Source organism: Cryptomeria japonica, chromosome 2 (assembly GCF_030272615.1).
Source record: "Cryptomeria japonica chromosome 2, Sugi_1.0, whole genome shotgun sequence".
NCBI lineage: Eukaryota > Viridiplantae > Streptophyta > Pinopsida > Cupressales > Cupressaceae > Cryptomeria > Cryptomeria japonica.
Window position 1 is genome coordinate 15,279,238 of NC_081406.1, and position 72,089 is coordinate 15,351,326.

The window sequence follows — 72,089 nt, forward strand, 5'->3', positions numbered from 1 at the left end:
AAAAATATCCTTCATAAGAACAATGAAAGACTACAAGACTACTTCTCAAGCCATGTATTTACATCTTTGATTTGAGTTCTTAAGTTTCAGACTGCAACACAAATCTGCAAGAACTCATTTCTTGTTAAAACAATAACTTTGATTTTAAAAGTTTAAAATGCCACTAAAACATGCAACCCATTATAGGATTAATCAAGATAAAATTTCATATTGAATGTGTTTGGTACCATTTGCCAAATTTGTAGTTACACCTAACAATCATTTACTAAAATGATTTTTTGGGTCTCAATTACTTACTGAGAAAATCACAATGCAAAATTTCAGTGAACAGGAATGGACCCATGCAATTTTTGATTGGGCATCATTTTGGAAAAACACAGTTCTAATTTTACCTTTTTCTCATGATGTGTATTGTAGTAATCTTCAGTCTTCCTCCTCTTAGTAGCTACCTAATCATGGCGAATTTTGTCATCTACCAAGACAAACTCCAAGAGACCAAGAATTTGCTCTACAAAGGATCTGCGTCATATGTTCGACGACTTTAAGCCAAACAAAATTGGTCTTGTTCGGCTTCAATGTGCAAAGGCGGTGAAGACAGTGTAGTGTCGCTTTCATTACTTTTTTGTCCGCCTTAAAGTTCCTCAACGACCACATCAATATTAAATAATTTATAATATACTATACTATTATGTATAATAATTAATATAATTATTAAAAAAAATAATGTAATTTAATAATATAAATTATGATAGTAATACAATTGAATTTTATTATCTTATATTATTTAGAATTAATTTAAAATAAATAAAAATATATATTATATTTTATGTGTATTTAATAAATATGTTTAAATATGATTAAGTAGACAATCAAAAGAAGTCGAATTTTCGTCTTTTCTAGGATAGCGAAAAAATGTCTCTACGAACGAAAAATCGATGCATTGCATTGACACCCTTTTTTGAGCATTCTTACCCGCAACAAGGAATTTATAGAGGCTTCGTAAATCGGTTTGCTATTTTGGCTAATATCTCTGGGACTGAGGAACCTGGCAAGGTTATTTCACGGACCCGCAATCAAGAAGCCTTCTTTGCAAAAACTAAATATTTTTTGGCTGATGTGGTTAGGGCTCTTCCTCCTCTTTGCAAGGGCTGGGATCGGGATTGGCATTTGGTGAGCCACAGAAACAACAGAGCATTAGGGAAACCAAACTACCTCAAGCGGAATCCCAATCATTGTCGGGAGGAGAGTTTTGTAAAACCTAACCAGTCAAAGATTTCCTCTGCTCGCCATATTTTTCCTCCTCAAAGGTCCTTGGGTAAATTATCAAAGAAAATGGTATCCTCGGGTCATCACTCTTTCATGAATAATCACAATTTAAAGGAGGCTAAGCATCCTAAGCTGGATTCACCTTCAAATCCTCCAGCTAATCCTAATGGGCTGGTCATTGAAATTGATACCCATACTAAGATCAAGTATCAAATGCATTGCAACGACCGAATGATCTTTGCTCAGTGGAAAGGCTGGGGGATCCCGTCTATTCAAATTGCTAATTGGGTGTCGGCTTCTCTCAATAACCAGGTAAAAATTGATATCCTTCCTGATAATTTCTTAGCTATTGAATGTGGTAATCAAAGTTTGAGAAATTCTTTGCTAAACGGGGACATATTAGCATTCAAAGGTCTAGGGTTTGATTGTCGGGAATGGCAACCCCTCTTTCTTCCATCTCAATTTAATTCCTACATGGTTAACAGAGCAATTTCACTTGATAAATTCCCTATAGAATTGCAAAATAATGAGTTCTTAAGAATAATAGGTAACAAAATAGGCAAATTTGTAGAAGTTAAAAAATCAGCCTTAAGCTTCTTTAACCAACTTTTGATTGTTAATATGAATATTAACATTAAATCTTTAGAGCCCATAACAGTGAAATGCGACAATTTATGCTTAACCCTAGAACTGCCCTTTTATAATGGTTCTTTCGAAGAGTCTACACCGAGGAAGATCCCCTCTGAGAAACCTTTGTCCGAATCGGTCCTCAAATCTAATGGCACCCCATTTAGATTTGTGAAAGGAGGGGGTTTTACCTTCGAAGGCTATAAGTTTAATATCAACTCTAATCATCTCACCAAAGACTTATGTCCTCACTGCTCCCCTGTTAAGATATCTCGCCCACCTCTTCCTCCATTAGCAACTATTAATCCACCTATAGTTGACTCATTACTTTGGGATCGAGACTTGGAAGAAGGTGAAATAAGTGAGGTGCTCCCTCAGAAAGAGCAGCCCGGACTGATTAATTTGCCATCATCTAACTCTCTCATCCCACCAGAGAGGCTAAGTCCTTCGAGGTCTTCCCCTTTAATGGAACTCACCTCCTCCTCTGAGCAATCAGAGAGGGATAGGCCTCCCGTGAATCCAGGAATGGCACCCGTGTAGGGTCAACCAATCTCTCAAGTCTCAAGATTGGAGACCTTTGAGGTGTCAGAGGTCCATCCTCCATCTTTGATGGTTGTTTCATATTCAATTGCAGAATCTGAGAGTGATCGCGTTGCTACGGAAGTTAACATCATTGCCAAATTTGTAGGGGAAGAAGTAGTAAATGACCTTATGGATCAATTGGTTGATGAAATTTGTGATGATGAGGAACTAGAAAGACAAAGGGATCTCTATGTCAAAAATCTAATTGATATTGCCAGAGTCGACTTAGAAACAGATGAACTTTTTATAGCATTAGACAACTTAGAAAATGATAACCCAAACACTCTAGGCATTCTCAGCTCTGAAAGAAGTAAAGATTCTCCTGACTATGCCAAAATCAGTAAGAAAAGAGGCAGGAGATCCCTTGTTGAACTAAGATCAAAGGATGGAGAAGCAAGGGGTCAGTCTAAAATATCTAATCTTTTTAATGCAGGGGTGGGGAAGTTCCTCCCCACAGAGCCATGAAAATCATAACATGGAATGTTAGTGGTCTGAATGCCCCTAACAAATAGCGCATCTTAAAGCATTGCATCTCTGATTCTAAACCAGATATAATGTTAATCCAAGAAACCAAAATGAACTCCTCTGAGATAGCCCTTTTTGAGAAAAAAAACTAGGCGTTAGACAGCTAAAGAACTCCCCTGCTACAGGGGCCTCAGGGGGCTTAGCCATCATTTGGGACTCTAGATTCATCTTGTTTACACCTTTAGAGATTAAGCAAAATTGGATGGGAGGAGAAGTAGTAAGTTATAAAAATAACCTAAGATTCAAATTGATTAACGTTTACGGTCCCATCCAAAATAGGGATAAGGCTAGGGTGTGGGTGGAACTGGAGTCTTTCCTTAGAAGTTTCCCAAATGATGTATGCATCATTGGGGGAGATTTCAATGCTATCACTAAGGTAGAAGACAAAAGAGGAGGTAGCAACAAACTTCCTCCAGCGGCTATAGATTTCAATCATTGGATCAATAGGAACTCCCTGTTAGAAATCCAGACGACAGATAATGGCTTCACCTAGAACAACAGAAGGATTGGTTTCTGTAATATTGCTAAGAAACTAGATAGGTTCTTTATCCATGGAGGGCTCTCGGAGCTTAACTTTACCCTGAATGTAGAACCTCTCCCTTTAGCAGGATCTGACCATTTCCCACTCCAACTAATCTTATTATCTAACCACTCCCCTAAAAAATGTCCCTTCAAATTTGAGAGCATGTGGTTCAGAGATGATAACTTTTTAAACTTAATTGAGAACTGGTGGATAAGCTCTATTTTCTTTGGTTTGAAGATGTTTATTATCACAAGCAAGTTAAAGCTTATCAAAAGGAAGCTCTTAGAATGGAACGGGACTAATTTTGGAAATATTTTCGATAAAAAAACTCCTAATAGAAAATGATCTTAAGAATGTTAACATTGAGGTTCTTGAGAAGGGGATGGATCAACATCTCTTCCTCAAATAAAAGACTCTACTCTCTGAATATGAAAAGACACTCTCAAATGAAGAGATCTTTTGCAAACAAAAATCGAGGGAGACTTGGTTGAGTGATGGGGACCGAAATACTAAGTTTTTCCACAATAGTACTAAGCAGAGGTGATGGGTCAATCAAATTCTAAAATTAAGAATTGTCAAGGTTCCATCCTGTCTAAACCGAATGATGTTGCCTTCGAGGCAGCAAGGTTTTTTGATAAAATCTTAAACAATATTGAAGGCTCCAACCTCAGGGGCCAACTCAATATTATCAAGAATCTTCCAAAACTCATTAACGATGACCACAAAAAAATCCATTCAAAGAAATTCTCTAAGGAGGAGGTTAAATCTGTCCTTATGAAGATGAATCCTAACAAGCCCCCAGGCTCGGATGGCTTCCCCACTAGCTTTTTCCAAAAATGTTGGGGTTTTATGGGGACAGAGATCACAAACGCCTTAGAAGGTATTAGGAACTCTGGTAAGATTCTCAAAGAAATCAACAATACCTTCTTAACTCTCATCCCCAAAAAAAGAGAATCCTGAAAGCTTTAATGACTTCAGACCAATAGCCCTTTGCAACACTTTGTACAAACTCTTAACCAAAACCCTAGCAACCAGACTCCAGAATCTTCTCCCCATTATCATTAGTGAAGAACAAACTAGCTTCGTAGTAGATAGATCAATATATGATGGGGTTATTATAGCCCAAGAGGCCATTCATTTGGTCCAGCTCAACAGGGCCCCAAGTATGCTAGTCAAATTAGACATAAGCAAATCTTACGACAAAGTTGATTGGCGCTTCCTATGCAAATGCTTGGAGGCCTTTGGATTTTCCAAATCCTGGATCAACCTAATCTTTGAATGTATATCCACCCCCAAATTATCGGTCTTGGTTAATGGTTCCCCGGAAGGTTTCTTCAGCAGCTCAAGAGGGCTCAGGCAAGGAGATCCTATAACCCCCTTTCTCTTCATCATCATGGTTGAAGCCCTAGGTAGATCCATCTCTAAGGCCAAAGAGGAAGGTGGGATCCAAGGAATCCCCATTACCAACGGCTTCCCTCCCTTTACCCACCAGTAATTTGTCGACGACACAATGCTTTTTGGGCAGGGAAGTGTAAGGGAAGCGAGCGCCTTCAAAGGAATCCTTAATTCCTATGCGCTAGCCTCGGGTCAAGAGGTGAATCTGGCCAAGTCTGCAGTTTTCATGTTCAACATACACCCCTCCTTAGGAAAAGTGATCAGCAATGTCCTAGAGATTAGTGAAAGAACTCTTCCTTGCAAATACCTAGGCATTCCCCTTGACAAGGGTAGAAGACCCTCAAAATTATGGGACAACTTGGTGGATAAAATCAAGTCTAGGATTAACACTTGGAAAGGAAAATGGCTCTCATCTACAGGTAGAGCAACCTTGGTTAGATCGGTCTTGTCAGCTATGCCCATTTACCAACTCTCCTGTCAACATTTATCTTCTTCTAAACTTGCAGAGCTCAACAAGCATCTCAGGACTTTCTTTTGGCAAGGTGCTAATGATAATCATAAAGTATCACTCATATCCTAGGACAAGATATGCAAACCTAAAGAAGAAGGAGGAGTTGCCATTAAAAACTTTCACGATCAAGGCAAAGCCTTGGGTGCCAAGTTGGTCTGGAGGATATTCAGAACCCCCCACCTCAAATGGGCTCGCTTGCTACACCCCAAATACCTTAATGGAGGGAATCCTATCCAAATCTTCAGAGAAACCAACCCTCCCAAAGGGTCCTGCCTATGGAATTTTATGTTAGATTGTAGGAGGATTATCTCTGACAGACTTACTTGGAACCTGGGGTCCGGGGATAAAGATCTTTTCTGGTCAGATTCATGGGGTGGATATAAGGCTATTGATAATATCCATGACTTTGGTGCTACTCGTATCCTTCTTGAATCTCATAGAGGTCCCCTGTTAAACAACTATATCTTCCCCTCAGAGGATGGGGTTGGTTGGCAGTGGATTGAGAAGGAAGATGAGGATATCCCAGTAAGGGATAAACAAAAACTTATGGCAATTCTTAAATCAAGGAACATTGCCTTAGGTTAGAATAAGGACAAGCTTGTCTGGGATGGCTCCCTAAGAGGAGAATACAACTCCAAGGATGGGTACTCTCTCATCTCCAAATCATTTTTAAGACCTATGACTGAGCTTCCCTTGAAAATTTGTTGGGATAAATATTGTCTGCCTAAGGCAGGTATCTTCTCCTGGCTTGCGGTTCAGAACAAGCTCCTAACTACGGACAAATTCAGAAGAATGGGGTATGAGGGCCCTACTAGATGTCCTCTTTGCGAGGCAGACGAGGAAGACACCAATCATATCCTCCTTAACTACCCCTTTTCTCACAAATGTTGGATCTGGTTCACCAACAAACTTGAATGGTCTGCGGCCTTCCCCCACACCATATTTGGAATGCTCAAGGCATGGCCTCTCCTCAGGCATGGTTGTCTCTTTGAAGGTTTATGGACAGCTCTTCCTTCTTCCATTATGTGGGAACTATGGAAGGAGAGAAATAAACGTCTCTTTAAGAATGAAAAACTAGAGGTTCCCAGAATCATTAACAGGATAGACTCAGCTATCACTGAGCTCATGAACAACCGACTGTCATCAGGCACATTGAAGAATGCTTCTGTCACTTATTGGGATGAAAATTTGATAAAACAGTGGGAAGGCTTATCCTCTCCTCCCTTCGTAGGAGATGGTCCTATTGCAAGTCTTCGATCAAGAGATGCATGCAAATGGTAGCCCCCAGGCGAAGGTTGGGTGAAGCTAAACTTTGATGGGGCATCCCGTGGAAACCCAAGGCAAGCAGGGATAGGTTGTGGTGTTCATAATTGGGAAGGCAAGGAACTAGCAACCCTTGCCTCTTCGGGTGGCATCAACACCAACAATTGGGTGGAACTTATGGCCCTGGTGGAGGGTCTGCATTTATGTAGGAAACTAGGAGTTAAGAACTTGGAAATTGAAGGAGATTCGGATATAATTGTCAATGCTCTGAGGAAAGGTAGTATGCCTAATTGGAGACTAAATACTTTGTTGTCAAAAGCTCTTGACTTATGCAGAGATTTTGATAGGTTCACAGTCAATCATATTTATAGGGAAGGAAATAAAAGAGCGGATGAGTTGGCCAACTTGGGAGCCGATGGCATCAATCTCCTGTCGGTGCCACCTTAAGGCAACCCCCTCTTTTGTTTGTGCATCCTAAGTGGTCATTAGCATGTTTCTCTTTTCATCCCCTTATGTTTCTCTTGCCCGGACTCTGTTTTAAGCCCCTTATTTATTCCTCTTCCTGCCCCCTATATTTCCATATAGATACTCAGACAAACATTCAGTTTAAATATGCACATATATCTATTCTCCCAGACTTTAACTCAAGTAGTTAGGCTCAATACATGGTCGGATTGAGCCTAACTATGGTTGTTTCCTCACCGATACCTATCTGATATCCATTGGGTTTTTATGTTGAAGAAACCTCGAGCCTCAGTGACCTCCTTTATTTTTCCACCGAAACACTTCTTCCATCGAAATCATCATGCCCTGTTGATGAATGGATCTATTGTCTCACCGAAGCCTTTCTTTATCCTCCCTTATCATCTTCCACCACTAAAGTCGCATCGGTGAAACCATGTGTATCGGAGGCATGCCTTTTAGCTTCCTCGAAACCTATTTCCTCATCGATATCTTTTATCGATGTAGCTTCCTTTTGTCTAATCGACATTATTATTTCAATGAGAACATTCCTTTCGGTGAGTTATGTTGCACCGATGGTATTATCTCCTTGAAGACCTTTTCCCGTCGATGAAAACCATCTCCGCTTTCCTCGATATCTTTTGCCGATGGAATTACTGTCTTCGATGAGTCTTTTCTGAAGTTCATTGGCGCTTCCTTTCTTCGATGGCCCTTCTATATCAATGAGACATCATTGGGTCTCATCGATATTATTTGAACCCGAACATCTTAATAGGATGCTTGGTTGTTTCCTCACTAATACCTATCTGATATCCATTGGGTTTTTATGTCGAAGAAACCTCGGGCTTCGGTGACCTCCTTTATTTTTCCACCGAAACACTTCTTCCATCGAAATCATCATGCCATGTCGGTGAATGGATCTATTGTCTCACTGAAGCTTTTCTTTATCCTCCCTTATCATCTTCCACCTATAAAGTCACACCGGTGAAACCATGCATATCAAAGGCATGCCTTTTAGCTTCCTCGAAACCTATTTCCTCATTGATATCTTTTATCGATGTAGCTTCCTTTTATCTGATCGACATTATTCTTTCAATGAGAACATTCCTTTCGGTGAGTTATGTTGTATCGATGGTATTATCTCCTCGAAGACCTTTTCCCGTCAATGAAAACCATCTCCGCTTTCCTCAATATCTTTTGTTGATGGAATTACTGTATTCGATCACTATGGTTGTTTCCTCACCAATACCTATCTGATATCCATTGGGTTTTTATGTTGAAGAAACCTCGAGCTTTGGTGACCTCCTTTATTTTTCCACCGAAACACTTCTTCCATCGAAATCATCATGCCCTATCGGTGAATGGATCTATTGTCTCACTTAAGCCTTTCTTTATCCTCCCTTATCATCTTCCACCGATAAAGTCGCATCGGTGAAACCATGTGTATCGGAGGCATGCCTTTTAGCTTCCTCAAAACCTATTTCCTTATCGATATCTTTTATCGATGTAGCTTCCTTTTGTCTTATCGACATTATTCTTTCGATGAAAACATTCCTTTCGGTGAGTTATGTTGCACTGATGGTATTATCTCCTCAAAGACTTTTTCCCGTCGATGAAAACCATCTCCGCTTTCCTCGATATATTTTGTTGATGGAATTACTATCTTCGATGAGTCTTTTCTGAAGTTCATCGGCACTTCCTTTCTTCGATGGCCCTTCTATATCAATGAGACATTGTTGGGTCTCATCGATATTATCTGAACCCGTGTATCTTAATAGGATGCTTGACTGTTTCCTCACCGATGCCTATCTGATATCCATTGGATTTTTATGTCGAAGAAACCTCAGGCTTCGGTGACCTCCTTTATTTTTCCACCGAAACACTTCTTCCATCGAAATCATTATGCCCTGTCGGTGAATGGATCTATTGTCTCACCGAAGCCTTTCTTTATCCTCCCTTATCATCTTCCACTGATAAAGTCGCATCGGTGAAACCATGCGTATCAGAGGAATGCCCTTTAGCTTCGTCGAAACCTATTTCCTCATCGATATCTTTTATCGATGTAGCTTCCTTTTGTCTGGTCAACATTATTCTTTCGATGAGATCATTCCTTTCGGTGAGTCCTTTTTATGTTGCACCGATGGTATTATCTCCTCGAAGACCTTTTCCCGTCGATGAAAACCATCTCCGCTTTCCTCGATATCTTTTGTCGATGGAATTATTGTCTTCGATGAGTCTTTTCTGAAGTTCATCGGTGCTTCCTTTCTTCGATGGCCCTTCTATATCAATGAGACATCGTTGGGTCTCATCGATATTATTTGAACCCAGATATCTTAATAGGATGATATTACACCCACTTGATGACTTGTGGGCTACCATGGTATTAATGAAAATGATGATTTCTTTTAACAATAGGGGGCTTTTATAATTTAACTCCACAGATAATCATTCAAATTTGATGCTCAATAGGTGGCATCACTTATCTTCCTTTAAACTCCTAAATTTAGCTTTTTTAGTCTTGTCGCTCTGCTAGGATAAGCTTTAAGACTAGAAGGAGGCAATACCTTATATTAATGAGCATAGGTATATAAACGTGCTGGCATATCTCGCTCCTGGATATATGTGATCATGGATATATAGGTATTATTATTTATGTAGATATTGCCTTCTTTTAGGACTAACACTTACCTAGCTATCCTCATCTCTATTTTACCTTTTCGGTCCCTTATATTCTTGATGTTTTGTCTCTTGTTTTGTTCTTGAGAAGCTTTCGGGCTTTAATGTCTCTAGGTTGCTTTAACTTAACTTTGTAATTTTGTTAAGCTGTGTATATGTTGTGCATCATCCTCTTCCCTGTGTATAATCGGCCCCAGCCACCTTCAGGCTTTCTAGGCCCCCCATGGTCGCAATATATATATATATATATATATATATATATATATATATATATATATATATATATATATATATATATATATATATATATATATTGTATTTATATTTCTTTATATATTTATCATCATTCACATTATATCTTAGGATTTTGTTCAGACTCACATCTATATATTCATATTCATATATAGTTTCCTATTTTCCTGCCTGTTCTCTCAGTTTTAAGTTAAATCAATCTCAGATGCATATGTCAATTTTCCTCTTTCTTCCCAACCATATTCTTTAAGATGGTAGCTCCCCGCGATCTCTTTGCAGGAATATTTATGGAATTTGCCTCGTTAATATTTATTGAGTTTATGCCTCTCGCATTATGTTCCTTGAAATTACCAGAGGTTTTCTTCCTTCCATTCTTTCCTACCAATGCCCACACGGAATGGAGGTGTAAATGTAAATCTATCTATTTTTAAATTAATTAAATTCTTTGACCTCAGCGTTTTATCGATCAAAAAAAAAAATGTTTAAATAAAAAAATATTTAAATATATAATTTTATAATATAATAACAATTGATATGAAAAATAATAAAATACACCCTAAAATATTATTTGAAAAAAATTCTTCAAAAAAATTTATTTTTAAAATAATATTTAATAATATTAAAAAAATTACTTAAAAAATCAAGTATAAAGATACTTGAACAAGAAAGCTTTTAAGTTTTTCTTAAAGTTATCTAAATAGTTTTTCCATGAATAATATCCCATGTTGTTTGGATAAAGCATGATGGCATTGCTGCTAGGGGGACCACTACGATGACATAAATTTTGATAAAAATATTGATACAATACGGTGTTCCTTCTGACAAAAGTACATAACGAATTAGTGAAATCGTGCAAATTCTTTTTACGGACTTCCGTCAATCTTTCATCGGAAATGCCTTCACCAATGACGCGGGTAAATAAATGAGCATAAAATAATGCTGCCTGGAAACAAGCAAAAAAACGGTGACTGTTATATCCAACGGCCAGCAAGCTCTCAATCGTCTTATAGAAGTTTGCGACTCTTATTTAAGTCTTTTCAATCAATTCTTGAATTTTGGGATATTAAATTAAATAAAATAGTCTTTTCAATCAATTCTTGAATTTTGGGATATTAAATTAAATAAAATAAAGTTTAGATCAAATAATTTTAATTGGGTTATGGTAGAATCACCAACCAAAGTTTCTTTTATTTAATATACAACTTTAGATTCAACTGCACCTTAACTATATTGAACAGCATCATTTATCAAAAGGTAACAGTTGAAATTAGCTAAAGCTTATAAATCTAATAATAATTTATAGTTAACTCGCTAAAGTGGCTGAAGCTAATAGCAATTTCTTATTTTTGAAGAAAGACGCAAAAGACTAATCATAAGAAGAATATTTAATAAACCTTGCAAAACAGTAAATTTGAACTTATCTATTCACCCGTGGAAAGTGGACTTGTCCTTGCTTTCTCCACTGATTTGTTCAAGTTTTGACTTTGTTACTATAGTGGAATATAAATACATAAAAATTTATTATTTACTTGTGATTAACCTTTTCAATCATTTTTATTAATTTATATTTAGAAGGTTATAATTAAAGATTTTATTAAAAACCAATATAATCGTCCAAGTTTAAATTTCAATCTTTTAATTAAATGTCATTGTATTTATAAATCATCTGATAATATATATAGATTTTTTAATTAAATATTAATTTTATTTTTATTGAACAATTATAAATTTACATAATCAATTTTTTTCTATAAATGATATAATCATGTTTTATCGTGGTTTATTAGAATAAACTCTTTCTTCAGTCAATTTAATACTATTTAATCTTAATTTAAAAGTTTTCTCACAATATAATCATGTTACATCAACTTTAAGCCTTCTTAAAATCAATTTTTCCCTTAGTCAACTTAAGACTTTTTAGTCTTAATTTAGAAGTTTTCTTTCAATACCATTTAATGTGATGAAAAGTAACAATTAGATTTCATAAGTATTATATTAATATATATATGATAAAAAAAATATTAAGTAACAAAAAATTTATATATCCAATTTTTAAAAATAAATATAAATCATGTCTTATTAATTCTTTTTAAAATCAACTTTCTCTTTCCAAAATTAAGACTTCTAGTCTTAATATTAGAAGTTTTAATCCAATCTAATATAAAAACTATAATTTTGATGCAATGTATTAATCATACAATGATAAAAAAAATTGTTTTATTTATGTTCAATACAATTCAAAGTTTGAAATGAAAGTAATATACTTAGTCATGACAAGCAATCATTCATTTCTACCTCTATCTTCCTCTTTCATTCTCTATCTTTAGACACATCTCCCTCTCTCTATTCATCTATATCTATTTTCTATCGTATCAATGCTCCAACTCTTTCTCACCATCTCCATCTACATATCTCTTCCTTCCTCTCTTTCCATCTCCATCTACACATCTCTACTTTCCTCTTTCTAACTATTGACAGGAACTTTGATGCATTGAGTCTTGTATAAAACTGTATTGACAATTTTCAAAACCATCTTGAAAAAATTTTGCTTTCAATTTCAAAAACATTTAATTATTTGAAGTTTCATATAAAAATAAATAGAACTGATCTTGTGTTTGTTCGCGAAAAATATATTACAAATAAATTTTAATACAAATTCATGGAATCATAAAAATAAGAAAATAAAAGAAAAGACTTTTTATTCATACATCCAATCCAATACAATACAAGGAATGCTAAAAATCTCATTTGTAAGCGAAAAATCTCTCGCACTGGTAAGCCCAATTGGATTGGTATATCGATACATAGCTAAACAAGGCTTTATTAATTGTAAGAAGATGAATGATAATGAAGAATAACTTGTTGAATTGCACTGTCCCTTCCCTGGCAAAAAGCCATATTCCATTTAAGCCAAGATCACAGACATTATAAGAGAGCCAATCAGCAAGACCAACACATCCTTCATCTGTGACACGTGTCCCGCACTGGTAGGCGCCGGCGCAGTCTTTGTTGAGGGAGATGGGGCGGCCGGAGTGGAGGGAGTGGTGGAACTACCGGCTGAAACGGTGACTGCCACCTTCATACCACCACTACAATGACCGCTAATTCCACAGATGAAATACCTTGTCCCACTGCTTGTCAATGAAATCCTTGTGTTTCCACCTGTGTACTGCTTCGTTGGGTTACTTGTAGCGCACGAATCATAAGCCGACTTCTGCACCTCCAATACGTCATGCACTCCATTTACATAGGTGAATACTGTTTACCACAAACAACATTCAAACACAGATTATTAAAACACTGTATCAATCATCATCATCATTATTATTAAGGAATATGAATGAATCCAAAGAGAAGTGTAATAACATATTTACCTAAGGTGTCGCCCACAAGGAATGTTTTTGAGGAAGCCCAGGTGGTATAGTTTGCACCAAAACCCCACTGCTGGGCGTCTCCCACCGTGTAGTCAGTGGCCTCTGCATAACATGCACACAAAACCAACAGAGCCGCCATTGCTGCAATTCGAAGTGCCATTTTTGCAGAGCTTAGCAATTCCACAAAGATTTTACAGTTTAATATCTCTTTTTTCCTTCTCTTTTGTATGGAAAGAAGAGATGTGTGGATTATGGAGGAGAGCAGAGGTAATTATATAGCGTTTATCTCATCAAGGCAGAGGAAGGATTCAAATGGAAACATGGAATTTGGGGTGTTTTTTTCCCTTTTTTTAACTACCAAGTCTGACTGCCATGCTACTTTATTTATAAAATATAGAGTTTGCATACAAATTGGAATAAGTTGCTTGTGCATTGTTTTTTTCTGAAATACGGCGGGACGCGTTCCTTTGCCCTCGACCCTCGATTTTGCCGCGTGGAAGACTTGGCAAATGTTGGTGACAGAAACTTCTAATGGTGAAAGAGATTTATATTATTTTTTTATTTTGATTGTCAAAGTCGTTTAAGATACATTCCATGGCTCTTATCGATAGACCTTTCGTTTTTAAAAAAGATATTCAGTAATGGCCTGTATTATTTGTTTAAAAAATAATAATATTATATATTAAAGAAAAATAGGTGGAGAAAATCATACTCCAAAGTTCACATGAGAACAAGTTGTCAAAATAGTAGACCAAGTCACTATGCACAAAAGTTCTATAGAAGCAAACAAAGGTGTCGAATACATTTATTATAATAATATATATTATTAAAAAAAATAAACGTAAGAGTATAATAAAATAATAAAATGATTTATGTAAAAAAAATCTTTTCAAACTCTAAAGCAATTCTATGTTATTGAATAATCAAAAGTTCTAATTTATTTGTCATCAAAAGTTCTACAAAAGTGTCATTAACCAAAGATTTGAAGTAATTATTGTAGCATAACAATATCTATAAAAATCACAATCAAAAGTTTCTTCTCAAGCACCTAGTAAATGAAGAAATAATACACAAAATCATCAAATGGTAAAAACAAAACTATGAGATAAAGTATCTAAAATGTGGCACCTAAACCTCTAGTTAGAAATCTAAATCGCAAATTTGAAAATGAGTCAACAAGCTAAAAAAATAACATGTTCCTTTCACCTACCATAAGCTTGTAATAATCTCCTCACTAACTTGAGCATTCCATTTTGGCTTCATTATCTCTTTTCAAATATGTCTTATGATAATTTGTCAAAACGTATCATAAACATTGCTTAACAAGTGTAACTTCATCTTATAGCTATTTTATGTGTCATATATGTTTTCATATTTCTAATGTCAGAGGCTCAATTTTGATTTAGAATGTTATTGAGAAACTTTTAAAATTGTAGAGCTCTAAGAGATCTATGCATCAAGCATCTCTCAAAGTGATGTTGAACAACCCAAAATATTTATTTTGACAAAAACACAAAATATATGGACTTCAAAGTATTTTTTCTACTTTGTAGCCTAAATCATAATATTTTTAATATTAACATTAATACCAAGGTTGAAACATCTTTCTTAACAGTCTCTTACTTGTCAAACGCCTTGCAATAGTAAAGATACTATCAACACTTATAATGAACTAATTGCAATGAGCCCAAGAGCCCTATACAATCAAAGCACCATCTGAACTTTTTTGTGTTTACTAGCTTAATCGGTGCATCTACAACACTAGGTAAAGTATCAATCTTCTCTCACATCACCCTTCATTATTTTATCATGTCACGAATAAAATAGTATTGGACGTCAATATTCTTTGCCTTCACATGAAATATTGACCTTTTTTGTTAGGCATATGGCACTTTGATTGCCAAATAGGGTTCTAATAGCTCATAGATTTAACCCACATTTGAACAGAAATAGTTAAGACATTTTTTTTCCTTACAAGCATGATTAGTTGGCATGAACTTTAATTTTGCAATGGACAAAGCGATTGCAACCAATTTCTTACTTATCCAACTAATTGCACTACCAAACATACTAAAAAAATATTAGCAAATCTCATGCTATCAACATGTCAAACCCAATATGAATCCACAAATACAAGAATAGTCATTAAATAAATTGATCACTTATAAAATTATTGTAGACAACTAAAAATTTCACCATCATGTGATTCATTAATTTCTCTAGTATCATTGATTCATCTAATTATCTCCTAATACATCTATTCATTTACTATGCTACTTGATCATTTGTTTCATCTAATCATCACCCAATTTGTTCATCCATCACTTAGGTCTCGATTTCATTTAATTGTCATCTATATTATTCATCCATCATCTAGGACATGCATTGTCACCTAATAAATAATAATTTAATTAAATAATTTTATTTTTTTAATTAAATTTGGCTAATATTATTTATCCATTAATAATTCACATCTTTATCCACGCATTATCCATTAATAAATTAATGTAATATTAATTCCAACTTCGTGCACAAATAATCCAATTAATTAATTATTAAATTGATTTATTCCACCTCACCAAGTTGACTCTTTAGTCTAATTAATTTTCTCAATCACTCAAAGTCCCACTCATCAATAAAATCCTTTTCACTCACCCATGCAATCAATTAACTCGTTCATGGAACAATAAGTTCCCCTTGATTCTCTCATGCACTTAATTAACTCCTCGATCAAATTTGCTAACAACAATCAAATCTACTCGCATTGGATCTGATATGAGGTTTTAGATTCAATACTAAGCATTCATTTGATTCTCCTCCAAATCTATAAATCAAATCCATCTCTCATCATTATCAAGCATGTAATCAAGTATCATGGATAATTCATTTATGTATCCAATTTCTATCAATTTCATATCCAAATAATGTTAATGTCATGTTGGTGAATTGAGCACCTAATTCCAACGAGTAAAACTTAATATCTAGCTTGATTAGAGGTTTGCATGTGATTGATTCGAGTGTTGAATTTGTCTTAATTTGATGATATTTTATTTGCATTCATACAATTATCATGATAACAAATGAATTTCTTAGATGTGCCCCATAGATATCTAAAAATATCTTCGTTGTATCCCAATGGATTTATCTACTTGATTAGTCATAAATGGTTAAGGACTTTCAATGCTTAGATAATATCTAATATTGTATAGGTCATAGCATGTTTTAAGCTCTCATTGGGATCAATATAAGGTACTTTATCCATATCCTTCTTCTCACTCGAAGAATTCAGACAATGCTCTACTAATAACTTGGTCCCCTTTGAAATAGGAACAAGTAGTGGTCTATAAACTATCATATTAAATATTTCTAACACTAGGTTCACATGTTTGATATGTATTAACTAAAGTTTTATATTTTCTCTCTCTTTTTATTTTCATACTTGAAAGAAATCTAGCAACCCCATAGTACCCTTAGAAGTACTAAAAACCCAAAAAGAATCTAAATAGTTTTCTGATCCCATAATTCCGCTTGTCTACATATATTATGAAGAGCATAAAAAGGTTTCCAACCTCCCAAAGTTCTCTTCTTTCTATAGCCCTCACAACTAAGCTTGTTGTTGAAGTCAATCCTAAGGTATTTGTACTCAATCGCTACTTCAAGAGTCTTGTTTTTGAAGCAAAACTTAAGATAATTTTGCTTTCTATTGTTAGAGAAACTCATGATTTTGATCTTGCTAATATTGACTCTCATCTCCGTTGCTCTACAAAAATATCCAAGAACATATAAGTGTTCTTAAAACCTATGAACCAATTTAGCAATGTAAGGTCATTTGCATATAAAAAAATGGTTTATCATGAACTCTCCTAAAGAGACACCTCCTCCCTTTTGCCAGTTTAGTCATTCTTCAAAGTTTGTTAATTATATATAAATTAAATAATGTAACTCCTAAAAACTTTCTAAAATGCCTATCAAAGTTTTGATTTTGGTTTGAACTTCTTCATAAAACCTATGGACAGCTACTCTTAAATGTATAGGAATTCCAAATTTTTCCATTGTACACCATAGCTTATCATTGGGATCGTATTGTAAACCTTCCTAAAGTCAACAAAAAAAAACGTCTTCTCTCTCCCCAAACTATTTCAACGGTGTACTTCAAATTGATTACATGATCAACCAGACTGTTTAGCCCTAAAATCTGCTTGACCTTTTGTTAACTATTCTTTTTCTTCTCGCCATTTGTTGATTATGTTTTCAACCACCCTACCAAATAATTTCGCAAACAAAAGATTGATGATTAGGGTTAACAAAGTCACCACTCTTACAAATAAAGTTCAAAAAAAAATCCTTTTACCAAAATATTTTAGGATTGAAATTATAAAAATAATCAAACCCTAATCACCAATTGAGTTTCAGAGTCGAAGTGTCATAAATCCCGCCCCAAGTCAAAAACGCTTTTTTGATAGACTGGCAGAAGTAACTTCTTGGTGATATCCCTAAAGATCTTCCTTTGGACTGCCTTACCCAAAACACGTCCAACTGCTCCTTGCATGGAACATAGATTTTTTTATTCTGAAAAGATTTTAGAAGCATCTTTAATGTCAGCGATGAACTTTCGAAACTATTTTTTAGTTCCTCCAATATGAAACCCCACGGCTTTGGTCAAACGAACCGTTCAAATTGAATGTGAAATGTGGAAATGAGAAACATCTGGCAACCAAAAAATTATAAACTATAGAACACTGTCAACGATATGCGGGCACCTTCCTGGAAATGTAAGTATACAACAAAACAAATTAATATATTCCTATGCATCCCCCTTCACATGTAGAAAAAAATGTCAGAAATTTGCAAGTTAAGAACTAATTAGAATAACCCAAACTAGTGTCGTACAACCATTCCTCTGTCATGCCACAATTGTTGAACACCCCGCAGAACTCCCTCTCTGAAATTACAACAGCTTCCACACAAAAAATTGAATTCAGAACATTAACAGAATCTGTGTTGGCTTTCAAAAGATGCATAAAAAAAAACAGTACAGAGGAATACTGCCTTATCCACCTTCCTTCTTTCATCAGCTTTAATACGACTTGTAGGATTAGAAAGCACGCATTAGAAACTAAAATCTACTACACCATAGCTGCACATAAGTGTGAACATAGATATTTATCAAATTATGGGGATAGTTTGCATTATCACATAGGAGGCTTTTGTAAAGCCATCTTCAATTATTCCTGTATGTTAAAAATGAAGATAAACAATTATAAAATGGAAATCTGGAATACAATTGTAATTCTCAAATTAACTAGTAGATAGCAACTGCAACAAGAAGAAATAAAACACGAGAGATCAACACATAACACTATTTACGTTGGAAAAAAATTTCAATAAAAAACTCCATCAAGAAGAGAGGCCAAATGTATATAGTCTTCAGAAAAAAATATTGCAATACAATCACTTCTTATCTCCTCTTCAATTTTCAATCTTGTAGCTTTTGTGTGGTTTCACTCTTTCTCATAAAATATGATTTCTACCTCCTTAAACACTTATTATATAGCATTTCGGCACTAAAATGAGGCATCCAAAATGGTTACATACTCAACTCCCTCCCTTGGAAATTTCCCAACTTTAAACCCATGACAAGTTGTAACCAAATTACTAACTTCTCAAAATGGGCACCTAGTTGTTCCTTTCTCTAAGGTAGTCTCCATCTTCATGTGCAAGGTGATATGGGCTAATAATAGCCATGCCAAAATGATTACAAATGTCTTGACGATCCAGGGGGAAATGTCTTTACCCAAGAAGTGTTGGACACCTAGATTCTTCCATAACCTCCTAGACAGTTGCTCGGTAAAAAGTAACTTCCTGCTGGTAAAAAATTAATAACAACTACTTACCCATCCATATCAATAACAATTATTAACTTCCTAATCTAAGCACATTTCAATATAACATAAACATGAACTCCAATTTATTATTTTAGCTTAGTATAATAATTACAACAGATGTGCATATACTTTTAGATCACACAAACCACAGAAGCCAACATTGAAATGTGCCAGTGAAAAATGTCTATCCTGACCATCACCAAACACGCTCTTGCCACAATCATACACTATTGAGTATCGTATCCAAGATGAAAATACGTACTTGCGACTATAATCCAGGAGAAAGCCATTCCAGACATATATCCATTCCAAGTGTGACTGCATAAAAACCATAAATTTCAAATAACCAACAATAGGTATACGCCACCATTTGCCATAATATTGGGTTTATCAGTAATTCATTGAGCTTCTCTCCAAAACCATGAAGGCAGAATTGTGCAGGTTTCATGGTTGTCCTGTAAGAAATACTAATATATCGACCCTTGTTCCCATACTGCAAAGACAAAACATAGTTTGTTCTTGTTTAAAGCTAAACAACCAGCAAATTTGTAACAAAATCGAGCTAGTTTTTATCATCACTTCTTTTTTATGTAACATTTGGTGATTCTATGAAAAGAATTAGTATTCCTTGATCATCGCTGCATTATTTTCATGCCAATAAGAATGGACTTGTTGGAAGTTTCTTTTTTATTTATTAACCATTTTATTATATGGGAAGGTAACAAGTAAACCAGCTTTCAATCCTCTAAAATACGCAAGTCACTTTTGTATTTAGTATGACTGTAAATATTGTTATTTTTTATTCACTCCCTAACCCTATGTGATTCATCTACACAATTGTCGGATGAAATATGGTGGATCAGTAACCTACGGTGGATACTTTTCACGGAAGAATTTTATCAAATCCGTAGTATACTCATGGGCCACCTCAACCTTAATTTATGAATTCAATCTCCTATAATTCCTCCAAACTCCTAATAAACAAGAATCTCAAATCAGGCATTAAATTTAAGCAGGCACACAGGCATACCACTGACCAATCAGAAAACAAATCCCCAAGTATTTTATAGTATTTAAATACAAGCTTTTTTGGTAATGGTGACCATAAGATTTTCGTAGTCAAGATATTTACATGGCAAATTTACAGAAAAAACTATGTATTTTTGTATACGAGTTGCAGTTCTTTCGTAATTCAGATACAAAAAAAATGCACAGTTAATTCTGTAAGTTTGTTAAATAAATTTTTTCTTAGCTTTCCATAATAAAGATAGGCTACTTTGAGTGTATTGCTTGGTAGATTTATGTGAGACCTCCAGACTAAAAACTGAAGAGCTGTAGCAATCAAAAACATATACTTGGCAAGCTTATGGAAAAAGCTCTGTATATTTCTGTATAAAAAATTCAGTTTTTTTATACGTATGATACAAGAGAGATGCACACAATCAATTCTGAAAGTCTGTTAAATAATTTTTTTCTTAGCTTTCCACACTAATGATGCGCTACTTTTGAGTGTATTGTTTGGTAGATTTATGTGATTGTGAGATCTCCAGACTAAAAACTGAAGAGCTGTAGCAATCAAAAACATATATGCAAGAAGAATTCAGTATTTATAACTAGCTCATCTCAAATTTTGTCTACGAGCTTCCACACACACACATACAGCAGCAACTAGCCTCTCCTCTCCTCTCCTCTCCTAGAGGCATCTTCCTTGGTTTATAAATATTTCATGACCATTGTTTTAAATAGAATGTATCATTTTTGCCTAGCACTCAAACAATCATACCAGGTCAAAAGCATGCTTACTAACCAAATGCATTTTGAGCCGCATGTAAAGAAGCACCTAATTATTATCAAGCTTAGTTTTACATAATAGACAATTGCATTACATGTATCATCTACCTGAAGGCTGCACACACTGACCACCCTTGTTATTGGAAATTGGAATTATACATGTTAATAATTATTACAAGATTGGTTTGCTCCAAGATACAAATCAATCTTTCTCTAATTATACGGCACATACAATATTTCCTCTTGAAGGTCAACTCCAAGTTTCTGCCGCACCTGCTCTTTGACAATATTTATCAAGGAACACATGTCTGCAGAAGTTGAGTTCCCAACATTGATAAAAAAATTGGCATGCATTTCTGAAACTTTTGCACCACCCACCATCACACCTTTCAGTCCTGCTTGCTCAATCACAGCTCCAGCAGACAGAGAAGTTGTTGTAGGGTTGCGGAAGACACAGCCAGCACTGCGCTCACCAATTGGTTGTGTCTTATTTCTTCTGCTGGTCAGAAGAACCAAAATGTTATATGGACCGAATAAAAAGAATTTCAATTTAGACAATAGCATCTTTGGGTCCAGATTCTCTTCCAAGGTCTTTGAACTTCATGTATGGTCATTTGAGAACTACATTTTATGCATCACATTCCAGCATGGCAAGAGAAGGTTAGTTACATAGACAAAAAATCTACTTTATCTTACCTCTCCAAGTATAATTTTTGGCGTTCTCTTGAAGATGAAAGAGATGCTAGCTCAAATGTCGCAGAGACAATGGCCACAAAGTTCTGCATATGCTGGAAAGGAGATTTGCGATAGCTGAAAATGAGTTCGGATCTTCGGAATGTCTTTCTCCTTCCATCAACCATTATAATCTCCACAGATTTCAGAACATCTGCAGTCTCCTGATTGCAACCATTGAAAAAAATCATGAAATAATTTGTTATTGCTTGTATATTGATTATTAGAAGTATGCAGCAATAAAAAATGAGTCAACAAGCCACCAAAACAAAAGAGAAAAAATTGAATCCAATATTTTCACAAAGAAATAAAAAGCTGAAATTTCAGATTCAGAAAAACCTGTCCACCTGCTCCCGCGTTCATATACACTGCACCCCCAACAGTCCCAGGTATACCAGTACCAAACTCAAGTCCTGTTAACCCATCCTTTGAGCACTGTAAACCCAACTGATTAAATGCATAACCACTCCCAACTCGATAGGTAGCTGGAAATATTTTTTCAACAAAATCTATCTGATTAAGAATTATGCAACCATCAAAGCCACGATCATCAAAGAGACAATTGGAGCCTCTCCCAAGAATAAAGAAGCGTAAATTATGCTTTTGACAATATCTGTCATGGTACTGCATCAATCAATCAGCTCTTCAAAGTTATAACACAGCAAATTTTATTTAGAACATAACCATCCTTCTTCTTTAGTACATTATTGTATACTTCCTGCTCATTATAAAAAGAGCTAGTGCAAATAGATTCGGTTACAGGAAGAGGAATTGTACACTTGTATGTTGGGCACCCAGTTAATAGATTATCCTTCCTGTGCATGATTTTCAGGCTTTATTGGAACTGACTTTACATGCATAACTCAATTAAGAGCCACCAAAATGAAAGAGAAACAAACAACAAAATCCTTAGCACTTCAATATGTGAGTCACACTGCAGTAAACATGAACTTCATAACATAAATTTACAGATGCATAATATGCAACAAAAATACAATCACCGGGCTATAAAATACCATGCATTACCTCAAAGAATGTAACACAAATGATGAATAAATCAAAGAACATGAGTGATGCAGGAGCATCTGGGGGCTTGGGTAATCAGCATCACCAAAATTATTAATTTTATTTCAATAACGTTTGGCTTATAACCCTTGTATCCTAGGTGTGAAGATTACCTCCATTTTTTAATTCAAATTGCTTTCCCTCTCAAATTGGAAACTTTGAAACCTTTCAAATCTATATAATATATATCAAAGTCAAATGGTCTCTATTTAATAATATATTAAATAGATTTGAAAGTCTTAAATATTAATAGATTTGACATATATTAAATAGATTTAAATATTGGATATTGGATATTGGATATATATTAATGAGACCATCCAATATATATAGATTTAAATAGATTTGAAAGTCTTAAATATTAATATATTTAATATATATCCAATATCCAATATATATTAATATATATCAAAGATTTGAAAGTCTTAAATATATATTTAAATTGGAAAACTTCAAATCTTTCAAATTTATTTAATATATATCCAAATTGCTTTCCCTCTCAAATTGGAAAATTTCAAATCTTTCAATTTGAAATTTGAATTCAAATTGCTTTCTCCAGTGTTGGTTTTCAGTGAAGGGTCATCAGAGAATATAGCAATCATTTGCGTCATAAGAAAATGTTGTAAATCAGTTGGCTATCATTCATGTAAGGGAAAAAGCTGTCCAGTTTTCCCCATGAAAATCAGCTGTAAACTTGTTAACTTCATGACATGAAATCAGAAATTTCCTTGTGTTGGTCAACTTCAATTTGTCTTGAAAATCAAGAAGTTTGAGAGCACATGAATGTTAATTCTGTTCTATTGTGAAGGTGATCTTCATCTGCAATAAATCAGTAAGCATAAATGTTTAAGGCCTCCAAAGATTGAAAATCCAGATTGCAAGAAACCTGGTTAGGTGACTAGTTGTTACAATTTTCAGTCTAGGTTTTAAACCTTGTAAGTCTTCAATTTTTTGTCTCCCTTGAGTTTTAGGAACCTTGTTGACATTATAAAAGTGTGTTGCAAAGTCTTTTTGCAAGGGAAAGGTCACCATTGAGTTGGCTTCCTACCCTTAGCCACATCTATAAAGTGAAAGATCACTGTATTCTCACCAGCAGCTAATAATATCATTAAGAAACAGAATATGAAGATAAATAACATGCACAAAGGCATTTATGGCAAAATAAGGTAAGTATATATAGTCTTGTACTCAAGTATACTTCAACAAACTAAGTGAAATCCCATGTCCGAAAAAAAACCCCTATTTTTGCTAAATGTGTCATTCAATATAGTTTTACCGCATGTCTCCTTAATATAAAGGTACACTTCTTTGTAACCACCAAACAGACTAAATCTCAGATGTTAGGCTATCTAAAGTTACCACAAGAAATTTCTTTCCCCAGTTGCAATTCAATGAGAGAAAACAGTGGATCTCAGATATTTAAGATTTTAAAAGTGATGATGATATCTTAGTTCATTCCCCTCTTCATCAACTAATAATTCTTTATCTTCCCAAGGGATCCACCATATATAATACATATCAAAGTCAAATGGTCTCATAGTTTGTACTTTGGAGCATGACTTCTTCTACCCACTCTTTTTTGTGAATGTGTAATATAGTTTTTTTATACAAGTAATAAATAACACTTATTCATCGAAATGGTCTTATTATGTAGATGACGGCTGAATTAAATGACAAAGAGAAATACTAACTAATTTAAACAAAGATCCATTTCCAAATTTGTGGCAAGTTACATAGATAATATGCACCAAAATAGAAACAATGCTTACCAACCAGAGACAAAGATCAGAATTTATTTTCAAGCATTCAATAATAACTGGCAAAAAAGACAGTAGTGATATATCTGATATAATCAAGAAAGAATGGATATAAGTCCATCAGGGTGTGGTTTTGTGGATGAGACAAGGCATTGCCATGCCTAAGACCAAAGTTGAAATCCCAACAGACACAACCCTTACTTGAATTGGGGAGCTTGAGCCAGAGATTTTTCTGGAAAAATAAAACCAGAGTCTCATAGCTATCCCTAAGTGGAATTCAAATAATATAGAGGGGTTGACTAATATCAAAAGAGAAGAAAGAAAGGATGTATTGATTAGATCATTTGATAACTTTTCATGTCATAAATTATAGATTATAGAAGATAACCATAATATTTAGTTAATAGTTCCCCAGATAACTAACTATCAGTATCAAAACTTCTCACCATTGCAAGCCAAGCTGAGCTAATGATCTCACTTTTGGTTAGTTCAATATTTGCAATGTTGTTTTACCCTTTAAGAGTTCTTGCCTGGCAACTATGTTTCAAACTATAAGCATCTGGATCTTAATCGCTCAAAAAAGATATCTTCCAAATACATTGTCTATTTTTCTTTCTTCTTTCTACTTGCAAATTGACAAAGTTGGGTTTACAACTAGCTCATTTACTCCAAGAAATTTTTGAAAGGCAACGGGTTAAGTTTTTCTTGGAATCAAAACACTACCCCCTGCATCAAATAATCTCATTCATCAGTTTTCACAGATACTTGAGAAAAAGAGACGGATACATGTCATTTATTGAAGTACAGAAAAGCATTTTACCTAATATTGTGCATATGTGAACACATTTGAGAAGTGAGTTTACATTTCCGTATTAACAATTGCCCATGAGGAACCTTTGCAAATTATTTCTTTCAGCATAAGGGACTCTGCTGAGGAAAAAGTACTGGAAACTATGCAATTGGACAAGGATATTTCCACCTTGTTAATCATTTGTCTGTTCTTCCTCAAAAATACTATGATTACCAGCAGAAGTTGATTGAAAGAAAAATGAAATATATCATGGCAACAAAAGTCAAAAGACAGTGAAACCGAGTGTGCCAGTTTAGGCTCAAATTCATTATCTATTACAAAAAAGGGCTGATACATAATTTGCACGAGTTATGCCTGTATAAATCTTCACAACAAACCTTTAATTTCTTATGTTGTTGATCCAAAAGAAAAGCTCTTGAAATCTAGCATGCATAGGTTAAAATTGATGAGTGTCACAATTGTAAACTGTCATCTACATTCTTTATGTTGATTCCAAAGTGTTCATGTCTCAAATACATCTACACAACTGAAAACAGGAGTATATATCCATAGGCTGATGCACAAGTTCCCATATCAAATATGCATGTTTAGACATTTGAAATTAATCATTTAAGGATGAACTCAAAAAATGCCCCATACCACCATGATTAATAATTATTCATCTTGCAATGCTAGAATACACAATCGCTCATACCATCAATGTAGAACATCCCATCTATCTAAACCGAATAAGAAAAACAACTAGAAATGCCCTACAAAAGGTTTTAAAATTAAATTTTGATGCTACCTCAAAGGATAATCTCATTTTAGCAGGTTTTGGTTTTGTGATTAGAGATTTACAAGTCATTTGTTGCTCAGTGGTTCTCAGTTTTTGGGTAGAGCCACCAATAATATCTGCTATAAGATCAGAGTACAAGGAAATAGAAATTGAAGGGGGCTGACAAATAGTAGTGAATGCAGTCAACAAAGGCTGAATTAAAACTAATCTAAGTTACCGGCTTCTGCAAGAAAACCCCTTGGGTCCCAGTCCAGTTTACCCCGGGTTCGGGTCCAATTCCCTGTGGGTTCGGACAAGGTCTGGCCCACAGCTTGTCGGTTCGGTCCTGCAAAACCAGGAAGAACCTTGGAAGAATTTTAATGCTTTTCTAGGGACCTGTGAAGAATTTGACCAAAATGTTAATTTTTTTACTTTTTTAAAGTGTTTGCTTTTGGCCGAAAAGGTAAATCCAATCCCCCAACCCTAATTTGACCTCTTAAAACAACAAAAAGGTAAAACCTATTTCATTTTTCCACAATATAATGAAAAACAAAACTTCTTTGCTCCATTTTTCTTTGCTCATAAATCTGATTGCTTCAATCCTGTCCTAAACGCATCTCCAGGAAGCAGTAAAGAAGGCTACTCATGGAAACATTAAGTGCCCTGATAAAAGCACACTCCCCATAGGCCATGGACTGACAGAATTAGTTAAATTTGTTAAACAATTAAACAATGAACCATTGATAAAAACTTTGGAAAACAAGCTACTTCAGATGCTAGTCTTGGTGGCATCCTCACCATCAATTACAGAAGCTAACAACTTACCAAAACAAACTTAATTACTAGTACCACTGCCAATGCTAGTGCCAGTGCCAATGCCAATGCCACTCCCAGTGGCACTGTTTGTGGTTCTTCTAATTTACCACAGCATATGGAGGATGATGATGATATTTTTGATGACCCATATGATACTTGATCAGTGATGGCTGATTGTTGACACTTGACATTATTATTTTTGAACTAAAACATTAATATGGTGGTGTATTTACTATTTTGCTATGTTATTTGAACTAAAGCTCCAATAAAAATCATGAGTCAAGTTTTGACTATTAATATGGTGGTGTATTTTGCTATGTTATTTGACTATTAGCATAGTGGCGTATTTTGAAGTTAACTACTGCTGCATATATGTATATATGTATATATTTTTTATTTTTATACGTTTTTATACTAACAAACCCAAATCCCCCAAAAAAAATTGACCGAACCCACGAACCCAAACCTTGAACCTGAATGCAAGCCAAAATTGGGACCAGCAACTTATAAACTAATGTTAGGAGGATTCTTGTTAGGGGCAGTGAAATTGGACTACTATATGATTTTGCATTGTATGAGAGAACAAAACCATGCAGCAGACCTCTTGGCTAATCATGGGCCTTCACAAACATTTTTCTCATCATTAAAAAGTTCTAATTCTAGAAGGTTGGAATATTTGAATGAGGTGATAAATGAAGATTGTAAGGGGCTTTAAATCAAAAATTTAAATTAGCGAAGATCTTATTATCAGATGTGCATGTTTGTAATAGGAGGAATGAGTTGGCTGACAGCAGGAGATTGCATAGTTGTAACAGCAGGGATGAGTTGGCTGACAACAGAGGCATATTTATTGTACCCTCTTTGTTTGCTTGATAAAAATTATAAGTGGTAGTGAGCTGTTGATAAACAGATTTGTCGCTGCAATATTTTGTTGAAACAAATGTGACTTGCCCAATGGGCACTAACAAATGTTCACAACGTTTGGAGAAATCATTCTTAGATTCATGAATTTCCTCTATGTTTGAAAGTGGCAACACCCTCGTATGATTGAGGTTTTTGGAGTTTTTACGTACTTTTAACCGAAAAGTAGATAAAGAACACAAAAAAATGTAATGTCCCCTCTTCAGTGACAGGCTACAGGAAGTCAAATTCTGGCCTGCAGCATTCCCCAGGCTAGGATTAATGAATTAATAAGGGAATGAAAGATAAAATTAATTTTTACCCAAAAAAACTTATGATAGGAAATTAAAAATTATAACTCATCGATGTCACTTAAGTTGGGGCCATTTCGAGTCATTAAGTTGTTTCACTTAGGCAAATCATTATGGGAGTCAATTTAATAATTTACACAACATTGGATATTGTGCCTAAGTCTTTTAAGGAGGTTTCTAGATGGATCGATGCCTTTTGCTGAGGCTATTATTTAAGGAGAGGTCGATGTCTAAGAGGATTATTATATTTGTCTTCTCTTGTTGAATTATGAGCTCTGCAACTCAGCATAAGTACAGGAAAACCCTGTCTTAGCAGTTCTGAACGAAGCCCCAGGTCTGCAACAGTGTTCTACTCTAGTTGGAAGCAGTAATTTCATCAAATTATCTATCGCTGGAACTGTTGGTGGTCTTTCTAGCAATCTGGGCGAGTTTATTTCAGTCTGAAGCAGTTTGTGGGTACAGCGAGCTGCATTTGATATAGAGCCTTTCCTCCAACCAGAACACACACAGGTGACCAGAATACAAATCACAGCTCCTTGAGGGTTTTGGATGGAGGGTTTTGGACGCCAAAAGCTTCCAGTTTATGGTCTGCTGCACATCTGAGATTAATCCTTGACAGCAAATCGGGCTTACTGATTGGTATGTGTGATCTATAAATTCGATTATTAAAAAAACCAATCCATGAATCAAATTTCCAGAAATTCAATATAAAAAACTTGTTATCCTATGCCTAGCTTTTTTATTAGTTTGGAGTTGAAACTTAAATAATTGCTGCTGTTATAAATTTCTTTAAAATAAATAAACGTATATTGCATTAAGTTTCAAAAGGGTGTAGTAGAGAACATTTCAGTGGTATCAGAGCCACCTTTCCTGCCAGCCTGTGTGGGAAAATTATTTGCATGTCAGTTTCCTGGTAAATTTGGTGGTTGCATGTTAGAATAAAGAAAGTCTATGCACAGATATAACACCAGAAGTAGGTCCGGGCATCAGGAGGAATCGGAAATCTGACCAGCTGAAGGTGAAATGGGTGAGAGAAAAGATGGATCACCACCTAGAAATTTAAACAATCAAATGGATCAGTTTCTGATAGCCTTTGCTCAGCAGCAGCAGCAGATGATGCAACAATTCCAAGATCGAATGATCGCTGCTATGGGTCAGTTGAGGATGGATCGTTCTAGGTCCAAAAGATCGAGTAGTGTACCCAGCCGGGCCAATAGTAGACATGAAAACCAGGACAGAGCAGGGTCTAATGCTGTTAGGACAGCAACTACACATTCAGATAGACCCCTACGTCCTACCTTCTTGCCTAGACAAAATGAAGAAGAGACAATCCCGGAGCAACCAAAGGTTAAAAACTCATATAACAGATGATGTGATGGCTGCATATGCTGATTACATGACACTTCCAGAACAGGTTAGAGCGTTAATGAACTTGAATCAGTTCATGGATCAGCGAAAGGACAAGACTAGATACCGTATGAACAGGCAAGATGGAAGGCCTAGAGGACAAGGTAGACTCGGTGCTCAGCCAGCTGAATATAAGGATGCACTAAATAAAATCCCTTTACCCACTTTTGATGGCAGTGGACAGGTGAGTGCCAGATCTTGGGTACACAAACTTGACACCTTCCCGTCACTCAAACCGATGGAAGAAGATAAGGCCATTCAATTTGCCACAATGCATTTAGAAGGAGTAGCGTATGACTAGTGGCATCATGGGCTAGTTTCTCAGGATCATACCCTAATTCATTCTTATGAAGAATTAGTTAACAAATTGATTGCCCGGTTTGACAGAAAAGATGTGGAAATCTATTATAGGGAGCTGGCATAGCTTAAGCAGACTGGTCATGTTGAGGCATACATCAATGAATTTCAGAAAATTGCAGTTATGGTTCCTGATATGTCAAAGAGGCCTGTTACAATGCTATTTGTCGAGGGCCTGAGTGATAGATTGCGTGGGTTGGTGAAAGCTCACAAGCCTAGCACATTACACGATGCCATAGGTCTAGCACTGGATTTGGAGACTACACCTCCCTTCCAACCACAGAAGAAGTTCTTTAGTGGTTCTTAGTCAAAGCAAAACAATTTTAAACCACAAAAGAACTTCCCACCAAAATCAGATCAGGAGTCCAGAAATGAACTTCGCAGGAAGAAGTTATGTTTTAACTGCAAAGAACCATGGGAGCCTGGCCATCGTTGCCTTGGTAAAGGCAAGGTGCATCTGATTGAGGTGATTTATGAGGATGACGAACAAGAACAAGATCATAGCATTGATGAGGGTTCTAATCAGGGAGACTCGCCACAAATAGAGTTGGAGGACTCCGCAACTAAGGAAATTCCGCATATTGTTACTTTTTTTGGAGTTCCTCGTAGTCGGCCATTCAGGCTGAAGGGTGTTCTTAAGGGACAAAGGATGGTATGTTCGGTTGACAGCAGAGCCACGCATAACTTTATTGACTAAGGATTAGTAATGTGGCATGGGCTTCGGGCTGAGGAGTTTCCGGGATTCAGCGTCATAGTGGCTAATGGTTTTCCGTTGACATGCACTAAGGTAATTCCCCAACTCAGTATACAGTTTGGTGACTACACTTTGACAGTGGATTTCTACGTGTTTAATCTCAGTAACATAGATGCTGTGTTGGGACTGGAGTGGTTGGAGTCACTTGAACGTTATGTTCAAGACTTCAAACAGATGCAACTGAAGTTTATGGTGAATGGGAAAAAGACAATACTTAAGGCAATGGCATATGGTGGACCTACGGTGGTGTCATCTAGAAGGATGGAGGCCCTTATCAGACATGGTGATGTAGATTGGGCAGCACAGTGTTTTGTTTCTTCTAAACCGGCCTCTAGCAGAAAACCAGAGCACCATGTGGACATACAGACAGTGTTAGATAAACATAGTGCAGTTTTTGGAGACATACCTCCTGGTCGGCCACGAAATAGAGGATTTGGCATGTGATTGAGCTGGAAGAGGGCTCAAAGCTCGTGATCACCACACCTTATCAGCACCCACGTCACTTTAAGGAGGAGATTGAGAAGACGATCAAAGAGCTTCTCAGTATGGGACATATCAGGCCCAGTTCGAGCCCATTTGCCTCATCGGTAGTTCTGGTTAAGAAGAAAGACGGGACGATGCGCATGTGTATAGACTACAGGGCATTGAATAAGAAGACCATAAAAAACATGCATCCCATACCCAGGATCGATGAGTTGATCGATGAACTACACGGAGCCGTGTACTTCTCCAAAATAGATATGCGCTCTAGTTATCATCAGATACGTGTCAGAGAAGAGGACATTCACAAAACTGCTTTTCGTTGTCATTACAGGCATTTTGAGTTCCTAGTCATGCCCTTTGGACTCACAAATGCACCGGCAACATTTAAGTCTTGTATGAATCATGTGTTTCAGAAGCAGTTGAGGAAATTTGTTTTGGTCTTCTTCAATGACATCCTGATTTATAGCAAAACTTGGAGTGACTATTTACATCATTTGGACATGGTATTGGGCATTATGGAGGTACGGTCACTCTATGCAAAAGCCTCTAAATGTGAATTTGGGATGACCAAGATCTTATATCTAGGACATATCATTGGCGCTGATGGTGTGAAAGTGCATCAAGAAAAGATTCAGGCAATCTTAGACTGGCCACCACCTAAAAACATATCTAAGTTGAGAGGTTTCTTGGGACTGTGTTCATATTACAGGCGGTTTGTGCGCGGGTTTTCACAGTTAGCCTCTCCACTGACAGATTTAACTAAGAAGGGTGCATTCTTATGGTCAGAGGGTGCACAGTTAGCCTTTGATAAGCTTAAGGATGCTATGAGCTCATGTCTAGTGCTGGCATTACCAAACTTCACGCAGCCATTTGTTTTGGAGTGTGATGCATCGGGACAAGGAATTGGTGCAGTGTTAATGCAGAACCGGCATCCAATCGCATATGAGAGAAGAAAGTTGAGGGGCAATGAGAGACTTTATTCCACATATGTGTTGACGTGTATTTTGTACACTATCAAACACAGAATAAAATACCCAAGGGTACCTTATCCTCTCTTGAATAAAGCCTCTGATTGCTGAAGATATCGCAAAAAAGAATCAATCAGGATGACTCCAAGGTTCTTGTATGTAGGGTCTCTACGTGTGGATAAGCTCTTTGTGGTATGATGTGATTTGCTGGAATCACAAGGGGACTTACATTTGATGATTGAACGTCTGATCTGCTTTGAATATTGCTGGAACACAGGATCTTACTAGCTTTGACTTGAAAAAAAAGGAAAAAAGACGAGGGCGAGGAAAGGATCTAACCCTAACACTAAGAATGTAAGAGCAATGAATGATCTTTGATGAAATTCTAACTAAGTCTTGTTTTGACATCCCAGGACCATCTCCACAAGGCTAGTGCGATCTTCGAAGGAAAGCTTTGTGATGTTCAAATTATCACTGCAGGCATAGACACCATCAGGTTGATGCATATCAATGAAGAAGCGACAATTGAAGTTAAGCTTAAGCTGAATGATTCCAGTCGACTACGCAAGGCAAGTCTGCAATCAACAAATTGCTAGTAGTATGGATATACGAATTCCACCATCAATCAAGCACATTTCTTCCACTCATCTAATAACATGAAATCAAATATGAGAAGTATAAAGACCATGCAAATTGTCGAATCGACCCATAAATTTCACCATTTCTTCAATGAAGTTACAAGTCTTTTACAACAACATCTTGGCAACAATCTTTGCCTTCTCTCTCTACTCTACTCTAATTGCTATTCTATCAACTATATTCTAACTCCTCCAACTATCTTCTAACTCTCTCTAATTATTTTCTAACTATTAATTGCCTTTACAAATGAAATGCCAGGGCTTATATAGTGCCCACAATACAATTCGATGGCTAAGATCAATTCGAGATCAATGGCCAAGATTTTACAATGAAAACCCTAATTAGGGTTTGTTACAACCATTACATAACATTTAATGCTCGACCAATGAAATAATTGTATTGCCTGGACACATGTCCTCTCTAGAAAATTCCACCAATGGATAGCTGGGGTAGGTACATCGGAGTTTGTGCCACCTTCCATGAGTTAGGTACATTGAATCTGGAAATGCTAAGGTGGACCACACTGATTGGAGGAGTGATGACTAGGATGCCACCTCGTCCGACACTTGTAACTTGGTAGATATTCAACTTGATGTTGTTGAGAAGCTAGCTTTAATTAATTCATCCGGTACTATTTGCTTCTTCAACGAACCCTTGTTCTAACTTCTTGTGTCCTTGATGTGCAAGATGATTGATGTACCTCGCCTTGGAATGCTGGATTGGAAGAGGTCGCCCTTGATGACGTTAGTCCAAAGAAGGCCGTCCTTGTCGATGCTAGGCTAGAGGAGGTCGCCCTTGATCTGGCTTGATTGTCCTTGATGAGAGCCTTCCGACTTGTAGATCCTTCGAGCTCGGGAGTCGCCATCTTGATACCTACACAACATTTCCAAATTAGTAACATGATTTGCAACGTGGAAATATAGACTAGAAAGAGGATTTAAGTTTTAAATTAGGAAACCTCATGATAAATCTTAGAATTATCATTTCCTAAATAACCATGCAATACTTAGACTTTTCTAAAAAATGTCTAAAAAAAAATCAAACCTTGAATAAAGGTGTCAAGATGATTTTGCCATACCTCTTCTTGAGAATTAACTCTAAGAAATGATGTAAAAGAAGAAGAATTTTGCTAGGCAAAGTGTAGATCAAAGCTCTCCCTTGGATAAAATTGCGCCTCCATTAGCTAGCTTCTTCAAGATCTGGAAATTCGCCTTCAAATGTAGCAAGAAATTCGCCTCTCCCATAGCCTTCAATATGAATTTCGCCCTTCTTAGTCTCCACTCCTGGTAGAAATTCGCTCCTCAAATTGCTCTTCCAAATCGCACTTGAAATGATGAGTGAATGATTTGAATAATGAAAAACATGCCTCAAATATATAGAGCGCTCACCATTTTATTTCCATGGGACGACTTGGAAAAATAGGCCAAAAGATAAATAAAAATTAATAAAAGAAGAGGCCGACTTGATAAAAACATTAAATAATACCCCAAGCGCTCCAATTTTATTTTATTTTTTTAAAATAATAATAATTAATTTTAAATGCCTTTATAATTAAAAAAATCGATTTTTTTTAGGCTCAAAATTAATTATTAAATACCATGCGCTTTTATTAAATGCCAAAAATATTTCAAGGTTTTATCGAATCTGGCATTTAATGTAATTTGAAGGATATTTGGCGCCCAATCATGAAAAATAATGGCTATTAACAAGATCGCTCTGGTCCCTTGGTGAGGGACAGGAGCGATCTCATTCTAGACCTCACACTTCTTGTTTTTTCACGTTCAAAATCTCTTCCTGGACATCCAAAATGGGATTCTCATTCGTAACTTTGAGTTCAATCTATCCAATTTTTGGAATGAATGCTCCTTAGAACCATTTTCGCCCTGGTCCCTTGGTGAGGGACAGGAGCTATTTTGCAAATCCAAGCTTATCCGTCCTTTGTTAGCCTTCCAAATTATATTCAATGGATAAATCATGTTTTCCTTGGTCTCTTCAAATCATAAAATTGTCTTGATCCTGCAAGAACAGTGCAAATTTGAAATTCAAGCTCTGGTCCTTCAGTGAGGGACGGGAGCACTTTTGCAATTACAAGCCAATTCGTCCTTTGCTAGCTTCGAAAATTATCTTCAACGGATCGATTGTGTCTTCCTCCATCCACCTCAAACGCAAAACTTGCTTTCCTTTTGCCAAAAACTTGCCTTGAGGGAAAATCGCTCTGGTCCCTTGGAGAGGGACAGGAGCGATTTTGTTACTTAGGCCGATTTTCTTCATTGTGGCGTACTTAAGTTATATTCAACGGGCAAAACATACTTCCCTTGACCTCCTCAAATCGGGAAACCACTTAAATCTTGCAAGGATAATGCGAAATTGGAATTCAAGCTCCGGTCCTTCAGTGAGGGACAGGAGCGATTTTTGCTCTCAGGGCCAAATCTTTTTACTTTTCACTTCCAATTTCCTTCGCTGAGGAAAATATCATCTCTTTACACGCCATGAATAAAAGTTCGAGTCCAAACAAGGTCTAAAAATGTGTATATGAATAAAATCGCTCTGGTCCCTTGGTGAGGGACAGGAGCGAATTTACCTTTCTAGACAAATACTCCATCATTTCATTGTCCTTAATCAAGTCTGGATGCTCTATCATGTTCATTTTGTCCTTCACCATGCCTTTGATGTCTCAATTTAACCAAACAAGGCGAGGAATGGCTCAAATAAGTATTTTCGCTCTGGACCCTTGGTGAGGGACAGGAGCGATTCGCCTTGGACCCTTGGAGAGGGACAGGAGCGCTTTTCGCTCTAGATCCTCAGTGAAGGACAGGAGCGAAATTTGACTTTTTGAACTCTCTATCAGGACAATTTTAATGGAATATACGTTATATTCCATATATACTTTCAGGATGTTTGAGAGTGGTTTCAGACCTCCAAGAGTTATATTGCAAAATCTAGTTTTTTGAGGTTTTTCAATTTCCAGACTTAGTCAAATTTCAGGATCAAGACATTCCAGACTTAGCCAAATTTCAGGATCAGGACATCACTCAAGCAGGACCTGCTATCCTATTGATCTCCCCGACAACACTCAAAATGCAAAAGCCAACTGACAAAACCCTAAAAGACCTAGAAAACAAACCCTAAAAAGCAAAAAAAAACATGGGTCCCCATTTGCAATGGGGCGATGTGTGAAAACGTCACAACAATATGATAAGGAGATGCTAGCGATCATGCATGCGCCAGCTAAGTTCGGGCAGTACCTGGTTCGGACTCGTTTCATAGTGCGAACAGATCATAACAGTCTCAAGTATTTCCTAGAGCAGAAGGATTTGAATGAGCGGCAACAAAAATGGGTAAGCAAGATTCAAGCTTACGATTTTGATGTGGAGTATGTAAGAGGAAAGAAAAATGTTGTTGCAGATGCTCACTCTAGGAAACCCACTTTGTGTTCCCTCACAGAGATCGCAGCTGACTGGAAGACACGGTTATTGGTTGAGTATTCAAAGAATCCTTTTGCTTGTGATCTTATTGATGGTAAGGTGCAGGATGACAAATATGCAATGATGAATGACATTATCTATTTTAAAAACAGAATCTATCTTGTACCTAGTTCCAAATTGAAGAAGAAAATATTGGAGGCACTACATGATTCACCTGTGGCAGGGCACCGAAGTTTCTTCAAAACCTATTGCTAGATTCGTAATCTCTGGAAAGGATTGAAGGATGATGTGCCCCAACATGTTAGAGAATGTCTGACTTGCCAGCAAAACAAGTCAGAACACACATTTCATGCAGGTCTTCTTCAACCTTTGTCGATTCCTGAGCAGAAATGGGAAGGGATATCAATGGATTTTATCACAGGGCTACCACGTGTGCAGGGGAAAGATTGTATCTTTGTGGTAGTTGACCGGCTTACTAATATGCACACTTCCTTCTTGTTCCTACCAACTCCTCAACATTGCAGATTACGGAATTAATTTTTAGGGAGATCTTCAAATTGCACGGATTGCCCAAAACAATTGTAAGAGTGATAGAGATAGCAGATTTATGAGTATGTTTTGGCAAGAGTTGTTCAAATTGGTAGGAAATGAATTGACACCCAGCACCAACTACCATCCTCAAACGGATGGGCAGACATAAATAGTTAACAAGTGGATTGAAGTTTATTTTGCGAAACTATGTTTCGAGATAGTTGCGTGCTTGGGTTAAGTGGCTCTATCTTGGTGAGTATTGCTACAATACCACCTATAACATGTCCATTGGCATGTCAACCTTCAGAGCTTTGTATGGATATGAGGCTTTATCATTTATGGATTTAGCATTCGATGACAGTAAGGTTCCACGAGCTAAAGAGACAGTGCAGAGCTACCAGGACATTCTCAAAGCACTCAGAGAAAACATACAACATACTCAGAACCAACAGAAGATATATGCTGATAGGCATCGAGTTGAACGGTTTTTTGAAGTGGGAGACTTAGTGTTCCTACGTTTGCAGCCATATAGACAGACCACATTGAAGATGAGTGGGGCAGAAAAGCTGAAACAACGTTTTTATGGGCCCTACAAGATTCTGAAAAGAATAGGAGAGGTTGCATATGAATTGGAGTTACCTGAGGGCAGCAAAATACACAATGTGTTTGATGTCTTCTCCTGTCTCAAAAAGGTTCTGGGACAGCATAAAGTTGCTTCTCCTGAATTGTCACCTCTAGATGAAGAGGGGAAGTTGGTCTTGGTTCCAAAGGGCATTGCAGATTGGAGAGAGGAAGTTGAGAAACAAAATGGTTCGAGAATATTTAATCAAATGGAAGAATCTGCCTCTTGATGACGCTACTTGGGAAGGAGAAGAGATCCTTCAACACCCCAACTTGCAATTGATGGAGAACCATCAATCTCGGGAAGGGAGGACTGTAATGTCCCCTCTTCAGTGACAGGCTACAGGAAGTCAAATTCTGGCCTGCAGCATTCCCCAAGCTAGGATTAATGAATTAATAAGGGAATGAAAGATTAAATTAATTTATACCCCAAAAAACTTATGATTGGAAATTAATAATTATAACTCATCGATGTCACTTAAGTTGGGGCCATTTCAAGTTATTAAGTTGCTTCACCTAAGCAAATCATTATGGGGGTCAATTTAATAATTTACACAACATTGGATATTGTGCCTAAGTCTTTTAAGGAGGTTTCTAGATGGATTGATGCCTTTTGCCGAGGCTATTATTTAAGGAGAGGTCGATGTCTAAGAGGATTATTATGTTTGTCTTCTCTTGTTGAATTATGAGCTCTGCAACTCAGCATAAGTACAGGACGAAAACCCTGTCTTAGCAGTTCTGGACGAAGCCCCAGGTCTGCAACAGCGTTCTACTCTAGTTGGAAGCAGTAATTTCATCAAATTATCTATCGCTGGAACTGTTGGTGGTCTTTCTAGCAATCTGGGCGAGTTTATTTCAGTCTGAAGCAGTTTGTGGGTACAGCGATCTGCATTTGATATAGAGCCTTTCCTCCAACCAGAACACACACAGGTGACCAGAAGACAAATCACAGCTCCTTGAGGGTTTTGGACGCCAAAAGCTTCCAGTTTATGGTCTTCTGCACACCTGAGATTAATCCTTGACAGCAAATCAGGCTTATTGATTGGTATGTGTGATCTATAAATTCGATTATTAAAAAAACCAATCCATGAATCAAATTTCCAGAAATTCAATATAAAAAACTTGTTATCCTATGCCTAGCTTTTTTATTAGTTTGGAGTGGAAACTTAAATAATTGCTGCTGTTATAAATTTCTTTAAAATAAATAAACGTGTATTGCATTTAGTTTCAAAAGGGCGTAGTAGAGAACATTTCAAAAAAAGGGGAAAAAGAAAGGAACACAAAGAAACCCTAGATAGGCTTGTAAGAGATACTATGCAAGATTTCTCAAACAAAATTGGGAAGGACAAGAAAAGATGAAACAATGTGCAACAATTACCAGAGACACAAAGTCCTTTGATTCATGCATGCAGCATTTGCGAGAGAGATAGATTAGAGGGTTTACTCCTTTAACATGCAAGAAAAATGTGAGGAATCAATCGCACATTAAGCATATGAATAATCTGCAATAAACAAAGAACATAATGACCCAAAGTTCAATAGTACTCTTCTAATTTCCTCAAAATCTGAGCACAAAGTCTCTATATACAGACAGTGCCAGAGAAATACAAAGAAGCAATTACAAGTTGATCATACAAAGAACATGCAAAAAACCAAGAAAATAATGGCACAAAGTGCAGCAATATTCTTCATACCTTTTTGAATTTAGGATTACAAAAGTCTCCCTACAGTCCATAGAAAGAAGTTGTATGGAAAGGAGAGAAACCTCCAAACCACAGAGAGGAAGAGGCGTGGAACCTTTAAAGTTGTAATTTGTGAACATGCATATATAGTTTTCTTTCTCCTAACTCACTCATAACTGATTTGTAGCCACTTTATAGCCAACTCCTTTTAGGACTATACAAAATATTTGAAATAATATTGTCAAGCCCATAGAATGAGCATACAATATTTAATCCATTAAAATAAATGTCTTTCAAACATTAATAAGGCTTTATGATTAAGTCTCTAAATAAATTTGACACTTGAATGATTGTCACAGTATTTCATCAAACATTTCAAGTGCATTGGTTGTAGGTATTGATTCCAAAAACATTCTGTCTTCTCTCCTGTCATACTAATTTATACCAAGATCTCCAGCATGCTTAATATCAGAATTACCATAATCATCTTCCTCACATCTTCAATCCAGTTATAAAGCTTTGTTTCTTTGTATTCTCTTTCTTCACCTTGGTCTTCATTTCTAATCAATCCAACAAGATTTTCAACGTCTTAGAAAAAGTCATACCTGTCATCATAACCATTTGATTTATAATCACTACCATATGCAATTTCTTTGACATCATCTTCTTTGTTCTAAGCAACAATTTTAAGCATAGGCCATGGCATACCGACCATATTACTAGCATTCTCAAGCTGATTTGTGTAAGAATTTAAAAGATATATTTTATCCTTTCCAAAAGAAGCAGACTTAATGGTCTCAGGCAAAAATACATTTTGGAGACTTCCTTGAGACTACCTAAAGAACAACTCCTCCCTGTAATAACTGACTAAGGAAGTTAGTAATTGAATGGCTCTCACAGCTAGGGCTTCGAAGGCATGGAGGCTCCCTGCCGAAGGGCATTCATGGAGAGGAAGAGAGCATTGGGCGGCTGTGGTGAGGCATGGCCGCTCTCAAACGGATTATGCCTTTGCTTCAATGGATGAGAAGGACATGGCTTGTACAGAGGTGAGGGTGGGAGTAGGGATTCATTGCGGAATGGTCAAGGGAAGCGGCACCCTTTCTGTTCCAATACTGGTGAGGGGAGCTCGCTGTGGGAGAAAGATTTTGTTCAAGATCGACAACCTTCTAGGCCCCATTTGTCTCTCATCCCAATCCGCACGGTCATACGGTTGGACTATAGCACATTGATAGGGAGGGTTTTGCCAAGTCTACTTATGCAGAGCATCTTATTGCCAAGCCTGTCATTGTGTCTTTGACAAAGGAGATGGAAAAAGACGTGGAACATAATGAAAGAGTTTTCTCAATTCTAGGGCTTATTAGGCGTTTCAGAGGTTTGTGGCCAAGTTTGAGTGATCTGCACAAGTGGATCTCTGCACAGTGGGAACCCATTCTGGAAGGTTGTGTTCAAATTTACCTGCATGCTTGAGGGTTTTTTGTTGTTGTTTTTTAAAATGAGAAGGATAGGAATGTGATTCTTTGCGACAATCAGTGGTGCTGGGAGGATAGTCATCCACTTATGCTGAAACCTTGGCAACCGGCTTTTAGCCCTCTTTTGGAATCTTTTGATCGTCTCCCTCTTTGGGTTAGGCTTCCTAACCTTCCCATGCCATTCTAGTTTGACTCCTGTTTTGAGGCGGTAGGGAACTCTTTGGGCAACTTCTTGATGGTAGACAAAGGTTCTTTAGAATTTGCTGCACCCAACTTATGCTCGGATTCTGGTGGAGATGGATGTGCTTAAAGCACTTCCATCTGAGATTTCGATTAAAACTTCGAAAGGGAGTTGGTTGCGGCCCTTGGACTTCGAAGGGGTGTCCTTAGATGCAGGAGATGTTTTAGAACTGAGCATATTGCAGCCCAATGTGACAAGCATATTGTGGAGAAGCCTGCCACTTGGTGGAAAGAAGTGTCCCCTCGGCATTACATGATGGAGAAAGTGGATGAGAAGGGCAGATCTACCCAGGGTTTGGGGAGGAGAATAAATGTTGTAATGCTGAAGGTGAGAAGGTGATGGGGGTTTTGGAGAACTCAACTCCAACAGTGGATTTGGAGACTAATAGAGTTAAATCAAGAGGCTCTGGGGCTGTGATAAATGTCAGTGTCTGCGCTCATAGTGGTGCGGATAAGGTAGGAAGAGACTTTCATCAAGAGCCAAGAGCTAAATCTGGTTCACCGATGCGGTGCAGCGCTGTAGTGGAGATTCATGGGGATCAAGTTGGTTTGCGATGCCCAAAGGAGCAAGGGAAAGTTGCGCCAAGTGACTCCAAATTGAAAATGCTGGAAAATGTAAGGCAGAGGGAAGCCTGGACGGAGGTAAAAAGGAAGAAAGAAAAGCGAGTCAAGGAACATAGTTTCAATATGATCCTTCGCTCTCATGAAAAGGGTGGAGTCAAAGCACCAATGTAACCATGGACCTGCTTAGGGGTTTGGTATTAATGTGCTTTTTTGGGGAGGTGGCTCCCGGATGTAGCCCCACTTGGTTCGGGCCAGTTCAAAATCCCGATATCTTAATAAAATCTTCATCTATTACCGACAAAAAAAAAAAAAACTAAAGAAGTTCATTATTTCAAATGATGATACAAGAAATCTTGCTGCTGATATAGAAGCATGAAACCATGTAGGGTATTGTTGTGACCATTTCACACATCGCCCCATTGCAAATGGGGACCCCTGCTTTTTGCTTTCTAGGGTTTGTTCTTTAGGTCTTTTAGGGTTTTGTCAGTTAGCCTTCGCATTTTGAGTGTCGCCAAGGGGATCACCTGGATAGCAGGTTCTGCTTGAGTGAGGTCAAGTTGGTGAGTGATGAAGTCTGGAATGTCCTAAAATTTGGCTAAGTCTGGAATAACCTGATCCTGAAATTTGACTAAGTCTAGAAACTGAAAAAACCTCCAAAAACTAGATTTTGCAATATAACTCCTGGAGGTCTGAAACCACTCTCAAACATCCTGAAAGTATATATGGAATATAACTTAAAGTATAAGAAATGTCACTTATACTTAAATGTTATATTCCATAAAATTATCCTGACAGAGAGTTCAAAAAGTCAAATTTCGCTCTTGACCCTCAGAGAAGGCCCACAGCAAAAAATCGCTCCTAACCCTCAAAGAGGGCCCACAGTGAAAAATCGCTCCTGACCCTCAGAGAGGGCCCACAGCGAGATTTTGATTTCCTTCATTTTGCAATGAAAAGAGACCAAGTTTTGATCATAAATGGAAAATTAATGACTTTCTCCACCCACCTAAAGAAGTTTTGGCTAGAAATGATGAAGGACCTTGTTGAAAACAGAAAAATCACTCCTGACCCTCAGAGAGGGCCCACAGCGAGAAATCTTGTAGGGGTCATTGCTAGCCTTATTTGGTCGACTTAAGATGTCAAAGGCATGGTGAAGGATAGAATGAGCATAATGAAGTATCTAGACTTGATCAAAGATGATAAATTGAAGGAGTTTTGCCCAGGAAAGGAAAAATCGCTCCTGACCCTCAGAGAGGGCCCACAGCGATTTTCTTTGTGTGCACATTTTTGGACCTTTCTTGGACATGAATTTTTATTCATAGCAAAGAACAAGACGATATCTCCCTTGGCAAAGTGATTTTTAGATGAAAAGTGAAACATTTTGGTCCAGGTAGCAAAAGTCGCTCCTGACCCTCAGAGAGGGTCCACAGCGAGATTTTCAAATATGCACTATTCTTACAAGATCAAAGTATGTTTTATGATTGGAAGGGATGAAGGAAAGCATGTTCTATCCGTTGAATATAATTTGGAGGATCAACACAAGATGAAATCAACCTAAAATTCAAAAATCGCTCCTGACCCTCAGAGAGGGCCCACAGCGAAAAACCTAATATGGGAACTTTTCATCCAAGTTTGAGGAAAGCTAAGGTTAGGCATGGGTTTGAAACGATGTTTGAAAAGCCTTGAAGTGAAAAGAAATCGTTGAGAATCAATATTTTGAAGGCAATTACAAAAATCGCTCCGGACCCTCAGAGAGGGCCCATAGCGGTTTTTCAAGTTTCTCTCCTTGGTTTGAAGAATTGAGATAAAATCTTGCTTGGACAGGAGGAGAACGTGATGTGTTATGCCTTGGAGGTGATTTGAAGATTAAAAGATAAAGGAATTTGCCTAGAACCAAAAAATCGCTCCAGACCCTCACTGAAGGCCCACAACGAGATTTTCAAAAAATGCATGTTTTCTTCAAAATGGTGCTAAGGCAAGATTAGGACAAGGAGAAGAGACCTCCAAAAGCATGATGAATATTATTTTGCCTTTGAAACTTGATGATTTTGGTCAGAAAATAAAAAATCGCTCCTGACCCTCAGAGAGGGCCCACAGCGAAAAATCGCTCCCGACCCTCAGAGAGGGCCCATAGCGATATTGTTGAAAATCCTCATTTTACCTTGCAACAACAAAGCGAATTTGGTTGGAGTGGATTAAGGAAGGACATTGCCAAATGATGAATAATGTTTTAATGAAAAATGATGAAGAATCAAGCCTAAAATCAAAAAGTCGCTCCTGACCCTCAGAGAGGGCCCATAGCGATTTTTCAGGATCCTCTCCTTTGTTTGAGGAATTGAGACCAAATCTTGTGTGGATAGGAAAAAGAGATGATATTTTATGTCTTGGAAGCAATTTGGAATCCAAAGGATGAAGGATTAAGAGCAAGATTGAAAAATCGCTCCTGACCTTCATTGAAGGTCCAGGGCGAAATTAGTGATATCCTTCATTTTTTACATTTTTGAGCGTTGATATTCCTTAAAATTCACCAAGTTGCTAACTTTGAGGCCTTTGGAAGGGCTAAATCAAATTCGCATTAAATTAAAGGCATTTTAATTTAATAAATTAATTTTTAGGCCTTGAAATAATCAAAAATCCACTTTGGAGGCATTAAAATTAATTTTCAAATTTTAAATGAAGGTGAGCGCTCGAATACATTTATTTGCTTTTACAAGCAAGTCGGCCTTCTTTTGAGGGGGATTTTATTTCATTTCCATTTCCCTTTTGGCAAGTCGGCCTTGGAGGGAATCAAGGTGAGCGCTCTATATATGGGTGATGCTTTGCTCAAGTTTAATCATTCATTCATCCTTTCCTAAGTGCGAAATTGGAGAGCTATTTGAGGAGCGAAATCCAGAGGTTGAAGTGCAATTTGGAGGGGCGAAATCTAGCTGGTTTGGAGTGAATTTCTTTCAAGTGTTGAAGATCAAAGAGGGTGGAGTCTATTCTTTTTGAAGCTAGAGGAGGCGCAATTCATCCAAGGGAGAATTTTGATTTAAATTTTGCCTAGCAAAATCCATTTTTTACATCATTTCTTAGAGTTTAATACTCAAGAGGAGGTATGGCGAAACTATCCTAGCATCCTTGTTCAAAGTTTGATTTTTGGACATTTGTTTTGGAAAATCTAAGTATTGCATGGTTAATTAGGAAATGATAACTCAAGATTTATCATGAGGTTTCCTAATTAAAATCTTAAATCTTCCTTTTAAGTTTAATTTCTAGACTTCAAGATATATTACTAATTGTGAAATGTTGTGTAGGTATCAAGATGGCGACCCCTGAGGCTGGAGTATCTACAAGTCGACAGGGTCTCATCAAAGAAGATCCGGTCCAGGACAAAGATGATCTCCTCCAGCTCAGTAACATCAAAGAAGATCAAGCAAGGATAAGGGCGACCTCCTCCAGTCTAGCATCAACAAAGACGGCCTTCTTCAGTCAAGCATCATCAAGAATAACTTCTTCCAATCCAGCATTCCAAGGCGAGGTACATCAATCATCCTGCACATCAAAGACAAGAGAAGTTAGAGCAAGGGTTCGTTGAAGAAGCAGATAATTTCAAAAGAGTTAATTAAAGCTAGCTTCTCAGCAACATCAAATTGGCATCAACCAAGTGTCAGACGAGGTGGCATCCCAGTCATCACTTCTCCAGTTGGTCCACCTCAGCATGTCCAGATTCAATGTACCTAACTCATGGGAAGTGGCACAAACTTCGATGTACCTACCCCAGCTATCCATTGGTCAAATTTTCCAGAGAAGACATGTGTCCTTAAAATGTAATTTTATCATTGGTCGAACATTAAATGTTATGTAATGGTTGTAACAAACCCTAATTAGGGTTTTCATTATTGAATCTTGGCCATTGATCTCAGATTGATCTTAGCCATTGAATTGTATTGTGGGCACTATATAAGCCCCGACTCTTCATTTTGTAAAGGCAATTAGTTAGGAGTTAGAAAGGAGTTAGTGAATAGAAAGTAGTTAGAAGGTGATTAGTCAGTTGATAGAATAGCAATTAGAGTAGAGTAGAGAGAGAAGGCAAAGATTGTTGCCAAGATGTTGTTGTAAAAGACTTGTAAAACTTCATTGAAGAAATGGTGAAATTTATGGGTCGATTCGACAATTTGCATGGTCTCTATACTTCTCATATTTGATTTCATGTTATTAGATGAGTGGAAGAAATGTGCTTGATTGATGGTGAAATTCGTATATCCATACTACTAGCAGTTTGCTGATTGCAGACTTGCCTTGTGTAGTCAACTGGAATCATTCAGCTTAAGCTTAAATTCAATTGTCGCTTCTTCATTTATATGCATCAGCCTGATGGTGTCTATGCCTGTAGTGATGATTTGAACATCATAAAGCTTTCCTTCGAAGATCGCACTAACCTTGTGGAGATGGTCCTGGGATGTCAAAACAAGACTTAGTTAGAATTTCATCAAAGATCAATCATTGCTCTTACATTCTTAGTATCAGAATTAGATCCTTTCCTTGCCCTCGTCTTTTTTCTTTTTTTCTCAAATCTAAGTTAGTAAAAACCTGCGTTCCAGCAATATTCAAAGCAAATCAGATGTTCAGTCTTCAAGTGTAAGTCCCCTTGTGATTCTAGCAAATCACATCATACCACAGAGAGCTTATCCACACGTAGAGGTCCTACAACGAAGAACCTTGAAGTCACCCTGATTGATCCTTTTCGCGATATCTTCAGCATTCAGAGGCTTTACTCAAGAGAGGATAAGGTACCCTTGGGTATTTTATTCTATGTTTGATTGTGTACAAAATACACGTCAACAAGTATCCACTTTAAATCATGTGCACATTTCTTGAACATTTGTATTAACTTGCATATGCAAAAATTGTTGGAGTTGCAAGAATTGTTGGATTTGTGAAAGAGCTCACAAGTATTTCAATCTAACCAACAAGACCAAAAACCTTCCACAATAGAGATGCAAAAAAAATGAATCGCTATATTGTCAAAAAACAATGAATACAATATGATACACTATAATAAGATGGCCTTGCGGCATAGACAAGGATAAAACCCTCAAGCTATCTAATACCATGACAAGTGTTTTAATCCTATGATATGAGACACAAAAGGTAAATGACATAAGTAAGCTTAAGTAAGTAGGTGTGAATAAGTCCTAAAGTGAATCTAGCTAGATAATATATATTTTTGCAACTTGGGGAATACAAAACAATGCATAAGAAGCAAAGATAGCTCTTGGCAACAAGGCCTAATGAGATAACCATGAACAAAATATCCCTCACAAATGGAGAAATGGAGGAAAACTTGTGGAAAAAAACTCCTCTCTAGAATAGAGAAACAAACATGAAAAGAAAACATGTACAAGTGAAGGAAGACTCAATCAGACACTCTCGAGACAACTTTCTTCACCCCAAGCATCAATTGTAGTCGAAGATAATGAGGTAATGCCAAAGGCTTAGTGAAGATGTTTGCAAACTACTTCTCTAGTGTCATACCCCCAACCTGATATCCACTTCATGAACCACAAACTTAAATAAGAAATTAAGACTTCACGATTTCTTTCTCCTCACAATTCATGGTTTCCATAATAAATCGAAAGAAGCTTGGAATGGATTATTTACCTTATGATTAAAGTGGGCGTAAAATCAACAATATTTCGGGTATCCAATTGTTTCTAAAGTTTGTGAGTAATATGAACAGCTATCAGCGGTGGTGATACTTGAAGCAAAGGAGCATCTCCCATAGACAATTCTCTACATTTTACTGCATGGGAACCTTAGAAATTAATTCGCAGCTCCACACCCTGTCGTACACAGCCATTCTTGTCAGCAGGCTGCATTGGAAACTCTATGTTGTCTGATGTATAGGACTTCCAATTCATATCAGTGCATTCTGGCAAACCTGCGAGTCGGGTTTTTCTGTGGAAGGATTCAAACAATAGCTACTAAACAAATGGTTCATGTTTTGGTTGATTGGTGATTTGTTTGTTGCATCAAATAAGAAGAGGAGATCAAGGATTAACAAAGATTAGTTAAACGTGGCGATAACAAATCATAAAATAATTAAGCCATGAAGAGGTACTGTGGGTAACAAGGGACATACCCTACTCCAAGGGTCACAGCCTTGAAAGAAGACATAACTTTCCAGATCCGTTGGAAGGATATAAAGAGACATGGCCCAAGCATTCAAAGGGGGAAAAAAGGACATATGGATCATAATACCTCCAGTATCATCAAATCATTAAGGAATCATCCAAAAGCAAATCTTCAGAAACATCAGCATTGATATCAGCAGATCAGCAAGATATCAAATCACAAGGCAGATTGAACATCATCAGTGATCAGAAAACACATGTTCAGATTTCAGTATCATCAGCAATCAGCAAGATACGCCTTCAGAAAATATCAATATCAAACACCATCATTCATCATCGATCATTCCCAGATACTTCTACAGAAATACAAGAATCAGATTAACAAAATCAGCAAGCAATAAGCATTCCAATCCCCAAACGGCAGATTGCACTTCCAGCATAGCATCAAACACCAGCAGTTGATATCAGATCAGTCCATCAATCGATAGCAGTTGAGGGATTGCAATCTAACTGTACATTCAACATCTTGTTATAATTAATACTCAAAATAATATTTGTCAGTTCTTTAGGTGTATATGTATGCATCTTTATATGTGAGATTTATGCTTAAGTGTATGCCTCTATGTTAGGGAATAGATATGCACACTGTCTGAAATCCACCTTGCGAGAGGAAGGACCTGAGGTGTAAGAGAAGGGTGGTGAGCGGGCTCGTAAGTAGGCCATCCTAAAAGCACCATTGTGGCCTAGGACCAAAAGGACACTTACGGAGTCAAGTAACCCTTTACAACCTCCGCCCAACTCCACAAGATGGCAGACGAGACATGGTTGGGGAAAGCAGGTACAAGCCGCCAAGCAAGCAGGTTGTGGTAGACATCCACTCTTAGGCATACTGTATAAATGGCTTCAGGCAGACCCATCATGTCTCTTTCCCCAATGTGTTTATAGTCTATACTCTATGAATATAATGCAGCTACTATGATTTATGTGAAATAGACATACTTGTCAAGAAAGGTAGTACTAGTAGGATAATCATAAAATATTTAAAAACCAATGTTGCATCAAGAATTAGAAATAGGTCCTTGGAAACTTCACCAACATGGGTATCAAAAGCAGAAACTAAACGGAGATTTCTCAAGGATAATGTATTATTGCGGGAAGGGGAAACTAGGCACAAAAGGTAATAAAAAAAAAAGTAATATTCTGAAATTCTTCGAAATGGTACTAAGAACTTATGAAAACTCATGGAAAGAGTATGGGAAACATAAGCAATATTCTGACAAGATGAATTCAGATGCGTGAAAATTCAAAGAGCTATTAATAAATAATTGAAAGGCTATCATAACTTTTCTGAATTTTCCAGGCTGTTTACTCTGTACAAGTATTTGGAAGTTTCTGCAATGGAAATGGTTTGGAAACATGAAAAACTGCTTTAGTTTACAGGAGACAGTTACTGAGATTCAATAAAAAGAACTAAAAGACAAAATTGCAGAGAAGCCATTCGCCCCACTTCTCCCTTCTTCATTAATTTGAATTTTGAAGATGACATAAATGGTAATGAAGACCCTGTAGGTGAAGGAGATCTAACTTCTAAGAGATGAGTTAGGCACCATAAATGTTATCTATGTTCTAGACAAGGGTATGAATATCACATAACTGAGAAGGAAGATCTTCTAGATGGCCTCGAGAATTGGAATTTCAATATGACCTTAGGGCATTTTGTATTCAAGGGGATCTAAAGTATGATCAACTACATGAATTAATGTCACTGTACTATCTAAAAGTTGTCAACTGAAGAGAGAACTATTCTTAGAAACAAATTAATGAAAGGTAAAGATCGAGGTAGTTTTTAGGTCAAGGCCAATTAAGATACCAATTTGGTTTATTAAAAAATGTTAGAAAAGAATGACAGATTATTTCTCTAAACTTGGTGGTAGCTCTCAAAATAAGTAAGGTACTAACTCTCTGAAAGAGGAAGCCATAGAGAAGAAAAATGTCTTTAGGACCATAATGTTTCTTTTATGGACCAGCTAATTTTCCAACCTAAAGCCTTGTTTGGTTGATTCTCTACCAATGAGCAACCAGCACTTTTTGTGACTGAGCTTTCTGGCAGGTTCCTTATTTAAATTTAGGTGTTCTCAACAATACGCTATGTAAAAAACTTCAAAAGGCATAATTAAAAAATAATTTGGCTATGGAAGGGATGGCTATACCTAAATGCAGAGAGCAGATGGGTTTCACTGTTCACCTCGACAAAGTACTTTGCAGGCCCTCCAATACCCCACGTGCTCAATTCACTCAGAAGCTTCCCTTCGCTGATATGCAAATCCACCTCTTCTGGTTCTATTTGTGCCTCCAAACCAATGGAAGCCTCCAGAGCCCTTTTTCGTGATTGTTTTCTTGAATGAACAGGAGGAACCCATGACGAGATAGGCGATAGGTGTGCTTGTGCATGGCTGAAACTGGTCATCCATTTCGGTGAAGAAATGGGTAATGGATTTTTAAAGAAGGAACTTGTTTGTGAGCAGAAGAAATTCAGCATCGTATATTAATAGGTGGAATGCAGCAGAATTACCAAAACAAAAGTGGCCTGTAGAATGTTTTCTCGGACTGAAATATCATGTCGACGGTGGGTAGTGTAACAGAGGCTTTGCGTCTTTTATATTCAGTGTGCACACACTAATAAAAAATGCTTAAACCTTTGTTTTAAAGAGACACTAGATTTCTAGAGTCGTTAGTATCTTTTGTTCGTGGATTCAATTGTTATCAATATTTCTCGTCACATGGATTATTTCATATCAGGATGAGATAGGAGAAGAGCACTAATAGTGGATATAGTTAATTTCGCGGATCTAAAATTTTTAAATCATACATTAAATTTTGATAAAAAAAAAATTGGTTCTTTGTATGCAACTTAATTGCTTATAATTAAGGTTCTAACTTCTGGGTAGTAACGATGCATGCTTGGGATCAATTATGCGCACAAGGGTCAAAAAGTACACATTTCAAAGTGTTGCTCAATACCTACTCAAAGTTGTTTCAATAATTGTCAACTCAAAATTGCCAGTAGTTTTGGATAAATGCCCCAATAGTTGTGCACAAATGTCCCACCAGTGGTGTACAAATGAACTAATTATGGATTAAAAAAGATCAAAAAAACTAAAAAATGATCAGCGATTGGTACATATGAAATTTATTAATGAGCTTTTCATTATCACTTTTCTTCTCCATAAAAATTAATAATTGAAGGGTTGGATGCACAAAAACCTATCCACTATTGGAACTATATCCACTAATGGTGCTCTTCCCTAGATATAAGAAAAAAAAATGGTTAAAATTGAAGGCTAAGGCAAGTTAAAAAGGGTGAGGTGGAGGAGAAGGGGTGGCACAAAGTTTAAAGAAGGTGGAACAACTACAAATAAGTAATAAGAACCAACCAAAAAATGAAACCTAGAGATTAAGGGATACAAGACACAATAAGGAAAGAGGTAAGATAATGAGAGGGAAGTGTGAACTAAATAAAATAATGCTCAAAGACTAGGACAACAAGGCTAAGGTCTCACATCATACATTCATCATGAGTTGTCCAAAACCCATTGCCCCCAAAATCTTCTCTTTTTTTCATTCAGATATTTTTCAAAAAAATTATTATACAAAGTTTGGAAGGCATTAATTTATTTTATTTTTGGGGGGAGATTGTAGAATATTTGAACTAATCATCATTTAGGTGCCTACATCATAGACTTTGTAATAAAACTCTTATTTTATTTTTAAAAATAATCATTGAAGTCTGCTCAAAAGTTTTTATAAGAGTGAACAAAGCTTTAAAAAGTTAGTAAAGGGGAAAAATAGCAATCTAATAAAAGAATTCCACATAAAATTAGAAGAGATCCAAACACTAATTGAAATAACAATTAACACCACAATCAAAGTTTTGGTCCCCGGGAGTGTGTCACACAAAAATGTTATATAAAGATGGTGCTACCTTATAATGTTAGCATTGACAAAAATAATATTTAAATTATTTGTGTATTTGTAATGGTGAAAATTGTAGCACTTAAAGTTTAAAGTTCTTTAGGATTTTTTGGCTTGGTGTTTATGACATAATATTTTTTAGAAACCTTTAGTTTTTTCTTACATTTATTGTGCTACCTTAAGTTGCCACACTTGTGAGCATTTATAGTCCCTTTTTAATGCCCTTTTCTCTTTATAACTCCGTAATTATTGTTTGTTCAATGGCAATTAATAATGGCACTTTTGCTCAAGTGACCCAAAAAGCTTGTTCCCAAGGGGTTTCACAAGCTACATCCACTTAAATACCAGTAGATGTTATTCTTCCCATTACTGAATTTGATAATGCATGTCAATGGTTAAAAAAATTTACTTTGATAAGATATTTTGTGGGAAAAGCCTAGGCCCTAAAAGAATGCTCAAAGACTAGGTCAACAAGGCTTGGGTCTCAAACCATGGATTTATCTTGAAGTCGTGAGGCTCTCAAACCATGGATTTATCTTGAAGTTGTGAAAAACCATACTAAAAGCTTCTTTCCTTTTTAAATTTTTGAAGTTGACCACATTGAGGCTATTCTTAGTTGTGGCCATTGGCTCTTCCATTCTTCTTCGCTATTTTTCAAACACTGGAATTGAGATTTTGTCATCTCTAACAAAAAGACTCTTCAAGTCCTTGTGTGAGTTAACTTTCTTAGGTTACATTAGAACACACCAATATACTGAGATGGGGGGTGAATCGGTATATCATCAATATTGAACTACAACTACTTCAAATTCAATCCTTGCTTATTTGTTAGGAGTAATAGCAGAAGTATCAATGAAATAAAATAATAAATTCATAAACACAAAGATCACGATACCATATTTAACATGGAAGCCCTAGAAGGGAAAAACCACAATGAGCAAGTAGCTTGGAAATATTGTCCAAATCCAACCTCGCAATGATAAAAAATTATTACAATCAACTATGAAGGCACCAAACCAAAAGGACTACAATCCCCTTCACTAGATCAGTATTGTGTCAAATGGACACCAAAACTATACAAATTAGGAGGCAACAACCTCATGGAAACTAGGAGGCAACAACCTCACATGAATCGAGAGGCAACAAACTCATAGTTTAATATCAAACATACCTTTATCTAAGATATAATTAAAGAATGTCATAATGGACCTTACAATTTTGCTTTGTCATTTATCAACCTTTGGTCCACATGCACTAATCTACAACCACCACTTCATCTCTACAACAAAAAATGGAGCATAATTTGCATAAAGTAATTGTTTTTATCACTAATAAACTCTATGTTATGCCTACAACATCCCTCACTTACAACTCACACATTAAAGAACGATCTCATTTGCTTATATACATGTTTGTGCATTGTTTACATGTCATCTAAGAATTTCCTAAATCGATAAAATTCATGGAACATGATAGTTTGTAACACATTTTATCCACCACTTCATAGTCGATGATAAAATACTCAAATTTGAAACCAAGAACTAGCCATTTGCCTAGTTTAAACCTTGACTATTGATTTCTTCTTTTTGTAGCATGATGGACGAATGAGATGCAAGTTTTTTGATGAACCATATCATATCAGGGCCCTACAAACCAAGGAAGCAATAATCATTTGGGGAATTAATCGGCAAAACAAAAGTATAAGATTTTTTCAAAAAATCGGGAAAAATTTGAGAAAAATCGGATTTACAAAAAAACGTAAAAAATTGCAGAAAAACAATCAAAAACTATTTTTTTAATATATTTTAGGGATTTCCATAGCATAGAGATGTTGTAGGCAAATAAAATAGACACTAGAACACATGAATTGCAAGAAATAGATTGTAGTTGTTTATATTCATATCACTGATTACGTTGCACAAAATATATTACACCATAAACAATACTAGATGGTGATAGATGTCAAAATGTCAATTACAATATAGTTTGTGACTTTGAATAGAGTCAACTTGTAAACTAAGTACAACATTCCAAAATATCAAATGTACATAATGACATGCTAGAGGGCAGGAGGCCCTGATGATGAAGCTCCCGGGTGAGAGCCCGTCCTAATTCGTTCAACCCATTGAGGACCAAAGTTGGCTTTCCTCATGATATCAAAATATCCAGTCTCAAATGGACGATCAGCAACAACATCATCATCATCATAAACATCATCATCATCATCATCAACATCAGCAGCAATCAACTCACACTCTGGATATATCTCATTGAGGTCAATTGGCAAGCCATCCTCAATAGTTCCTGATTTTGCCCATGTAGAAATTGGTGTTTCCCTTACAAGTGAAAAACACAATGAATAGTGAATACAATTTAAAAAACTGCAACTATAAATTAATAGTCTCACCTTGAGCTTTCCTTACCTTCAAGCGGAGGTTGTGATGAACAAATACCAAGTCATTCATCCGTCATTGTGATAGGCGGTTGCGTTTCTTGGAATGTATGTGTTCAAAAACACTCCAATTACGCTCACAAGCTGATGAGCTACATGGTTGGCTCAAAATGCACACTGCCATCCACCTTAAATTTGGTATTTTGTCTCCAAAAGAGGCCCACCATGCAGCTAAAAAAACACATTATATGGAGATGATATTGTAAGACTAAGAATATCTTATAATCTTGTGAGCCTTATTGAGCATGTTGGCAAAATAAAGAGATTGTCAAAAGTTTATAGAGTCTACCTAGTTGAATGGTCTTTCTGCTTTGTATAGCAACCCTAGAAGAGAGAAAACCCTTAGAATGCTTGTACACTTCCAACTCTATCGTAGCTGCATCAAATTTTTCCAAGTCGGGAAACATTTTTTCCATGCACTTGAAGAAACCTTGTTTGATCTCAACATCAATTTCCATGAAGTCAATTTTATAGAATAACAAGGGATTGAGCAAGTATCCTGCGGCATGGAGAGGAGTGTGCATCTATCCATCCCATCTCCTATCAATTATGTCCCACAATGGCATATACCTATCCCTGTTATTTTCCATCTTAATCCTTATCACCTCTTTGGCCTTATCCATGGCCTCATACACATATCCCATGGGGGGTTTTTCCCCATCCACTAGTCTCAAGACTTTTACTAAAGGCTCCGAAAATTCTACAATATGTTCAATAGATTCCCAAAAGGTGGTAGAATACATATACTCTGCCACTACTATGCCATTTGCTTGAGTTGTGAAGCCAGACTCCATCCACTCAGCTGAAACAAACATTCGCCTCAAATTACCTTTTTGTTCATATAATGTTTGTAATGCAAGGAAATATGTTGCAAATCTCGTCACCCCTGGTTGAACTAGCTCCTTGCCTCCTGTGAAAGAGCACGTTATAGCTAAAACCCTCGTGTGATTATAAACAAATTTGGTAACCTTGTGAGTTTTCTGAAATGTTGCCTTAACCCATTCAATTTTTCCAATGTCCTCTAGGGTTAGATCAAGGCAATGTGTTGCACATGGTGTAAAAAACATGGAAGGGTATTTATCTATTAGAAGTCTCCCTGTAACAACACAAGCAACAATGTTGTCTGTGATAAATTGAACCATATTTTGTGGCCCTACATCTGTAACTACCACATCATACGTCTCAAACAATGCATTTGTGGATTTCATCATATTAGATGCATCCACGGATTTCAGAAAAACAGTCCCAATCTCACAAGAGACAAGGAAGTTAATGAGAGTTTGGTTCCTTCTATCTGTCCAACCATCTGACATGATACTACAACCAGTTCCATCCCACTGTAACCGATGTTGTTTAACAACATCTTGAACATCCTCTACTGCATCTTTCAACATACCAACCCTCAATGACTCATAAGATGGGGCTTGAAACTCAGGTCCTACAGCTGCAATAACATCTACCATGGGTTACCAATATGGATTTCTGGAAGCGTGGAATGCCATGTGAGAGGAGTACCAAAAATTACCAATTGCCTTCCTTACTTGTTCAGTGACAGTTTTCCTCCATCATGTACTCTCCAAAGTGGTTTGTGATCCTGGAGTAGTACGAGGTTGGAAGAAAGTATTAATGTTTCCTCCACCTGTGTTTGGTCCACGTGCTACAAAATTAGGTGTTGACCATCATTCCCTAAAACTCCCATCTTCGCCATCCTCCTCACCCAAATGGTTCATTCTAGGATCTGCAAAAATAGAACCTAGTTCAACCCCAATTCTTGCCTTTTTGGCCTTACTCTCAGCAATCTCGTCAAGAGATTGTTTTGCCTTATACGAGACATCTGCAGGGCATGCTTTGCATATCATGGTGTTATTTCCTCGTTCTTTAGACAAATGCTATTTGAAACAATAAATTCCACCACTGATCTCTTCTAAACACCAATTGCACTTGACCTTCGTGCTACCAGGAACTATTGTGCAATGTGTCCATGCGAAGTCTTTTTGACATGGCATTCTGATCGAGAATCAGATCTGCAAAAGTATTTTAATTCAGTATTTAATGGCTCCCCAGCAAGTTAGATAAATGATTTCAAATGGGGCATTCTTCACATCATAAAGTTCTTTTATTAATTGATTATCATTTGCCAATGCAAAACAGAGTAAAACAAATTTAATATTTAGAACAACCAGATTAAAGAAAAGTTCAAAATGAAAAGACAACTAATATTAATATTGCAAATTAAAAAAAGACAGAACATGTTATCCCATAAGAGACTACTAATGTTAAAGAAAAGACCAAAAATGTTTAACTCTATTTTTTGTGTTCCGAGACAAAATATTTGTCTCTATTTTTGTCTTCCAAGCATACGTTCACCTATCTCCTTTAATTTGGTACCACATATGCATGAAGTAGATAAAAGACAAGCAACTACTGTATCTGGATTGGGAATCATGGCTCCATGGTTGAAAAATGTTTTTGACAAATTACTTGCATTTACAAGGGATGAACATATGCCTTATATTTAAACAAATTGTTTTCGGTTGAAATTGCAACAATTTCTACTCTAAAATTTACAGTTTTGAGTATTTTTCAACCAATAAAGAGAATTGAAAAGACAACCAATGATGATCAACAGATATCAAAGAACCACATGCAAGTCATATATGTTGTTTTCTTATCTTTACAACCATCATCACACCCAGATTTCACTCTATTCATCAAAGACAATTTGTTTGAATCAGATTCCAATCTATTAAGTATAGATAATTTGTTTGAATGAAATGTCAGTCTGTCAACTAAAGAAGACAGTTTATTTGAATCAAATTTCAGTCTCTTAACTAAAGACAGTCAGTTAATTTGAATCTGATTTCAATCTATCAACTTAAGACAATAAGTTTAAAATTTTTAATCAGATTTCAATCTATCGACTCTGTGAGGCTACTTAATAGTAATGTAATACTGTCCAACTATGGCTTACAATTCCATTCAACTAAATCGGCAAAGACTTTGAAAAAGAAAATAAAAATTAAGTTTGAGATGCAAAAAAAAAAATTACCAAGATAATGTCATTCTAAAAATGTGTGCCTTAGTTGATGTATCATTTTCCTCTAGAGGGACAACAAAAAAATCTTGGTAAAAGTATGCAACAATATATTTTTTTTTTACGGTGATTAAATATTCAAAGCCTTAATCTAATATTTTAGTTATTATAAATAAACCTAAAACCTCCAAATGATCTATCATTTTACATGGTTGTTCAAATCGAGAAGTGAAGCTTAAAAAAATGAAATGGCATCAATAGACTATTTTCCAGTTGTTTTTCGGTGAAAGATAAGTGATTGGATTTATTATTTATTTTAGATTATTATACTTTTTTTCGTAGCTCTATTTAAAGATATTGATAACAAGTTACAATTGTTTACAAAGCAAAGTATGGAAAAACAAAACTGTTTAATATAAAATCGTATGCCTAAACCAGACGAATACGTTAGGCAGATATCATGCCACTAGTATTGTCAACGAAAGAAATCTATTATATTATTTCTAAAAAGTCCAACCTTTATTGCAGGTTGCTACGCCTCCTCACTGTTGTGTTGCAGCACTTTAGCTTGTCGCGATTTTCAAGCAACTCCTCCTCACAGTCGTGTGTTCTTTCTGCAACTCCCTCACAATCCCGTGTTCTTTCTGCAACTCCCTCACAGTCCCGTGTTTTTATAGACTTTTCGCCTCTTTTTTTCACATGTTTTCGTGGGAATTTTTTAGGGTTTACGGGTTTTTTAAGTCATGATTTTTTCACGTTTTTTGACGCAATTTTTCGGCTTTTTTGGGGGGGTTTACTCGCGTCTAATCGTGAAAAAATTGGGAATACTGTCGATTGCCGATTAGTTGCGATTAATCGCGTTTGATCGACGATTATTGCTTCTATGCTACAAACACATGGCACCAATGTCATGCAGTTTCATATCTATCAAACATGGTCCCACCAATCTTCTTGTGATTGTGCATAGGTCATCGATCCATTGTCCCAAATTTGATGTGTCATCTTCCCATAGTTCTATAAGTTAACTTTGCGAGTAGTATGAAAGTGCTCCTTGATGTTAGCCTTAATAAAAATTTAAACCTAAAAAAGGTGTAAGTTGTATATAAATACAACTCCCTCTTGCATTTGAACATAGATCCATTATCAATTCAAGTATCAATTCCAGTCAAGTTTCTTCAAGGAAATTGAGAAGAGGTACACAAACAATGATTCAAGCATTCGAATTCAACAATCATGGTCAAGTTTTATGTGTTCCTTCATGATGAAGGCATGCATTAACATCAATAAAGCAACACCAAGCTTTGTGTGAGACTTTAAGGCAATTGTTTCACATCAAAGGTATCATTTGTCATTTCAAGCATTTTCTTTAAGGTTTTTAGCCTTTGCTCTGCCAGGAGTAAGCTCTCTTTTATCCAACATGTTGTAGTGAAGGTGGAAACACTAACACAAAGTTTGACTTAGACGAGCCCCTATACAACACAATATTTTTCCCTCTTCTTGTGTGTGTAGGTGCAAATCCTTCAACCAAAATTTATATAATTACACAAATTAGACTGAGATAGACAATCCCAAACTTCGAACGAGCAAAAACCCTTGGATTATGGCAATTATCTTGCATGTATCACACTTTTAGGTTAATTTTTAGAAGGAAAAATTTGTGGAGCCTCGTGATCTGGAATACGAATCTTTCAATTCATGAAGACACCTTTAGACTAGGGCACCTGTCTCTATAGTCTAGCACTTTCAACTCCACATTGATGTCTTGGGTTCTTCTAGGTCTCCTAGTTCTAGATCTATGCTTCTATGTTTGCTTCCAATTTTGTATCTTTTTCTCTATGTTGAATCTTGTCAATTTTCCATCATTTTACCTAGATCTTTTACAATAATATCATAATCACTCCAATTAAGTGTTCTTCTCTCCTTAGGGATTGAACTTGAACTTGGCTAGTTGTTCGCCCAATGAAATGATGAATGAATAAGTTCGTAGCTTGCATTTCTAGGCTAAGGATCCATTTCCACCACATTTCTAGAAATATTAGTTTTTGTTTATCATTATGCTTTGACATGATCTTTGTTGTCTCTTGACTTGTTGACATGAATATCTTATAAATGTAATTGAAGTTATTTTCAAAACTTGATAAGTAGATGCACTTGTATGTTCTTAAGTGATATTATGTTCTCTTACATGCTCTTGTATGCACTTATGTATTCTTGTATATCTTTGTATGCTCGTGTATGCATTTTTAAGCTTGTATGTGCATTGTTGTGTTTTCGATGCATATTACTTGTGTTTTGGATGGGTACTATATATGGAGCAAAGAGAAGGGTAAATTTCCAGAGAATGGTAAGTCCCTACTATAACTTACTTATCGATAGTCGACTCAAAAAGGTGCTTAGGCCAAAGCTTATTTGATCTCTTAGTAAATGCTTCATATTTGATTGTTATGTTTTACACTCTCTTCCATGACGTGATATTATTACATTAGCATCTAGAATATAGATATATCTTGTTGCACTAGATTTTGTCACCCTACCAATTTCGAGTTGCTAGGTATTCTCATGCAGGGTTGGATATTCTTCATGTTAGGAAGGATTTCAGGGAAGCATAGTGTGTCATGGTTGGTCAATAAATCAATTTTACAATGTTCTCATTTGTGATGTACTCGAGGGAGATAGTATGTTGGGAGTTTCTCTGAAGATTATCGTCATCTATATACTTTATGTACTCATTGTATCCAAACTTATGGTCTATTATGAAGGAAACCACTTCCTTAGGTTTTGCCTTGTCATTGGACTTACGTACTCATACTTTATTTCAAAATATAATATAATGTCTAAATTATATGTTTGAGCAAGTTGCTTCAATTCATGATTAATTTATGTGTAATTTTGCAATATGTTGATTTAATAATATGGAGGCACTTATAAAAAGTGGGTTGTTTTCCTTCTTATATTTTATTTATAAATTTTTGTTTTGGTGTTATGTGTGAGTCCTAGGTGGGGTTACAACCCTTCATCACAATGCTACAACCGCATGGACTTGACTCATTACAAAGAAAAATCAAGTCTCTAAGAAAACTCTATGATTTAGAGCCACGATATGCATTGATGGAGTTGTCTTCAACAACCTTCGTTCCCCTCTTTATTTGACACCAATAACCACCTTAGAATGTTTTGAAAGGTGTAAATCCCTATTTTGGGTGCCTATAGGTCTAGCTGTTCATTTTCTTACTGAAGAAGATCTTAAATTTGAAATCACATTTGGGTAGCACATGTTGAGACATGGACCAGCTAGGACTTGAACCTAGGACCTTCCATATGTTGTTGGAGTGCTCTACCACTGAGCTACTGGCCCCTCTTGGACCATTCCATTGTCGATCTGAGTGTGGCTTATTTCCAACACCAACACCCCCCCTTAAGCCACACCTCTCATGTGATTGGGGCTCCTAGCCTAGACCTGGCTTTGATACCATGTTGAGACATGGACCAACTAGGACTTGAACCTAGGACCTTCCATACACTGCTGGAGTGCTCTACCACTAAGATATTGGTCCCTCTTGGACCAGTCCATTGTCGGTCCAAGTGTGGCTTATTTCCAACACCAACAACACAACTTTCCAAGGCCATAACTTTTGATTCAGGCATCCAATTCAATAGATTATAATATGTTAGAAATATCACAAAGGGATCTTGATCATTTCATCCACTTCAAAATTTCTTGAGATGAAAAAATTAGTATCTCTCAAACCATACATGATATTGAGATGATTCTTTCACCATTCTTTTCATTTTTCAATTTTACTCGTTGGGGTAAGTTTTCACGTGCATGCATGCTTGTTTAGGCCCACCCATGAAGTGTCGTCATGGGCACCAAAACAACTAAAGAAACCTACAAAACAGAAGGAATAATAATAATAATAATAATATAAATAAATAAATTTTAAAAAAAATAGATGGGTGATGTAGGAATGCTCTTACACCCCAGATGTTAATCATAACATCTCTCTTTGATAGTAAACTTAGTAAAAAATAATAAATGGTTGCATGGGTGCATAACCTGCAACCAATAAATTTTGGTGAATACTAAGTGATCCACTATCCAATGGCTAACATGCACACACATGCAAGCCTAGGTGGCTCACCCAGGATAGCACGCACAAACATACCAGTCCAATTATACCTCACTCGCAAAGTGGATGTCTAAAAGGAATATTTTCCAATATGTTTTTGTAACCACGATTGATGACTATATATACCATGACCTTAGGTTTCCAAGTGCACATTCTAAGGATCATGGAGACACTTAAAAATGATCTAGGATTGCAAGGTCGATGCCACCTTATCTTAACACCCGCAATATGTACTTTTCAAATTTTGAGCTCTTGGTTAAATTCAAGTCCATGTGTAATCAATTGAAAGGTTACTAAACATAAAGGTTTTGTTAAATTAGTCATTTTAGAACTTTTAAGCGGAAATAAGTTTCATGCCCGTTTTTCAAACTAGATAGAAATAAAAAATAAACATTTTTTAGCCGATGCAAAATTGTTCTTACACCTTTGAATGCTCTTGCATTAAATTTTGACATCTCTTGATGTATCTAGACAATCATCCAATTCTCCCACATGTCATCCCAAGCCTTACATCACAACATAATCAATGGCATGTCTAGAGCAAGACATGTTACTCCCATGTGACATAGTCCTCAAAGATCAATCTTGAAAAACCATCCAAATACCCCCAATCCTCCCCATGTTATCTACATGTCACATATATAAACTCCTTATGATGTACTCTCTATACTCAAACTCCCTTAAAACATCCTAAATATCCGCCCATCCATCCTATCATCTATCTCAACAATTCCTCTGTACTTTTATCTTGTATCTAAGATAATTTTACCTTGTCATCAATCCATTTTGAATAGTAAACCCCACACAATCAAATCCAAAAATACTTTATAATCCCATAGTAGTGGACATCCCAATATGCACAATACTAATCTATGCTACTATCGCCAAGCAATCTAGCACACCAACCAAAAACATCTATCAATTTTGTTCCCAACTCTGCTACAAACCTTGATTATCATTAGCCAATCATTATGATATATCATTCCCTATCCTCTTGTTTTTATCATCATCATCAACACCATCATTATCATCATCAATCAATCTTTTAGCTTAGCTAGAGGCAAAATCTTTGCTTTTTCTTTTGGTTTTTTATCATTTGTCCATGTTTAATTATTTTCTTGTATTTATTATTATTTTGTTTGTATCTATCATGTTCCTTGTAGTGTATCACAATAATGAAATTGTGGTCATCCATATCATGGTGTCATGAGGTATACACTTGCTTGCAACCTTTACTTTTGAGTTACTTGTTTTTGCACCCTGGTCCTTATACTCCAGTGAATAACATTAAGTGCTACACTAAATAAAATATTTATCGACTAAATAAAACAATTAATTCTCCCATCCATAAGCATCTCACTTCCTTCTATCTCTCAACCCATCTACTCGTCCCAATCTATTCACTCTTTCATCTTCTTTTATCTATTACCCTCCAATCCCTTATTCCATTTCAAGAGCACATCCATGTTCTTCAAACTTGTTTATCCTCTCGAGATGGCATCCCTACCTCATTCCACTTCATGAATTTCCTCCTCCCAATGGTTGGGGCATCCTACCACTAGTCCCAACACTTCTGAAAGTCATTATTAAATAAAAAATAAAAAATAAAAAATTGCTACTTATCTAAATTGGAATACACTTAAAAGAAGAGAAAAATGTAAGCACTTAAAATCATCCAAATCCCAACATCAACCAATCCATCCAATTTTATCCCCTTTTAGCATTGTATTTAGTTAAATCTCTCAATAATTTTTCAGTTGCGTGAATTAATAAATGAACTACAAGCATTTTTTTAATTCATATACCCTTTCCCCGCTTTCATCTATATTCCAACCTTAATTAAATAAATTCAACGTGTGTTTGATTAAGTTCACCTTTCATATCCCAATCTTTCAAAAATTAAATAAATACAAACTATTTATTTAATTTCCAAAATTCTTCCTCAAAATATCAGTTGGCTAAAATCAATAAGTTAACTAATAAATCCACTTGCAAATTCCTAAGCATGCTTAAGGCATGATTGAACTTTCACATGCCATAAATATACATGAGCCATGCTTCTCACTTCTCCAAAAAGATATCTAATGCAATCTTGACCATCCATTCAATAAAAAATCCCAGCTCTTAACATATCTCTAAAAAAAGGACTTTGGACTTCCAAACAGGTCCATTTTGATCCTTAACATCTATTTTTCTCCCATAAATATCTCCACCACTAAAATCCCTTGGACCATGGAGCACTTTTTGTGCACCCATTACATGGTGACACCCAAAGACTTCTCATGGCTCTATTTCTTTGAACTAGCCTCATCCATTGATCTTAAAATCAACCTCAACCCTTGATAATTTATCCCTCCTACCAATAAATAACTCCCCATGTCAGTTATATTCATAAGATTTTGAATTGTAAAACTACGTTGTCAATTTGAGAAACTACGTACCATCTCTCAATAAAAAATCTACTAGAGCACATCCATGCTCTTTGTTTTCAACCATAGGTATTTGAGAGACTTATTTTGAGTCTTTTTTTTTTGTGGATGCACTCGTCTCTTAGGCTCAATCAAAGGTGACAATTGAGCATAAAACAAAGTTTTGAATTTGTTTTTTTAATTCTTTTATTTGTGTTTCACATTTTCTTGATCACATCTGACATACATTATCCTAATTCTCAACTTTTCATATTTCGAGTATACACTAGCCCTATACCTAGTATTTACTCCTTGTATTACCATTATCTCAACTATATATTTAAATAGATCCATTCTCTTATGATCCCCTCTCGCCTAGATACAATCATAAACGGGATTAGCCTTTGAGCGCAATCACACATGATCATCTCCGATTTCCTAAATTTCAAAATCTACTACACTTGAAGCCAACATTTTTTAAAATTTATCATACATGTTTTTTTATTTAAATATAATCCCTAGTTATTTAAAATGCATCTATAAAGTTATTTTGACTATATATGGATCATGAATGTTGATCCAAAGTAGTTAGTGTTACATGTGTACTATGTAGAAGTTGAGAAAGCCAACTTCACAGACCCCGAAGATGACCTGCATGCAAATAACCTGTCACAGAAAGAAGAGATGGAGACAAACAAGCAAGGGTGCTCTGAAAGCTGAAAAATGTATTCATCCAAGAGAGAGATAAATTACAATGATGAATCCTTATAAAAGGATATTGTGCAACCCTAAAAGAAACCCTAATAGGTAGACATTTAATAATTAATATAATTATTAAATGTCACAAATGCAAACTAAAGTGAAATCTTAAGAGAGGAATAAAGGTAATTTAATCAACATGATTAAATTAAAACCTTTACTCTAACACCCCCCCTTAAGATGAGCAAAAGTGCAGTTACAAACATGTGCAAGAAAGCAAAGGTAACTACAATGCAAGAAAGTAAACTTGGGTCCCGGCAACAAGGCCTGATCAGGTACCCAATTACAACCAAATCTCTGTAAAGTGGAGAAATAGAGAAAACCTCATGGGAAAAACTCTACTCCAAAAGGAGATGAAAGAAATAAATGCACTAATAACAGAAGGATAGGAGGTGGATAACATGATACCCCCCATAGACAACTTCTATCATATAAGTACATATACAATGGTCTCCATAGGAGAAAAAGAAAGAGACTAGAAGCCCCCCCCACAATGAAGAAACTCCTGTCGCACATATGGATGCCTGAGGTAGAATCCAAAAAGAGATCCTGAAGCGGCATATAATATTCCTCCCCTTGGGAAGAAATGGATCCAAAGGACGAAGATGAAGAAACCCTGTGAAGAGAGAAGAATCAATCTGTCTCAAGATGTGTGTCATAATAGGATGCTGAAGAATCCCTCTGTCTGAACTGAAACAAAAGATGTCAAATCCAAACTGAATGGAAGACTCAAAAACTGCAACCTCTGAATGCACAGATGATGGTGGGCTAACAACTGGAATATGGCTGTCAACAAAGAGGAGCTGAAAATCCTCAAAGTAATCCTCCAAGTCTGCAATATAGGACTCTACAAACAAAGACGAAATGCCTGCAAGATAAGAATCCCAAGTAGCCATGTCTGAAAGATGTATGATGTCCTGCTTAGCTGAATCAATAGGAGCCAAAGAAGAGGCAATATCAAACTGATCAGGAACAAAAGGAGATGATGTTGATACATGTATAATCTCAGTCTGAAGAGTAGGAACTGTGAGACAATCCTCTGATTCATCGGAATATGTAAGGGTGTATAAATATTGAAGTTCCTTTAAAGTATCATGATCAAAAGGTGTGTTATCTCTCCAACCAATGGGTACAAGACAATCTAAAGCAGGATCCTTTGGGAATGGAGAAAGACTGGGGTCTCCATAGATCTCCCAAAGACGTGTCCAAAGTGAGTGAGGACAATCAATGCCTGATATAGCCCACACAGTGTCAGAATCAACACTAGACAAAATAACTCCTACTATGTGATTTCTAATGATATCCCAAGCTAGTTTTCCCTCTAAAGTTGCTGGTTCAGGTATGAGATCATACAAATAAGGCAAAATATTAAGCCACCTACAGTGTGTAAGTATGCCCGTTGCCCATGACTCATAATTACCCCGTTCTAGAAATACAACTGAAGGGTGAGTAGAAAAACCCATGATAACTCTTCAAATTAACAATTCTGAGACTAAATGACTTTAATACTGATAAAGCAGATCAAATAAAGCCATCCCATGCAAACAAATCATTTCCAAGTCTGAAACGTCCAAGTAAGTGACAGATGTGTGAAAACACAAAGTACTGAATACATTGTACCTAGTGTAGATTCTGGAAAAATAAATGACAGATCTGGAAAGAGCATAGAAACCCCTTTCCAACGCCTATTCGTTTGCGAAAAACGGAGTCTGTATGCAAAAGATATGGCTCCTGGAGTGCAAAAAACTTGTTCTGACTTTGACTGGCAAAAAACACTATAAAACGGCAAAATCAGAGAAAAAGACCTCCATCGATTAGATCGGGCTCGGAACCAGCTTTCCAATGCCTATTTCCATTCGAAAATCCGAGCTAAAATGCTTGAGTTATGCCCGATTTTGTAAAAACAGCTCCAAAAAACCCAAATAAGCCCTTATAGCCCTCAAGGGCTAAAAAAATAAGCCCCTGGTCCGCTGGGCGACCAGGGGCTAGCGCTGGTGGAGTGGCGGCGCTGTGGCGGCGCAGGAGCGGCGGCGGCACGCGGGCTGCGCGCGGGCGGCGGCCGGGCGGCGCTCAGGCGGCAGGCTGCGCCGGCGGCGCGGCGGTGGCTGCCGGGCCGTGGCCGGTGGTTACCGCCGGTGGCGGTGGCCTGGCAGTGGCCGCTGGGCGGCTCTTCAGCGGTGCTGCGGTGTAAATTGGTTGCGCCTTTTTTTGAATAAAAAACTGCGTTTTTTTAATTTTTAATTTTATTTTTCTTCGGTCTGTGTGCCCTAGGGCCGTACGGCCTTAGGGCATAAAAAAATTTGCCTTCTGGAGCAACTGTGTCCAAATCGGACGAATTTTATATGGAAATAGGGGTTTTTGGGCGCTACGAGCTCAATGGTGAGGTCCGTTTGGGCTCAAAGTGCACCAAAAAAAAATACCCCCTATTCCAAAATAAAAAACAGAAGACAAACACAGATCTGATGCAACCAAAACCTGAAAGTCAGATCTAACCCTCGTAGCTCCAAATTCTTTAGAAGACGAACAGGAAGCAGCAGGTCTGGAGCTCTGATACCATGTAGAAGTTGAGAAAGCCAACTTCACAGACCCCGAAGATGACCTGCATGCAAATAACCTGTCACAGAAAGAAGAGATGGAGACAAACAAGCAAGGGTGCTCTGAAAGCTGAAAAATGTATTCATCCAAGAGAGAGATAAATTACAATGATGAATCCTTATAAAAGGATATTGTGCAACCCTAAAAGAAACCCTAATAGGTAGACATTTAATAATTAATATAATTATTAAATGTCACAAATGCAAACTAAAGTGAAATCTTAAGAGAGGAATAAAGGTAATTTAATCAACATGATTAAATTAAAACCTTTACTCTAACATACTATTCCTTTGATAAATACTACAAACCGATATTCTTGATTTTCTATTATTTCATGCTTTAATCTTGTGAAATTGTCAAAGGGGTTCGATTGGGAGCTATGGTTGTTTTAAACTTTAATTCACTCATTATAAACCTCAAAGATGTTCATCGACACCACATGGGCCCAAAGAAAATATGATTCATATAAGTATATTGTCAAGAATATATGACAATTTAAGACATAGTTAGGATAACTCAAAATAAATCACACCATACTAGGTAGAACCATACATGATCATGTCTTGCGAGAGAGTAGAGGCTAGTGTCATGTCCATCCCATGATTTGGAATAAAGCTTCATGTCTAGATTCTAAAATGCAAGTGTTAATTGCATTACATAGCAATATCTCACATATCAACCATCCATTATCAACAAACATTAAGTTATCACTTTCTTACCGTCCATTTATATGTATCAATTTGATCTTAATTGTTTATGTTTGTATGCTTATTTATTAATTTTTATTATAAATTGTTTGTACGATGAAAATGTAAATAAATTAAATTATAATAATTTAATAATTCTACTCTATGTATATGGTTAGGATTGATATTGATAAATAAACATGTCAATGAATGCAATAAATACTCAGATCCATTTTTTATGTTGACGTTATATCATACACCACAAAATGATTTGTCAAAGTGTTTAGGCATTGTAATTTTTTATACGATGATTTATGAAATTAAAACATGACCAATGAAAAATCTAGGTTGATTTTGTACCACAAAATTGCTCCAAAACAAAAGAGCATCACAAAATTGATTTGGATCTCATAAAATCGTCCTCTAAAGAACAAACTCAAATTGTTGGGTTTTGTAGTCTAAAACCTATCTAGCCTTGCCTCACTAATATTTGAGTCTCTAATAATTTAGTGTTGCCAAAACATACTTGAGGAGGTTACAAATTCAGGGTCATGTTCTCCTTAGCCAATTCTCTTGGTACACCAATTCAATGGCTCTTGAATAAAGATTAAAGACAATAAGCAACCATGCAATATGCTTATCTATTGTAGAATATGTAAATGCTACGATATCAATGAATGCAATATTCTAAGTGTCGTTTGCTCAATAACTCCCTAGTGAGTCCCATATCTAAGATGTAAACAATGAATTCTAACCTCAATTTCAACACTAATACATTTGGCCTAAAATTCCGACGAAGGTTTCCGACGGAGAAGGCATATTGTGACCAAATTCGATTTTTTTTTTGAAAAAATGCCCACATTTGTCGGAATTCCGACGATAATTCAACATTTTGTTTTGACGAAGAAGGAATTGGCAATGAATTTGTGTTTTTTAATAAAAAAGTGCCCGCATTCGTCGAAATTCCGACGACCGCGGGCATTACTTAAAAAAACAAAACAAGTCATTTGATAAACATTAATCTCGTCTCTTCGTCCCATCGACCTCTGCCATATTCACAAAAAAGTTGGGCATTACAAGGAGGGAAACAGTTATGGATTGGGGTGCCGCCAAGATCCGGTTGAAGAAAAAAAGTAAGGTAATCAACCAATTCATTCACAAGATGTTTTCTTGAAGAAAAAATCGTTATGTTTGTGACAATGTGTCGAATTTGCTTTATGTAGTGATGAAATTGTTTGAAATATACATACGAGGTTGCATTTGTATTGGTTGATGATCAAGTTTTATCTTTATTATAATGAATTTTCCTGCTCATAATTTTTTTTCCCTAGCACATATTCAGTCTGGTAGAAAAAGAGGAAAATAAGATTGATTTGGATGGTTGATCAAATGAAATGATAAATTTTCCTCTTTATGGGCATAACCTCTTAGGGCAGACCCTAATTAAGGACCAGGATGACCTAAACCTGCATGATCAAATAGGGAAGAACACAGATTATGCCACTCTTGTATTCGACATCCGTTGGAAGTGGCCTGAACGTAGGCTCTAGCCGAGGAGCTTGCCTTGGGTATGGATATTGGTATATATGGCTATGATAGAAACTCCCTGTTGCAGGACCATCAGACCATTGTGTAGTGATCGAGTGCCTTTTTTTTGTCGGTGTTTTGGAAGGGAGGATAAGCATACCGTGATAGGAAGGTGGTATAAAATGGAAGCTGATAGGTATAAGGTTATGAGGTGTGGGTTAGGATAAGATAGGGAGGTAAGTGATGAAGGATGTAATGGTGAAAGAGTAAGTTAGGATATGTTAGGGGTTTGGAAGGTAGGAAAGTGAATGAGGGGAGCTAAAAGGATGTGAATGATGGGATGGGGTTAGGTAGGTGAAGTAAAAGTAAATGTGTATGAGGTTAAGGTTTAGGATAGGATGTAGGAAATTGGAGGTTAAGAGAGGGGATATGAAAGGTAGATGGAAGGTAATAATGATAGGAAGTGAGGTAAAGGTTATGAGGTGTGGGTTAGAAAATAGGGTGTAGGAAATGGAAGGAAGGGTCATCCATGTCATAGTGCTTCAAGAGGAGCACATTCACATGAGGGACGAGAAGAGTAATTTCATGTCGTAGTGTACCTCCTTAAACCTTCCACCAACACCAAACTCAATACCAAACTCTTTCCCAATCTTGCTAATGGACTAACTCGACTCATTGTCAAATTGTGATAGTCAATGCAAGGTTTAGGACAATAGTAATTAGGATCTTCTAATTATGGTGGGGACTAGCCAACATGGGGTTATATGAGGCAGGGGTAAGTTCAACAATGATCTGTGTTAGATTGTCATCAAAGTTTCCTATTAGTGTTACTTTGTATCAACATTAACCACTTATTGTCATTTCATTATAATCAGTTTGTTATTCCTTATAAGAATTCACAGTATTACCATAATTTGCATAACTTGAATCTGATTGTATTATGTATTCTTGAGATTATGTGCAGATATATATATTTATATGTTATGTCTGGCAGTAACGTTATGTTATTTTAATGTTATTTGAATAAATAGATAAAGTTTACCTTCTTAACTTAATATGATATTAACTGTCATTGACTTGATTAAGAACATCTTAATTTATATTCAATGATGCACAAATCTGAATTTAAATATGTATATCATACTGACTGATATATACTCTAATGCTAACTCAGAAAATTCATGCTTATACGTACCTGACATTTAACTTACCCGTCTTTATCCCTGCTGGTAGAATATCATTATTCATCGTGTATATGCTCTCTAAACTTGGGCATTAAGTTTGTCCTATGCATTATCACATGACTATTTTTTCTTGTTCTTAGGGTTGCCTATTGCTCTAAACATGATTAGGCTTTTTCACTATGTTGACTACCTAACTAGTCCATGAGTAGTAGCTCAAAATGTTATCAAAGCTAGGTTAGGTTAGAAGCCCCAAGAACCTATAATGTGTCTTGCAATGGGTGTTGAAAATAATCTACACTCAAGCCAACAATTGAATGGTAAGAAAGGGGGCAGTAGCTCAATGGTAGAGAAATTTATTAACAAATAGAATGCCTTAAGTTGGATTCCTAGCTATTTTATGAGTATTAGCTTAACATTTTCATGCACAAATCACATCTACTCCCACTACCATAGATCCAACTTCCACCATTTCTCCTTCCACAACCTCTAGTCACCTTCATGTACCAAAGCCACTAGTGCCACACCTTTAGTATGAAAAATCCTTCACTTATCATCCATCATATGGCCTATTTATCAAATTTATTTCTTCTACATGTAAAAGCCATATGCACAAGATGGAATGACAATTGGTAGATTTAAAAGCCATATTCCACAACCTTTGCTAAAATCCTTTCTGCCAGTGCCAAAATGTGAGGTTTGTAACAGGATGAGACATCCATCAAAGCATAATAGAGATAAGATTTCTAACAAGATGGCAGATCAAACAATGTAGGAAAGCATCGATTAAAAATAAATACAAGATTGTAGTTTATAGAGTTAACTTTATTTTGTCTTTTTGTGGCATTGAATTTCATAGTGTTTTAAAGAAGATATCATAGTTTTTCCAAAAAATGTCAAAACCTTGCCTAGTGTTTACCGAGAGGAGTAAATAATGTATAGTTTGGTCTCCCATGCATATAAATTCACCCAAATGTGTGGGAAGGCCTTTGTTCATGCTATGTATCATATTATGTTGTGTGCAGGGCTCCAAATTAGATTTGGTACGTGTTTGGGCATGAGGACAGTCTGATATCTCTATGTATCAGACAGTAAAAGGCAGTAAGAGTGAAGAATTTGGTGGGAAGACCAAGCGATTGGTATTTTGAAGTGGTTTATGACAAAGAGAGGGGTGAGGTGACCCTATGCAACCTTTAGAAGGGTTTGTGGATCAAAACCAAATGAAATAGATTAAATTTCTATGACTATCCTAAGGGTATTGATTGTCACGGTCATAGTTTTACTAGTGATATTGTTTTTGTTTTGACAGAGTTTTGTTTGTAAACCCAAGTGTGGACATGTAATGGAGTCATGAGATATCTTAAGACTGCATCAATACTTAACAACAACATAGTGTGTAGGCACCTAAAATATGAAAGGACTACATAATGGAAGGCGCGTGTGATGATATCATGAAAGGTCTGATATCCCTATGTATCGGACTGAGAAAACCAGTGAAAGACAAAAAAAAAATGCATCGAGAAGGCAAAAGGTTGAATTGCCTAATGTTTGTTGTTGAAGTGATGTGTGGGGACCCTGCCAAGTCAAATACCTTGTTGTAGTTTCAAAGGGTGGAAAAAGAATAAGCATTTTATTTACCGTCCTAATAGACCATCCATCATAACAATTATTACCAATGATGTGTGCGTTGCAAACAAATTTCTAGAGGAAGGCTCTTTCTATTGTAATACGAAGTGAGTGTTCATAGACCTTGTGTAGGGTCTTCCAAGCCTAGAGTAAGGGGTTCAAAGCCTAGATACATTGATTTGGCC

The 72,089-nt window shown here is 36.5% G+C and overlaps 3 protein-coding genes across 8 annotated transcripts; all 3 read right to left on the reverse strand.

Moving 5' to 3' along the window:
* Positions 1 to 12,756: 12,756 nt before the first annotated feature.
* On the reverse strand, positions 12,757 to 13,801 carry LOC131035403 (mavicyanin). Its single transcript, XM_057967102.2, has 2 exons — positions 13,457 to 13,801; positions 12,757 to 13,340 (listed from the first exon to the last, which is right to left on the reverse strand). The coding sequence occupies exons 1-2, from the start codon at positions 13,614 to 13,616 to the stop codon at positions 12,988 to 12,990; spliced, it is 513 nt and encodes a 170-aa protein (XP_057823085.2). The 5' UTR covers positions 13,617 to 13,801; the 3' UTR covers positions 12,757 to 12,987.
* Positions 13,802 to 21,170: 7,369 nt separating this feature from the next.
* LOC131035390 (uncharacterized) lies at positions 21,171 to 50,273 on the reverse strand. 6 transcript variants are annotated; one of them, XM_057967085.2, is made up of 5 exons: positions 49,745 to 49,860; positions 38,845 to 38,912; positions 22,204 to 22,377; positions 21,829 to 22,028; positions 21,171 to 21,631 (listed from the first exon to the last, which is right to left on the reverse strand). In XM_057967085.2, exons 2-5 carry the CDS (start codon positions 38,872 to 38,874, stop codon positions 21,346 to 21,348), a joined length of 690 nt encoding a protein of 229 aa, XP_057823068.2. In that variant the 5' UTR covers positions 38,875 to 38,912; positions 49,745 to 49,860; the 3' UTR covers positions 21,171 to 21,345. The 6 variants fall into 6 exon arrangements, with proteins under 6 accessions (XP_057823068.2, XP_059070065.1, XP_057823067.2 ...); XM_059214082.1 differs by having other exon boundaries at positions 22,204 to 22,488; XM_057967084.2 differs by lacking the exon at positions 38,845 to 38,912 and having other exon boundaries at positions 49,780 to 50,273.
* Positions 50,274 to 54,482: 4,209 nt separating this feature from the next.
* Positions 54,483 to 55,421, reverse strand: LOC131858916 (uncharacterized). Its single transcript, XM_059212404.1, has one exon. It carries the CDS (start codon positions 55,419 to 55,421, stop codon positions 54,483 to 54,485), a length of 939 nt encoding a protein of 312 aa, XP_059068387.1.
* Between the last annotated feature and the right edge of the window lie 16,668 nt (positions 55,422 to 72,089).

Bases quoted from the DNA above. Each gene is read 5' to 3' on its own strand.
- LOC131035403 (XM_057967102.2), bottom strand. From the start codon at position 13,616: ATGGCACTTCGAATTGCAGCAATGGCGGCTCTGTTGGTTTTGTGTGCA. The intron at 13,341-13,456 runs GTAAATATGTTA...TGTGGTAAACAG, and splicing joins CCTTGTGGGCGACACCTTAG to TATTCACCTATGTAAATGGA.
- LOC131035390 (XM_057967081.2), bottom strand. From the start codon at position 50,073: ATGCTGAATTTCTTCTGCTCACAAACAAGTTCCTTCTTTAAAAATCCA. The intron at 22,478-49,744 runs GTATAGCCATCC...GTACCATGACAG, and splicing joins CATCTGCTCTCTGCATTTAG to ATATTGTCAAAAGCATAATT. The intron at 21,632-21,828 runs GTAAGATAAAGT...TCTTCTGACCAG, and splicing joins CAAAAATTATACTTGGAGAG to CAGAAGAAATAAGACACAAC.
- LOC131858916 (XM_059212404.1), bottom strand. From the start codon at position 55,421: ATGGTAGATGTTATTGCAGCTGTAGGACCTGAGTTTCAAGCCCCATCT.